This window comes from Pteronotus mesoamericanus, unplaced genomic scaffold, assembly GCF_021234165.1.
Source record: "Pteronotus mesoamericanus isolate MK-2021 breed Mesoamerican mustached bat unplaced genomic scaffold, CSHL_Meso_final contig_25, whole genome shotgun sequence".
NCBI lineage: Eukaryota > Metazoa > Chordata > Mammalia > Chiroptera > Mormoopidae > Pteronotus > Pteronotus mesoamericanus.
This window is the reverse complement of record NW_026555105.1, coordinates 4,635,974-4,708,062: the sequence shown is the minus strand read 5'-3', so window position 1 is coordinate 4,708,062 and position 72,089 is coordinate 4,635,974.

Here is a 72,089-nt window from a genome sequence, read left to right as displayed (position 1 = left end):
GCTGGAATCCCTCATCCTTCGAGATCTTCCCCAACTCTTTGGCATGTGAGTGAGAACCTCAGGTTCACTTCCTTCTATAATACTTGCACTCAAGGTGATTGTGTGAACACCGAGGAGACTGATGGTGGAATTTCTGGCATCACTAGAGACACTTTTGGGGTGACCTGGGGTTCTGCTTTGTCAGTGTCTCCAGGACACAGAGCAGAAGTTCTAGTATGTATCAGAACCCCCCTGAAGGCTTGTTACGGTACAAGGTGCTGGGCCCCGCCCACAGAGCTTCAGAGTCAGCAGGTCTGGGGGAGGAGGGGCTGAACATTTGCATTTTTGTCCAGTTCCCAGGTAATGCTGATGCTGCTGGCCTGGGATCCATGCTCTGAGATCCAGGGACCTGAACAGAGGAGAAAAAAATGCACATACACATATACTTATATATGTACACACACACACACACATATGTGTATGTATATATGTATGTATGTGTATGTGTATATATACAGGTATGTATATATAAAGATATATATAAACACACAGACAACTTTATTTGGCTTTATTTGCAAAAGCGATATTTGCTTACCTTAAAATAAAATGCAGACAATGCAGAAAGGTATGAAGTAGAAAATGAAAACCTATAGTTTTCCTACTAGGTGATTATAGTTAACAGTTAATTTCTACTCTTTGAGAAGACTTAAGGAGAAAAAAGGTAATAAGAGCATCTTTGTTGCCCTGGCTGCTGTGGCTCAGTGGGTTAGGCGTCGTCCTGTGAACTGGAAGGTGTTCAGTCCCATTCCTGGTCTGGGCACATGCCTGGGTTGCGGGCCAGGTCCTCGGTTGGGGGCGTGCCAGAGGCAACCTATCTGTTTTTCTCCCTTTTTCTCCCTACCTTCCCCTCCCTGGAAAAATAAATAAATAAAAGCGAAAAAAGGAAAAAAGGAAAATCAGTGTTTATCTCTTTCTAAACTGATGTGACAAAGACCAGACCATTTCATTGAAGAGCAACGGGTTTTATTTCTCTCTTCTAGGTGGGCTTGAAGCAATCACACAGGGAACCAAAGACATCGGTGGAGCAGGCAGGAGAGGAACAAGGGGCGCTAACACAGACCGAGGCTCCACGCGCACATACCTGACGCTGTGCTCAGCGATTAGCTCACTTCATCCCCAGAGCAGCTCAGCGTGGGAGGCGCTAGTTACTCTTCTTTTATAGCTGATGAAATAGAAGCTTAATGAAGTAAGTGACTCACATAAAGTCACTTAGCTAGTGACAGTTGGAGCTGGGATTTGAACATGAGCAACCTTCCTAATAACGCTATGTGCTCCCCAACCCACCCACTCACTCACTCACTCCTACCTTTGCCAGGTGGCATTTACTGATTATCCTTTAGATGCCAGACACCCTGCTAAGCCCTGGGGAACGCAAAGGTCTCAGGGATGTAAAGCATGGCGGAGTGGTTCCAACCTCCTGGTTTGGTTACCATGGAATCTCGATGGACCATTTGGCCAGGAAAAAACACACAAACACGTCTGGTGAACAATTTCAGGGGTTTCGTAGACATTCCTCGGGCTTATTCATGACTCTTCCAGCTTCAAAAGCTAAGGACACCTGATCTACTGTAACTCCAAATCATATCCCTACGGGCTCATGACCTGTGCATGAGACTTAGCTCAGGCATCGATTGTTTAGTGCCTGACACTATTTGAGTCATCATCTTGGCCTCAGTATTTTCATTTCTAATGTACAGAATCATTAGACACAGGGCTAGCTCACAGGTGTGCATCCTGGGCGGTCACACGGGGCCGCACGCTCAGAAGGACCCCACACCCGGCTTCATGCTCTGCTGTCGCCATCTTGAAATTCTTAATCGTTTTTGAACAAGGGGCCTCAAACCTTCATTTTGCACTCGTCCCCAAAAATTCTGGAGCTGGTCCTTATTATACATTGTGGCATCCAAGAGACACCCCCAGAGTACTGAACACTTGAAAATAATAAGGTCAGGGCAGGTATGAATTCATACCTCCCTGGTAATGACCCAGCATGATTGGTTCTCGTTTTACCTCCATCTTATAGATAAGGAAAGCATTTTGCAAATGCAGTCAATCCTTGAAATACCTAGTGCGTAGCAATTAGTGAATAACGAGGCTAGAATTTTGCCTATTTGTATAAATTCCCCATCTATTTTAAACACACACAAAAGTTGAATCTCTGGGGACCTCGCCCAGCTGTGCAGATATTTTTATTCTGAAAACATTGAGTTATTATCTTAAATGCCCTCGTGCTAGTTCCGGAGGCATTTAGAGCTTTACTCATCTGATCACCTCAGAATCCAGCGCCCAGTAAAAAGGAATGGGATTAGAATCCCCCAGTTTGAGCTGGATCCAGCCTGCAGGTAGCTCTCTGGGCCCCTGAAGAGGTGTGTCTCGGGGGGGGCGGGGGGGAGGGGGGGGGGGGGCTGTGGTTCCTCACAGCTGGAAGCAGGTGGCTGTCATTTTAGCATCTGTTATTCACAACCGGTTCTGGGAGGAAGCTGGCGTATTAGGCCAGAATGTAGTAATTTGGATTTCACTGTTACAAGCTATTTATCCCTAGTTAGTTCACTACCTGGATGTCTGTGCATTACTGAATTGTGATTAGTTAGAAACAATATGGATCACCAGCTCAAAAGGGAACCGAAAGTTTTCTATTTTTATACTGAAAAAAGAAATTGTGATACCTTAGATGCTAAAAGAAAGGCTGCATTTCCTAATTAGTCTTCTCTAGTAAAATACTTCTTACAGTTCTCTGTGCCAAATGATATATTGTTCCCATAACTATATGATTTAAAAAAAAGAAGTTTTTTAAAAACCATATTATTTTACTATTAGAACTGAAATTATACCTGTCATTTTATGTTTTTGCCTATGGAGCTCTTGACCTGTCTCATTATACTAATTTGTCAGGGTTTTTTCCCTTTCTGTAGGAAAACCCTGTGGCCGGCCCTTCCTTCCTTCCTTCCTTCCTTCCTTCCTTCCTTCCTTCCTTCCTTCCTTCCTTCCTTCCTCCCTCCCTCCTTCCCTCCCTTCCTTCCTTCTAAAGAAATTAACTGGTTTCTTATTTTTGTACGATATTGTTTTGCTTACCATCTAATTTTGGGTATGAGCTGGCATCCTCCCATGAGTAATTCATCAATAATAGTAACACACTGCATTTAAAAATACGTATCTGGTTCTCACCGGTGTGGCTCAGTTGGTTGGGCATTGTCCTGCAACTGAAAGGTCACCAGTTTGCTTCCGGTCAGGGCACGTGCTTGGGTTTCAGATCGGTCTCTGGTCAGGGCACGAATAGGAAGCAACCAATCAATGTTTTTCTCTCAAACTGATGCTTGTCTTTCTCCCTCCCTTCTGTTTTCTCTAAAAATAAATATATAGCTCTAGCTGGTGTGGCTCAGTAGATTGAGTGCCAGCCTGTGAGCAGAAAGGTCGCTGATTCAATCTGCAGTCAGGGCATGTGCCTAGGTTGCAGGCCAGGTCCCCAGCTGCGGGCATGTGAGAGGCAACCTATCAATGTATCTCTAGCACATCAATGTTTCTCTTCCTCTCTTTCTCCTTCCCTCTCTCTCTCTCTCTGGAAATAAATAAATAAAATCTTTTAAACAATGAATAAAATCTTTATTCATTCAGATAATATATATCTAAATATTATAATGGAGTTTGATCGCATTAAATATAACTTGTAGGCTGGAAATGGAAATAAATTCCGAAGTGTGTTTTTAAACACCCAAGTGCAAGGCTCGGTGATAGGCACTGTGAACACAGAGCTGATGAAAACCCAGTCTGAGAAATTATGACTTGGTTCTTCCCATTTATTGAGGTCTTGTGCTAAAAATTTTAATGGCTTGTTTCATTTAATCCTCACAGCCATCCAAGTAAATAGTATTAGTATCCTTGCATTAGCCATGAGAAAAGCCCAGAGAGGTTAAATAACTTGTCCAAGGACACACAGCTGTTGAATGGCAGTGCTGGATGTACAACCAGATCGACCGCACTGCGAAGCAAGATCACTTATAATTTACTTGCACTGTAGGAGCCCTGTTCAGTTGAGTTGAAAAGAAAAACTAAGAGGGTTAAGGCATTCACAGGGCCTAGTGTTTTAGTTGACTTACATCTCTTCCTTTCCTTGCAAATAAAAGTATATATTTTTTTTATTTGATTCTGTTTCTTTTGGTCTCTAAAGAAGAAGACTCACTTGTGTCTAAGCATTTGAGCTCAGGCGTTAAGCTGTCTTATGTTTGGGTTTAACCCTACCCCTAATTAGCCATGTGGGTGAGTGCAGGCCACTTTCCTGAGACTCAGTTTCCCCCAGTCCTGAAAATGGGGATAATGACGGTGACCTCCTTCAGTGACATTATGAAGACTCAATGAGAAGATTCATGTAAAACACAGGTAGAAACTGGTGGCTGCCTTTTAAACTCATGCATTCTGCCCCATGATTGAAATTCTTCTTAAAAGTTGACAAATTTAATTATTAGAAAATAGAGCTTACTTTTTATTTTTTAAGACTTTATTTTTTTAGAGCTGCTTTAGGTTCACAGCAAAACTGAGTGAAAGATACAGAGAGTTTCTGTCCACCCCCAGGTCCCCACACGAGCAAGGCCTCCCCCACTGTCGACATCCCCACCCGAGTGGGACATTTGTTTTAAAGGGTGAATCTACGTGGACACATCATTTTTTTTCACACAACATCTATAGTTGACCTTGGGGTTCACTCTCGGTGTTGTCCATTCTATGGGTTTGGGCAAATGGAAAATGACATATATTCACCATTATGGTGTCATACAGAGTATTTTCACTGCCCCGAAAATCCTCTATGTCCACCAATTCATCCTTCTCCTTCCATCTCACGTCTATTTAAAAGAATAGATTTAAAAAAATCCTGGATTTCTGGCTTCTAAAATCTTATATTCATTGAAATTGAAAGAAGAAATGGACTCTCAAGAAGTAATTGGAAAATGAAATTAGAAGTGAATAAATAGGGAAGAGGTGAGTCAACATGAAAGTAGATGAAGAAAATCACAGAAATGAGCTTAGGCAAATGTCTCTAGATACTGGCAGGTAGCTTCTGAAATAAAAAGGTAGTTTATAAACAGGTTATGAGGGATCTTAAATAAATACCATGATTTGGGAAGTAGAAATCTATTGAAAGTTTTTAAGTCCAGATGTGGTATGATTCAATCAGTATTAGGTAGAATCACTTAGGTGTTTGTTATCAGCTATTTACACATTGCTATGTGTCAGCCACATAGTCAGATAATTTGGGGAAACAGTGATGAATCAAAGCAGACACGGTGTCTGTGGTAGGCAGCCTCTAAGATGGTGCCAATGACCTTCACCTCCTGGCATGCACACCCTTGGCTGTGAGCTGACCCCAGTGACTCAGTTCTCATGAAAAGAACGTGACAAAAGTGAGGGGTGTCCTTTCAAAGGTTAAGATACACAAAGACTGTGACTTCCATTTTCCTCGCCCCCTCTTGCTCTTTCTCATGTGCTCACTTGCCCCGAGGAGAGCCACGTGCCACGTTGTGAGCTGTCCCGTGGAAGGACTCACTTGGCAAGAACAGAGCAAGGCCTCCAGCCAAAGCCAGAGAAGAACTGTGTCCCTCCGTCCAAGAGCCCACGAGGAACTGAGTCCTGCCAACCACCTTGTGAGTGGGCTGGACGTGGATCCTTCCCAGCTGAGCCTTCTGGTGAGGCTGCAGCTCCAGCTGACACTACTTTGTACCTTAAACCAGAAGCATCCACTTAATGCTACATCCAGATCTCTGACCTACTGCCATACCTGTTTCTGGTTTTAAGCTGCTATGTTTGGGGATAATTTGTTACTTGGCACTGAATAACTAATACAGTCTCTGTCCTTATGGAACTTACAGCTTAGTGGGGGTGAAAAATGTCAGTTTACTGTGGAAAGCAGTGTGGAATTTCCTCAAAAAGCTGAAAATGGAACTGCCTTTTGATCCAGTGATTCCCCTGCTGGGACTATACCCTAAGAACACCAAAACGCCAATACAAAAGAACCTATGCACCCCAATGTTCATAGCAGCACAATTTACAATAGCCAAGTGTTGGAAGCAACCTAAATGCCCATCAGTAGATGATTGGATCAAAAAATTATGGTACATATACACAATGGAATACTACGCAGCAGAAAGAAAAAAAGAACTACTAAACTTCACGACAGCATGGATGGAACTGGAAAGCATTATGCTAAGCGAAATAAGCCAGGGGTGAAAGACAAATACCACATGATCTCACCTATAAGCGGAACCTAACCAGCAATACAAAGATGCAAGGAAAATAAGACCAACAACACTGAAAGGAAAAGAAATCAACAGAGACAAGAGGGAAGGGGGGGGGGCGGGGAAAAGGAAGGGAAGGGGAAAGTCAAGGAACATATAGCAAGGACTCATGGACAAAACCAAAGGGGAAGAGCTGAGGGAGGGAAGGAGGGAGGGGGCAAGGGAAAATGGTGGGTGGGGGGAGGCAGAGACAAATGTATTTGAAAAAATAAATTAAAATAAAATTTAAAAAAAAAAGAAAAATGTCAGTTTAATATGATACCAATTAGTGTGACATTGCAGCTATGCCACGTGTGTGAAACTAACAGACCATGGCACAGTTCTGATTTTGTGTCTGAGGGCTAGGCTTTCCTGGGAAATGAAGGTTAAATTGGGACTTGAAGAGTACACTGCATTAACTCGGCCACCTGGGGTGGGAAGAGCATTTCTGGCAGCAGGAACAGGATGTGCAAATGTCTCATGAAAGGAGGAAGCACTAGTAAAGCCAGACCTCAGATGAAGAGAAGGCAGCAGGGGCTAGATCCCATAATATCTTATAGGTCATGTTAAGGAATGCGGTCCTTATTTCCAGCCCATTGAGAAGTGTTCTACCGGGGATGGGGCGGGGGGGCGGGCGGGGTGGCATGCTGAGATTTTCCATTTTAGAAGTTTCTCAGGCAGTGGAGCAGGGAGAACCGACCATACAAGGATGAGAGTGGAAGCAGGGACCAGTCTCGAGGTTCCCACAATTGCCCGGTCTAGGAAGGCAGACTCAGTGGGAGATGAAGATGTGCACAGTCTTTAGGGATTGTTAAGCAGGAAAATTGGTGAGACTTGTTGATAGTTTTGAGGAGGAGGATGAGGAGGAAGGAGGTATCCAGATTGACTCATAATGTTTTTAACAGGGGAAGCAGGAGAGACTGGAAGAAGAGAAGCTATTCAATTATTTAGGTAAGAGGTCATGAGGACGCCAAGTCGATGACAGTAGGCCTGGCAGAAGGATCCCCAGGGCATGGCAGAGAAAAATCAATAGGATTTAGGAGCCGATTGGTTGGGCAAAGGCCTCCTGGGAGAAGGAAGAATTTAGAAGGACACCAGCCCCGAGTGTTTTTTCTGTCTCTGTCTTGAATACGCTGAGTGTGATTGTGGGTACATATCGCAGGAGCTACCCTCAACTCTCCATTTATACCGAAGTGAGCTGGTCTGTGAATGGTCGAGGTAAACCGTGCAAAAAAGAGAATAATGGAGCTTTTCATCATCAACAAATATTATTATTAAAACCAAAGGAAAAAAAATAACTGTTTAATGAACCCATTAGATACATGTTGGGACTAATTGCAGCCAGAGAAACTGACCTGGGCAAGTTGAGTATGGAAAACCGTGTTCCTACTTGAACAGGGTTGCGCTGATTCTTAAGTTAGAACTGTAAGCCCAAATGGGTTTGAATGAAACTAAATGATTTTCATTTGGGAGGACCCCATTTGCATTAATTACATTTCTATAGCTGAGGAATCAAAGCGTGTGTGTGTGTGTGTGTGTGTGTGTGTGTGTATTTATTTATTTATTTATTTATATTTACATGTATACATATTTGTACATGTATATATTTAATATATAGCATACCAATACCAAATATAATTACTATAAATAAAGTAATTACTATACTTTATAAGTATATATATAAATAAAGGGAGAATATATAATATTATAATAAATTATACTAATTTATAAATGTATTTATTATTTTAAATTAAAAATAAGGAATAAAACCCCAATTTTCATTTATATATTAATGTATTTATAAATACAAGATATATACAAATATATACTGTTCTCCCTGAATTTATCACCTTCAGATCTTTGGTAATCATTCAACCCATTTGACATCTGTGAGCAGATTAATGGCACACACGACACCGTGGTGTCCTGCCATGTGTCATGCTCTAGGACATTATAGTCTAGTAAATAATTCCGTCCACCCACAGGAAGCATTTAAGCTGGCCAAGAGTAAGAACCTACTTCCATCCAGGCCCAGATGAATTTAGAGCTTGGCCTCCATATACATTTCAGCTGACCTCTTTCCCTTTTAATCCAAACAAATTAAACTTGTAAATATTAGACCATTTAACAACACATAGAGGCCTTTCACCCTGTTTTTGAGACGAGGACAACACAGAACAGGACAGCCGACAGCCATCGTCCCTGACCGGTCTCTCTGCTCCCTTCCTTCTGTCCCATGGCCCACGACGGCAGTCACAGAGATCTTTACAAAAAGTCGATGCGATCACGCCGCTGTGTCTCCAGACCTTCTAGAGCAGCTTCCCAGTCCGACCTGGAACAAAATCCAAACATCTTGCCGCCTTTCCTCTCGCCCCTTACTCAGGATCAAACCACACGGGCTTCGGTTCCATACCTTTCCCAGGCAAGCCTGTCCCTGACACAGGGCCTCCGCAAGTGCTGTTCCCTCTGCCAGAACACCCTTTCCCTCGAGCTTCCCATGGTTGGCGTCTCCCCATTCAAGTCTGGGTTGAAGTGAAATCTCATTTGAAAACTCCCCCCTCCCTCTCGGGCCCTCTCTCCCACAACACCATTTTCCTGCCGTAGAAGCACCGCCGTCATTTCCTGAAGTTCTCTTATTAGCTGTGCGAGGTAGCTGGCTTTGAGCTGTCTCTCTCAATTGGGTGTCAGCTCCACGAGGGCCACGACCTGTTCAGCCTTCCTCACTGCTTGGCACTTAGTAGGCACTCAACAGTGTTTGTTGGAAATCAGTTTATTGAATGGGTTGGCCTAAGCCACTGCGATTGCTGAAGGCTGGTCTGGGAGCCTCACAGTGACCGTTCTCCTCATAATCTTTTAACATGTCCAACTTCATTGCTCCAGGCAGAATCCTCGCAACACAAACAACAGCGTATGGTGAGTGGCAACCTAGCTCACCAGTCGGTAGGCTTGGCGGGGCTGCAATTACTCACATTCTAATGAGGTGTCGTATTGGTCATCTGCCTCCTCCCAAGGCATAGGGAACTATTTTGAAACAGCTTTATTGATATACAATTCACGTACCACACAGCTCGCCTACTCAAAGTGTACATACAATTCGGTAGTTTTTTGTATTTCCAGAGTTGTGCAACCATCGCCACTATCATTTTCCAGAACATTTTCACCATCCCCCGCAAAATCTCTTACTCATTAGCCCTCATCCCCTCTTTCCCCTCAGTCTCGCTTCCCTCTAATTCTAGGAAACCACTGATCTGATTTTTGTCTCTGTGGATTTGCCTGTTCTGCACATTTCACAGACCATACAACATGTGTCCTTTGTGACTGGCCTCTTTCATTTAGCATCATTTTCTCAAGCCCCTCCATGTTGTAGTATGCAATTATAGTTTTTGCCTTTTTATTGCCAAATACTACATTCTATTTATCCATTCCCCCCATAGTGGAACGTTAGGGTTATTTCCATTTATTTTTTTGGCTGTTATGAATACATCCTTTCAGTTATCTTGGGTATACACCCAGGGGTGGAATCACTGGGTCACATAGTAACTCTATGTGCGTCCTTTTGCGGAACCGTCCGGCTGTCCTGCATAGGAACTACACTGTCACAATGGTGGATTAGCTCTTGGGAGCCGGTCAACTCTGCCAGTGACACACATGTCCAATAGGGAGAGGCCAGGCTGCAAGAGAAGGCTGGTCAGGGCTGGTGGAGGAAGTGGGGTCCCCACCAGACAAAACCCTGATTGTTGCAATGTGAATGGAGAATTGAGGATATAACAAAGTGTTCCCCTGTCTGTGGTCTGGGGGAGGATTTTCGTGGTACAGGGACAAGGCATCGATCACACAGGATCCCACAATGACAACACAATGCCCTTCCCATTGTCTGGTCCATGCTATGGTTACTCAAAGAAGAACGTTTAGGTGTGTCGCTGATGCGTCTTTTCTCACCTCTCGAATACTTTCAAATATCCCTTATGCAAACAGGGAGGGAGGGGGGCAGGCAATGCTGTATGGCTAGGGTTAAAACTGAGCCTTTTTTGGGTATATTTTTAAAAATGGTTACCTTCTGCTTATGAAATATGATATTGATTTTACATTTATAGCAGCGATAGTTTCCTTTGAAAAATTTATTTAAAATGGAAAAGATATATTAAAAATAAACGATGGTGATAATCTTGTATGGTTCATGAAGGAGTTTAAAAACAATAAAGGCCCTGAGCAGAATAATAGTTAAGTGGTGTTTGATCCCTTTACAACGTGACAATCACTGTTTTAAGACTTTCATGCCAATCAGCTCCATGCGATACTCACTATACTCGTTCTACAGATGAGGAAATTGAGGCACAGAAAGGCTTGCTCAGGGGCACACCGCCAAGAAGTGGCAGAGTTGTGATATGTACCCAGGCAGTTGGTGCCACCACTCCTGTTATCTGTTATATGAAGGTGGCGTGTGGATGAGTGAGGTGCGGGAAGCCCAGGGTTAGCGATGCACTTGTGAGCAAAACCCGCCAGCTCACTGTGAGTTCTCAATGGCCTTCTCCCCTCGCCATCCGTGGAGTGGGTCCCTGTCACCCCCTGGCTTGAACCAGGGACCCTGCTCTTCCAACTGCTGCTGAGTGAAACAAGGGCCAGACTTGATCCAGGCTGAGCAATTCCGACTCTTCCCTACATTTACTAGAAAATTAAAAGGTAGTAATAAACATTTTCACTCCAGAAACTTGGAAAGAAATAATTTCAAAAAGAATAAAAGAAATTAATGACTAAAGCCAAATGTAAACTTGACAAGAGAGAAACCAAACAACAAACAAACCAACCAAAAAAAGGATGAGGGAATCTGATGATTTTATAGATGAAGAAGGTGGAGCTGAAGGAAGTTCAATAACTTCTCCAAGGCTGATAGTTAGGAAGGGAGCAGAACTGAGATTTGAACCTGGATCGCTTTAGATTCCAGGGCCCGAGTTCTTAGCTACAGTGGGATTGGGGTATAGGAGCTCTCAGATGTCTTATGAGTTGGATGGGAAATGCCCTTTGGCTCTAGGTGGCCCTTCTGCCGGCCCTGGCAGGCACCGAGCGAGTGCTGAGGCAGGACCCCTAGACCAGGGTGTTGACTTCTCAGCTGGCTGAACCTGGAGAAGTAACCAGACTGCAGCTTGGAGGACTAGCAACATTTCTGCAGAGAAAGGAACAATCCTGGACTGTGTGGCATGCTCCTTGAACTGGCGGGGTGGGCAGCTGGTTCTCACAGGTTGGGGACTTTCCCAGGTTGAGCACTGAAGTTTCCCTGTCCCAGGAAACCCCTCAGTCCTGGGCACACTGGGATGGGAGGTCACCTTCGCAGATTGCTCTCACTGTTGGAGAATTCCAGAACGTTCTGGAGGTAGCGCCCTTGCCCTCAGGGGCGGGCTCAGAATGACTACATTCGTGTACCTGATGCACCTATCACAGGTGATACCTGGTCCCCCTTCAGACTGATAGGGATTTACTGAGAGCGGCCCAGGAATTTGCGTTTTCCCCCCGGGGGCTTTATTTATTGTGCACTGAAGTTTGAAGGGCCTTGCTTCTCAAATTATAGAATTTTGGCCCAAGATGAAGATCCTGATAACAGTGACTGTGGCCAGGGAGGAGGTGAAAAGAGGGAAGCAGAGAGAAGTGGGCTTTGGAGTTGAGCAGGCACCTGACACCCCATTTGTCTCTGGATAATTGGTGAACTCCTCAAGTCCCGCACCCCGCACTGTTTTCTTATGCATTAAATGGGGGCAATTAAAGGATCTAATATTTGCCACCCCCTAACACCTGGTAAATGCCTGATAACTTTTAGTTCCTCTTCCTCAGAGGCGGAGAATCACTACAAGAATGGGGTATAGAAAGCCCATGTAGAAATTGCTTTTCAGGCTATTTTCCCATTAGGACCCCAGTTTTAGAAAAAAAAATCTAGAATTTAGCATCTGAAAAAATAAAGTGCGAACTGCCCCCACCCACCCCCCGCCAAGAAATCGTCCTGTTTCTTCCCGGGTTTCTTCTCTTTATGGCTTGGCTCTTGGGAAGCTCAAAGTCAAACGCTGGAAATATAATCATTTTAAAGCGACTCTTGAGTCAGTATGTTCATTAGTCCTCCTTTCATGTCCTCAGTTGTTCTTACTTCATACCTAAGATTGACCTTTTTCAACTTTTTATTTTGAAGTAACGAGAATTGCAAAGGCAGTTGCAAAGGGAGTGGAGAGAGGTCCCGTATAGCCTCAGACTGTCCTCTACAATGGCCAGTTACATCTTACTTAGGTACAATGTGTGTGTGCGTGTGTGTGTGTGTGTGTCTGTGTGTGTGTGCGTTCTGTATCAATTTGTCACATGTGTGACCAGCATCGCAATCAAGACGCAGGATGGTGCCACCAGCACAAAGATCTCCAATGACCGTCCCCTTTCGCCCAGATCCACTGCTCTCCTGTTCCCCATCCCGACCCCCGGCAACCGCGAACCCATTCTCCATCTTCAAAATTTTGTCATTTTGAGACTGTCACATAAATGTATATAGGGTGTGACCTTTTGAGACTCGCTTTTTTTTTTTTTACGCAACGTAATATTCTTCAGATCCATCCAAGTAGCTGCGTGTCTCAACAGCTCATTTCTTTTCATTGCTAAATAGTATTCCATGCTTTACTATTACATAAAGATAATATTAGAAATAGTGTATTATCATTGCATTATTTAAATCGTCTCCAAATAATTCTAAGCCAAAGGTGAAGTGGTGGATAAGATATGTGACTTAAAAAGCGACCCCTGATGGTCACCAGGCCGTGTTTACATATGGCTCATTTGAGCCTCAAAACAGTTCTGTGAGCTCGTGGCTGTTGTTTACCTCCCTTTTATGAATAAGGAGAGTGAGGGCCCAGAGAGGTTAAGGCGCTTGTCTGAGGTCACAGAGCCAGGCAGCCTGGCCCAGAGTCCAGGTTCTTAGGCGTGTCCCCTAGCTGCTCGCTCGGCTGTCTGCCTGCAGACTCCTCCTCATGTCTCCGGGGCTCACCATGGGACCGGCTCTCCTGGGGGCTCGTGGGGGCTGCAGCTTTCCAAGCAGGTGCCATTCAGCCCATTCGAACCCAGCGCTGGGCGTCAAATTCCTCAGGGGCTTTAGTTGCTTGACTGAAGAATGTGCCTGTGGAGAGAATACCAGACACTCAACGATCACACGGTAGTGAACTTTTGAGAGTCACAGAACCAAAGATGAGAGGAAACAAGATGAAATAGGTCCATTGCGTGGGTACCGCCTGTGTTTTCAATGTTTTCACTTAGAGTGTCTTTTTAAAAGTATATTTCTTATCATGGTAAAAAATATGTAACATAAACTTAGCCGTTTAAACCACTTTAAAGTGTACAAAGCAGTCCCATTGATTATATTCACAAGATTGTGCAACCACAGCTTTTATGTCCAAAATTTTTCATCACCCCGAAGAGAAACTCTGCTCCCATTAAGCAATGGCTCCTCATTCCCACAGCTCTTGGTAACTTCTGCTCTACTTTCTCTTTCTGTGCAGTTAACTAGTCTAGGCACTTCCTCTAAGTGGACTCGTACCCTATCTGTATTGCCGGGTCTGGTTTCCTTCCCTTACCGGAACGTTTCCTGCGCCAGAACCTCATTCCTTTTGAAGGCTGAATAATGTCCCACCGGTGCACAGACCCCGTTTTGCTCATTCGTTCGCATAGTAATAGACACGGTTGTTGATGCCTTTTTTTTTTGGCTGTTGGGAATAGCGTGGCAATGGGTATGAGTGTGCAGGTTTCTGTTTGAGCTCCTGTTTAAGTTCATGTCTTAGTAGGGAGGGATTCCACCCAGAAGTGGAATTACTGGGTCATATGATGACACTGTGTTTAACTTTTTGAGGAACAAGCATTTTTCCAAAAAGGAGGAAAAGAAGCAGACAAAGGAAAAAAACCCAGACATCGAAATCCCGCAGCCCCGCCCAGGATAGGCGCTCAGCTCCGACTACGCGTTCCCCTGCGTTCCCCTTCGTATCCAGCGTTCTGTCTGTAATTCTGCCCGTGGGCATTTCAGAAAGAGAGACCGAGAAAAATACAGTTTCGGAGTGGCTTTTAAAGCAAGTCTTTTCTTCAGAGATCCTGATAAATTTCTCTAGAATTTGGAACGATGTTTTTTGAACCGTGCTTAATACTCACACAAAATGTCTCTTTTTCCAAGTGTATCTTTGTTTTCACGTTTGCAGATAGGCATGAATAGTTGAGCCCCGTTGTACCTGGACCGATATTAAGCGGGCTGCACGGATACATCTCTGAGTGTCCTTGAATTTCAAATTTCCTGGCTCGATCACAATCAGTAAATCAATTTTTCTCAGGAGACCTCACTTTATAAGTAGGTAAGGTCTTCACTGGCTAAAACGTGCAACATTTGATTTTACCACTTATGTGACATTCCTAAGACGGAAGCTCAGCCGCTGAAGCACCATCAACTGAGGATAAAATTCTTTAGGAAATTCAAAGTATTCCAGGCATCTTAAATATTCTATTTACAGATAGCATGACATGTCCTTGTAATCCATGGAACCAGAGGACGTAGCCCAGGTAATTCCTTGAAAAAGAGAAGTCCGTCCCGCCTTTCCACTCTGTTTTGTTGTGTGCGTGTTCTCCAAGGAAAAGCTCCCCTCTACCAGTTCTGAGAAGCGATTTCTGATCGTCCTTCAAACCCCCTCAGTTACTTTCTTCCCAGTTCTATCGGCCTGCTGCAGGGGTGTGCTTGAGCGATATTTAATCCCGGATCCCAGAGAGGTTTTCTTGACAGAACTAGAACTTGTCTCTTTTACCAATTCCCCTTCCTAAGCAAGATATCTGAGGTGAGGAACACCGTATCCATGTATTTTTAAACTAGAGAAAAGGGTTCCACCTTGTATCATTAATGGCAACAACATGGTTCCTGACCACGGAGCAGAAGCAGTGTAGTTCAGGATCTCAGGGACAAGCAGACACTTCCTAATAGGACAACCATTCAGCTGTCAAACCAGTGGCATGTGGGTAGTCAGCTGGCAGGGGCTGGGGGAAGGCCTTGACTGTGTCTGCCCATGCCATGGTGTAAACGCGCCCACCATGCCTGACTTCCGACGTCTAATGGGATGTCGCTAAAGGGAGAGCTGGGAAGATATGTTCAGACTCGCTCTTTAGAGCCAGGACGTGGGACTCCGGGACGCCCCACCCTCAGATGCTCCTTTAACTCAAGATGGAAGAACCTAAATCTCTTGCAATGGTGCAAGAGATTTCTCACTCTTCTCCCTTGGAGGAAGTTACAAATGACTTTTTGCTCCACCCCTTATCTCTGTCTCCATCACAAAATCCCGGAGGCTCTGCTAATTCTTTCCAAGTAACAGAAGTTACTTCAATTGTTCCAAAGTTAATATTAAAGCTGAGCCCCCTCATACTGATCCAGAAGATAAGCATCCTGAGAAATCAAATGTATTTTTTTAATATTAACAAGAAACATCTTATTAGTGCCTCCCAGCTGTGGCATTATTCCCACATAGGAATAATTGTCACATGTATTGTACTTTCGGGCTTGGAGTTATTTTAACAAAATGTTCTTGTCATGTTGATGTCATTCCAATGACATGTCATTGGTATTTTTGCTCTCAGAATGTGGATGTTTCCCAGGGAACTGACCAGTGGGAAGGAAGGTGGGTGGGGAAGTGAAAATTTGTCAGAAACTGCAAGTCAAGGTCTTGTTAGCTCTTGTAGTTTGAATTTAAGGAAGAACTTTCTGATTTCTTAGGACCAAAAAAAACAACAACAACAACAAAAAAAATTCCCATCCTGGAATCCTCTAGACTCAGGTGGTATCCCGGGCAATCTCTCTGCAATGTTTCTGTAGCATTTTTTGACACAGAATTGGTGCTATTGATTCCTCCCCTTCTTTTACTAGATCAGCTTATCTCTTTAACACTCTGCAGTGCCCAGCAAATCACCCGGATTTGCTTGTGCAATGAGTGACATGAATTATTTTTAAAACTAAAACAGTTATTGTTGGGCTTTCCAAATTCTAATGGACTCATCTTTTTCACGAATTCATCCGATGACCTTAGCCCCCTTTAAGCCCACTACCATTATGGATTTATTTAGCAACCAACGGTTTCAAAAGTTGCATAAGAGATGGTGGTTTTTGCAAACAGCTTAAGCAAATGAGGAGGTGCTGTCCTGTGGGATAAGGTGGCAGGTTAATAGTGTGGGCAGAGAGGGTTGAATCATAGCTTTGTTACCACTGAGAAAGGCCCTTAATAGTTTGGAGTATTGTTTGTTCCTCTGTAAATTGGGATTGTATCTAATGTTTAAGGATGTCGTAAAGATTTAATTTGATACTATATGCTGAAGGCTTACCCGGCTGATGGTCCCGAATAAGCTTCACTCAGTAAATGTGTTGCCGTCCCCGCCTTCCTTCCCTCCTCCACCCACCTTTTTTTCATCAGCTAATTTTTAAGATTGTGGTAACGTACACATAACATAAAACTCACCGTTTTAGCCACTCTGAGCGTATAGGTCAGCGTTATTAAGCACATTCACATTGTTGTGCAATCATCATCTTCTGTGTCCGGAACTTCTTCATCTTCCCAAACTGAAAGCCTGTCCCAGTGCCCTTACCTCCCCACGTTCCCCTCCCCCAGCCCTTGGAAGCCACCATTCTACTTTCTGTCTCCATGCATGTGGTTATTTTAGGTACCTTATAGAAATGGAAGCATTCATTATTTGTCCTTTAAAAAGTTTTGGTTTATGTCACTTAGCCAGTATTCAAGGTTTCTTGACGTGGCACGTGTCAGAACTTTATTCCTTTGAAGGCTGAATAATATTCTATTGTTTGTATATACCACACCGTGTTTTGACATTTAGGGTGTTTATATCTTTTGGCTGTTGTGAATAAGTGCTGCTATGAGCATGGTGTTGCTGGTACAAATTCATGTGCCCGATGCTTCGAAAGGCCAAAACTTATAACGTTGGAGTCTAGAGTAAGGAAAGGTTTATTGATGGAGGAGGAGTCAACCGTGAAGATGGGACATCTCAGGGTCCTCAAATCCATCTTTCAAAAGTACAGAGTTCATGCTTCTTTTATGTCAGGGAATGGAGAATGGGAGGGCCACAAGGTGACTGAGGCCGCAGACACCTGGGCCCCAGCAGGGATCTGAGGAAGCCCTTGAAATCTCTGAATATCTTTATTTCTGGTCTATTGACCGGAGCTGATTTGAGTCTGGCTTTGAGGTGCCCTGAAATCTTTGATAAACAATCATTATTTTTGCACACATTTCCCCTGTCTCCTTGCGAGAGGCACCTTCCAGCTAGGCGCTGCTTTTGTAAAAACTCAAGCCGCAAGCAGAATTCCTCTAACGATTAGCACGTCTATAGGCAAGAACACAGCATCAGGCTCGAGCAAAATGGAGGCTGAGCGTTTCTTTCTGTTACGCGGGCGCACAAATGTCTATCTGAGTGACCTCCCCTTTCAAAAGTCAGTGTCCCAGGCTCCATTCTCACCCAAAACATTGAGGGCATGTGTTCTGGAACAACTTCAAACCTCCCTTCTCCCAGGGATCTCTCCTGTTCCCTCTCTCTGAAAGAGCCCACCTCTACCCCCTCCCTCCCTTCACTCTGCTTCATTTTTCTCATAAGAGTTATCACCATCTTATCCCTTAGTTATCAACCTGTTTATAACCTGTCTCCAGGGATTACCATTAAGTTTCAGGAGAGCAGGGGTTGGCCTTGACTGTGTTCCAGTGTATAGAACAGTGCCTGGCGCACCACAGGTGCTCAGTAAAGACCTGTTGCGTGGTTCCGTGACAAGTGGCTGCCTTAGCTCCGTCTGTCTCTGCTCCACCTGGACCACAGCTGGGGGCACAAGCTAGTTCAGGAAGCGCGGCCCTGAGGCAGGTAGGAAAGGTGGGCCGCCCCGCCCCAGACTCGTCAGGACGATACCCAGGATGGGTGCGTCCACAGCCAGCGGCCTGAGCCAAGCTTTCGAGTGGCTGAGCATCTCGAACAACCCAGGTGGCAAGTCGCTGACTCAGCCATGCCCTTGATACACAGCCTTGATCCCCAAGGTCCAGAGCCAGCTCTGACTCACACTGGCTCACAAAGGTGAGTAAGGCTTTGGAGAGGACAGCACACGGCACGCGACAGTCTCATTTCAAAACAAACCAACCTCGTCTGCTGGCCCTGGCTACCCCGTGATGTCTGCTGGCGTGGCTGACTGCTTGCTTTGTGCCCGATACTATGCACTTGTTGAACCTTGCTTCTCTCTTGTTCTCTCTCTGCATGTCTCTCTTTCCTGTTCCCGAGGTCTCGCAGAGACCCTCAGGGGCTCCGGACCGCACCTGGGCCAGCCAGCAGACGGACCTCCTGCGGCCTTCAGGCGCCCAGGGAGGCCACAAACCCCAGGAGCAGCTGAGAACGGGTGGTGGGTGACGGGGCACATCACTCAGCCACTCACTTCGTTTAAGGTCAACGGGGACAAATGAAGGCCCCTTACCAACTCAAACATGTGTAAGTGGGCAGCATTCCTACTTGTTAGAGAGAAACCATCCTCTGGCTCCCCAATGCGCTGTGGGAACTTGAACAAGTCCCCAGACCCCTCCGGATTTACCACAAATAAGATAATTTGTGAGTCATATGCACTAAGACAAAAATGAGACTAAGTGATTCGTTCAGTGGAGAGAGATTCTTAACTCGGGGCTCTCAGACCACTTCCCAAGAACAGATTGAAGAGATTTGCAAATTTTGATGGGGCCAAAACAACATCTGTATTCTTATAACCTCTTCCCTGTACTTTAACTGTATCATTTTGTCATACGCTACAAACGTGTGTTTTAAATGTTTTGATAGCTGTATCTCAATACACTTGGCTTCCTGTGTAATCTTATTTTATGTTCTGCATTTAAAAACATGATCGTGAGGAGACATTGGCACCCGCCAAATAGCCACAGCACTGGAAAGCTTTGGAACCCCCTCTATTTAATGTGAACCTCGGGTGGGTGGGGGACCAGTTTCGACAGGGCGGACACAGAAGGCATCTCTGACGAGCCCCCTTGGGACCTAACTATGGACAAGCTCCCAGCTGTGCTGAGAGCCCAGGGAAAGCCACTCCGGCCCTGGCCCCAAAGGAGCCGCAGGGGAGTGGCCCCAGATAGAGCGGCAGAGCCCAGGCGGAGTGAGTGTCCTAGCTGCTTCGACACCCAGCATTTCCTTTCCCACCAACTCTTCCTCTTGGCTGAGAACGGAGCCTATTACAAAACAGTACGATTTGTCACCAACTGGAAGAGAGGAAGGAGACCTGAAGACCAAGGGCATTACGATGTCCTGGGTAGGATCTGGGAACAGGAAAAGTGCAGCAGGAGAAAAGCTGGTGGAATCAGAGCCATAGCTGTAGCTGGGTGAGTCCTCCGCCCCCAGTGTCCGCCACTGTTTTCACCAGTGGCCTGTGGTTCTGTGAGGAGTTAATAATAGTCGAGGTTGGGTGAGGCTACTTTTAGTGCCATCTCTACATTGCTTTTGCAAATCTCAAATTATTTCAATAGAAAAATGCCAAAGGGGAACAAGAAAACACTACCGTTTTGACTGTTTCCTATCCTCTATCGAGACACATCAATGTGATGGTAATTATACATTTTATTTAGCGGGGGGGCTATTATTTAAACTTTTTAGTACCCTGTTTATTTTTTTTTTTAAAATCAGTAACTTGCCATGATATCAAGTTTAAGGTATAAAATGTTGTTGAATATCCTTCTAAATCCTGTCTCAAGCGAGCCCCTTCCCTGCCTGGTAGAAAGCCTGTGTTACAGGTTTCTCCTGTATCCTTATAGAATTATTCCGGGACTCTACGCCCAATCTTGGCCCCGTGGTCTGTGAGTGTTCTTGCCTGTTTTTGTCTCCCAGTGTATTGTGGACATTGCTTTATATCTGCGCGGCACTTCCTCATTCTTTTTTATTGCTGCACACTATTCCGTTTCATTGATTTATGTACCCAGTCTCCCCTGACGAGCACCTAGGCCATTTCCCGAAATTACGCCTTCCAGAACAGTGGAATGCATCTTCCAAACAGCACTGCGTTAACTGTCTTTGCGCCCTAGTTCATGTGCGTGGGCCTACAGCAGCAGAATGAATTCCTAGGAGCTCGGGGTACATTTTCAAGAAAAGGAAAAGCAAACCTCAGCTCAGGGTTCCCATTCTCAAGCTCTAGCAGTTTGTTTTGGAAACGCCATGTTCGAGGAGTGGCTTCCTTCTCTCGCACAACAGAGCCAAGAGGGCATGCTTCACATGGCCCTTCTGGTCACACTACCCTCCCCCAAATGGAGAGGCAGGCCATCGTTCCAGCGGAGTTCACCCACTGAAGAAGCGCCTTGAAAATGATTGGGGCTGGTAGCCACCTGCCTGGTTCTTTCTTCCCAGCGCCAACCGGTTATTCTACGCAGGCAGCAGGAGAGCCCCACGTGGTGGCCTCCGCAGCAGTCAGCCCCTTCGCCTGTCACTCTGGGCTCCAGAGAAGGGGGCTGGCTGCGCGTTCTGCTTAAGGCTCTCCCGTTGGTCTCCAGGCTGACCCGGCCTTGAAGAGACGTGGCCTCCGTCTGCCAATGGAGAAGGCAACTTGTTTGCTTATTAGCTTCCTAAAATGTTCTTAAAAAGCTTTCAACATGCTCTGGCCAGCGTGGCTCAGTTGGAGCACCATCCTGCACACCAAGACTTTGTGGGTTTAATTCCTGGTCAGGGCATGTACCGAGGTTGCGGGCTCTATCCCAGGCCGGGGCGCGTACGGGAGGCAATCCATTGATGTTTCTCTCTCTATCCTTTCTTCTCTCTCAAAAAAGTTTTTAAAAAATCTTTTCAACTTCACTTGGGGGTGGTGAACACAGAATACAACATACGGATGATGCATTATAGAACTGCTTACCTGAAACCTATATAATTTTATTCACCAAGTCACCCCAATGAATTCAAAACATTTCTGCTTGCCAACTTACTAGGACTGGAGTGGTTATTCCATTTACAGTTTATAGTTCTCTCAATCTGCTCGATCCAAAATTGTTTCTTGACAAATCTGTGATTTGAGAGGAAATTCACAGCCTATCAAATTTTGTCAGTTTTAATATTTTATAAATTCCTATAATTCACATTTTCATAATGTCGATCACACTGCATTTAATTTGAATTTACGGATCTCAGAAAAAGTGCGGACACAAATAGCAGTCTGGAGTGCGTTTTGGATCATACTACCTGTCCATGTATCACAAGAGGTTTCCAACACGGCACTTGGACATTCTGGACCTGGGAAAGCCTTTGCTGTGGAGGTCGTGCATCATCGGGTGTTGAGCAGCGCCCGCGACTTCTACTCCCTAGAAGCCACAAGCACCCCTCATCCAGCTGTGACGATCACCAATGTCTCCAGGCATTGCCAGATGTCTCCCAGGAGGCAACACCCCTTCCCATGGAGAGTCAGGGCTATCGTATGTTCCCGAGCGTTTGTTTCGGACACAGCTCCAGATGCTCTGCCGTTTACTGGCTGTGGGAACTTCAACTTATTTCACCCCTGCGGACCTCAGTTTCTCTTCTGGAACATGTGCATAATCACAGTTTTATCTCATAAGGGTGTTGTAGAATTAAACTTGACAATACATGTAAAGCAATACATTCTCAAAGCCTGGCAGGTATTATACTTTTATTATCATTATTAATTATCAGTCTATCTTTGGCAACAATCCCCTCTCTGAGCTTTGTAGCACTGACTTGCGAACCACATAGACAGTTGCCTCCTGATGTAAAAGCTCGTGAGACAATGAAATAAAGCCTTTCCAAGTGAAATGAAAAATTGGATTTCACAAGCCATTGAAAAGGTTGTTTTTTTTTAAAGTAAGAAATAAATGTGTATTATGAGATGTCACTGAGATTTTGTGGTTGTTTTGGCGATAGCACATACAACACCGCACCCTTAGTCATGGGAAAGTGCTCCTATTTCAATAAATGTTTTCAACCAACCTTATAGCCCGCTCCCCTTTATACCCTTTTTAAAAAAATCAAATTTATTGGTTAATAAAATTATATAGGTTTCAGGTACATAACTCTATAATGCATCATCTGTATATTGTATTGTGTGTTCACCACCCCAAGTAACAGAAATGTTTTGAATTATGAGAGTTACTCAGGTGCAAATCATTGCAAAAAAAATATGATGCCTGCCCTGAATTGAGAACTGACTGAAAAAACAGCACACAGATTTTTATGTGCCTATAGGCACCTAAATATTTTTGATTTGTCTCAATCTGTAGAGATTTGCTATGAAGTATTCTTTCACCAATACTCTAGACTTGTGCATAACTCTTCACAGAAATTATTCCTCAGATAATTTGCACTTACCGAACTTGTAATTATCTCAACAAAGACGAAGTTGCCTTTGAATGAGACTATTTCCATAGTGCACAAAGCTGGCTGATTTTAGATTGTTCCCGTGTATGAGTCTCTCGGAACGTCTGTGGGCATCTGGAGGCGAAAAGTATGTTTATTGTTCAGTGCAAATGACTGCCATTGTCGTGAGGGGTGCTGGAGGGTGACATCGTGCTGCTCAGACCTTGCATCATGTCAGTGGAAATGTCTCTTCGGTCCCAGATGTGCCCGGGATGGTCTTTGTTCATGGCAGCTACGGCCGGGATGACAAAGAGATGGAGATCATGACGGAGTGTGACTCCTCAGCCCACTCCTTATATCTGGGCCTATTCTCAGCTCAGCGAATGAGTCACAGTGAGGTACAATGTGTTTTTCCAAAGATCAAAAGAGAGATTGTAAAAACGTTTGGCAAACGTTTTCTGTGAAGGGCTCCATAGTAACTATTTTAGGCTTTGTGGGCCAGATGGCCTCTGAGTCGGCCCTGGTGGTGTGAAGGCAGCCGCAGACAACAGGAAAACAAACGCGCGTGGCTGTGTTCCAATAAAGCTTTATTTACAAGAGCAGGCAGTGGGCCTTGCTGTCAGCCCTTGGAATGAAGCATACGTATTTAAAGACATGGCTATGAATAGACTGATGGAAACAGACACTTGCGGTGTGGCGGAGGATGTTAATGACCTCTCCACCACCCATTCCCTCCTCTTCTTGAAGAACAGAGCCTCCAGCAATGTCCTGTTATATACACACCTGTACCGTAGTCTCTCTTGCCAACCGGCGTGAATCTCGAAGTGAAAGCAGAAAATACAGATGAGATGTCTGGGACTCCTCTGTAAAGAGGCCTTGTCTAGCTAGCAGGGGCTAGTTTGCCTTTTCTCTCTCTCTTTCCTCACTTTTCTCTCTTTCTTTCTACCTGGAGCATGGGAATGTTTGCTGGGGCTCAAGTGGCCATTTTGTAACCAGGAGGGCAAGTCCAAGAACATGTCAGAAATACCAGCTTTTGCAGTCCTTGAGCCAACGAAGCAAAGCCACCAGTAGTTGACCTCTGGACTTTTTGTTCTATAGGAGGAAGAGTCCTTCTATGCTTAAGCCACTGTTTAAGCCAGGCCTCTACTTGCTGCATAACCAAAATTCTGATACATATTAAGAAGGATAACAGATGTATAGCTCAGCATACAAATACTAGGCGTAATAGTAAGTGAAGGCTGTGTTAACTATGAAGAAGCATAGTTACGATTAAAGGACTCTGAGTCCATCAGCTCTGGTGGCCAATACTGACCTTGGTAACATCTCTCTTTGTGCCTCAGTTTCCTCCCCTGCAAAACAGGGATAATAATATTACATGATTTAGGGTATTGTTGAAAGACTTAACTCAGTGCGTGAAGTGACTGGCACATAGTCAATACTAAAAAAAAACAGTAAAAAAAAAAATCAGTGACTGTTGTTACTGCCATTATTTAGTTGACCTGGTGAATGGCCATGCACTTCTCTGAAATAAGGATGTGGACGAGAACAGCGGGCGATGGCATTTCTCTGCCACCCCTCACTTTTCAGGCCTCCACTTCGTTACTGGAACAATACATGGAAGTCCACCCACAGTCTCCGGGCTTTTGAGAGTTGCTATATATGTCTGGCAGAGTATTAGGTGCCGGGAGTTCCAAGATGAGTGGGACAGTTCCTGTCCTGGGGTGCGGGGGGAGCAGAGGCAGCCTGGGAAACCAGTCAACACAAAGGGAGTGCTGGGTGGTCGGTGGACAGACGAACGGGGTGCGCTGGGGAGAAACGAAGAAGGGGTTTGGCTCTACGTTGGTGGGTGGAAACGGTGAACAGAGAGAGGAGCTGGGATTGAAAATATGAAAATGAAGATGGCATTTTAAAAATGGTCTTTTATAATAGTCAATAGTAATGATGAGGACAAATTTAAAAATCAACGGTGACATATTAAATATTGTCCATTTCTCCCTCAGTCCTTCCTCCCAACTCCTGCCTGCTGTGTGGCTGCCCTTTCTCAACGGTCAACAGTCCCTCTGGTTTCAGGAGGAGGAAAGTGAGGTGGAGGTTTCTTTTTTGCTTATCAGGTGACTTTCTCCCACAACTGTTTCCAGGTTCTGGCAACCACACCCTCCCTTTGTTTCCTCTGTCCTCAAGGCAGCAATGGCTCCCTGCTGCCGTGACCAGCCTCAGGGGATTCACCACCTCTTGTTCCTTCTCTTAACCAGACTCACCTCTTTGAAATCCTCCCTTTGTTCAGCCCTCCTTAGATACCTCCCCTATTTCAGAGCCTCCAGCACTGTCATGTTACATGTACACCTGTGTACATATACACAGTGGGATCCTGACTGACAAACACAGCGGCCAACAAGGGCAAGAGATGAGTGAAGTGGGCCAAGTCTAAGGCAATAGGGATGGGTGGTGACTGCGGCGAATGAGAGAACACTAAGCTAGGACTACTCAGCTCTATCTGCCCGTGGCACTTAAAATACAATCTTAGTGTTGCCAGATCCTCCTAAGGCCCTCTTCCAACTGGAAGAGGAAAATACATATTTTAAAAGAAGAAAATTTTCCATTTATAAAGCACTCTGTGGGCCGGAGAAAACATTTGAATTTGACCGGGGCTACCACTGCTATGAGGGCAACTACCATGATAGTCAGGGGAATGGGTTACACTATGATTATTTGATTGGCACCTTGAATAGGGATACCACGCTTATTTTACTTGCAGGGGTGTCCAACCTGCGGCCCAGGCTGGCTGTGAATGCAGCCCAACACAAGACTGTTCGTTTCCTGAAAACGTGATGAGATTCCTTTCTGTGATTACGTGTCACAATGTATTTAATGTGGCGCCCAAGACAGCTCTTCTTTTTCCAGTGTGGCCCAGAGACGCAGAAAGGTTGGACACCCCTCAATGCTTCAACATTAGCAATTTCAGGGAGGTTTTGCTATCCTCCTAACACAAATGAGGATGCTGGTTAAAGAGTTTAAAAGAGGTTAAATATTTCAAAGAATTTGGAAACAACCTAAAGGCATCGATAAGGGATTGGCTCAACAAATTAAGCTCTAGCCATAGGAACTGAGGCCAGGCCTAGCTGGGGACCCACAGGAAGATTCTGGAGCCCAAGCGCTTCAACGCTCCCCCACCGTCGGCTTGGATAGCCGGTTCCCCCTGAGCGAGGCACGGGGCCTCAGCAATCCTCATCTCTGTTAGCTGTGTCTGAATCAGATATTTTTTAAAAAATGAGGACCTGTTGATAGTCACCCAGACCCCACGGATTGGTTTCTGGAGAGGTCTACGCGGTTCTTGAAAGTGTAGGGCAATGTGTTTACAGGCACGTGCACAGTACAGGGCTCACGAGGAACTCACACGGAGAACACAAAAAATCAAGACCGTCTGTCAGGGTGTTGGGAAGCAAATTTAAAAAAATCAGTCAGACCCATGAAGATGGCTATAATAAAAGGGGTGGGAACAAGCAGTGCTGGTGAAAGTGGGGGGGAGCCCCCCAGCGATGACCGCCTTCTCTGGGAATCCCTCCCGAGGGAGCTGCCCCAGCCACTTCTTGAGAAGGGAGGTGCTGCTCTTTTCAGAGATTGCGACCCTGGTGCTTTGCTGGGTTTGGTTCTATTTCTGTCATCATAGATTTGCTTGTAAGCAAATAGTGCACCACGGACCGTCCTCCCTATTAATGACACTCTTTTGGTGTTGGGGTCCATGTTGTCAAATTTTTTAAGGAGCTCGTTTTAGCAAAAGCTTCTGCCCTTCACCGTGAAGTGTCTGGGGGGTTCTTTTACTCCTGTAGTTTCCTTTCTCGCCCCATCTTCGGCTGCGTGTTCCTGTTCCAGTTCCAACAGCTCCCCCTCAGCCGGCTCCGCAGGGACCACCTCCCGCGGCGCCTCCGTGTCACCCGCTTGCAGCCCGGTCAAAGCGGTTTGCTGTCGCAATCATGCCTTGTTGGCTTTTGCAACCTCTGCGCTCGACGTTACGATGACTATGATGTCACTAGGCAATAGGAATTCTCAGCTCCTTTATAATCTTGTGGGGCCATCATTGCATGTGTGGTCAGCCCTTGACCGCTAAATGGTTGATTCATGGCTGTTTATAATAGGGTTGTAATAAATACACTCTGCAACGCCTTTTATTTGGACAGAATAATATTTATATCTGTTTAGGACAAATCATCACGTGGAACTTGACCTCTTTCTTATTCATGACTACCTGATAACCCATTGTATTGCTATAACTTTTTAAAAATCATTACATTTATTGGGGTGACATTGGCTAATACAATTATATAGGTTTCAAGTGTCCAATTCTATAATGCATCATCTGCATATATTGCACTGCATGTTTACCATCCAAAGTCAAGTCTCCTTCCATTGCCATATATCTGACCCCCTTTACTGTTTCCTATCTCCCCTTGCCCCCGGATATAACTTAATTTATTGATCCAATGTTCTATTGATGTGTTTATGTTATTTCCAGGTTTTAAATGGTTTGATTGCAGGTTTTTCACAATAAACACTCGGCCCACTAAAAGGGATACAGTTTTCCACTGAGATCCAGTATGCACACATACAACACACACAAACACACTTAAAAGGCAAAAAGTTTTATGTTTACCCTTCCTATGTATCATGCACGCCATTCCGTTTCATTCCATTCTATTAAGAAAATGACTGGGACACGCTAATTCCTCTCACCACCTATTGGTAGGTCACAGCCTATAGTTTCAAAAACACTTTCAGTTACAAATAGCTCACAGGGATGAAAAGTGCGGCACAGGGAAATAGTCAGTAATATTGTAATAACTGTATATGGTGCCAGGTGGCTACTAGACTTGTCCAGGGGATCACAATGTATATTATAGGAATGTCTAACCATGATGCTGCATACCTGAAACTAATGAAATAAGGTTGAATGTCAACTGCAATTGAAAAATTAACAAGGGCCCTGTCTGGTGTGGATTGGTTGGAGCGTCGTCCTGTACACCAAAAAGTTGTGGGTTCGATTCCTGGTCAGGGCACCTATCTAGGTTGCAGGTTTGATCCCAGGTGGGGGCGCATACAAGGAGGCAACCAGTCGATGTTTCTCTCTCTCCCCCTTCCTCTCTCTCTAAAAGTAATGAAAAAATGTCCTCGGGTGAGGTTAAAAAAAAAACAAGAAAGAAGGAAAGAAAAAGAAAAACATAAAATAAAATAAGTTTAATTAAAAAAAACCCAATCTCAGTGCAGATTAAATAAAAAGGGGAAAGCACTTACTTACATTGCACTGTTCTAAACATTTTACAAATTCAAATTATTTATTCCCCACATAGTCCCAACGGGACAGGACTTATTCTCCCCATTTTTCAGGTAGCAATACTGAGGCACAGAGAGGCTGAACAAGTTGCCTTGGGTCACAAGCTGGTATGTGGTAGAGCCAGGCTTCAACCCAGAGAGCATGGCTGCAGTTTCTTAACTCTTAACCCACAGGACTTCCTCTTGTCTTAGGAATTGATGTGAGGCTAAGTACTTAGAATTCTAAATAGCTTCCCTCAGTATTTTACTATACCTCATTCGGGGTACATTCCTTGACAAGACAGTCCAACAGGATGTGATACGTGTACACTGCTATTCACACACCTTGATGAGTACAGGCGCTAAACAAAGACTCCCCAGATTTACCAGCCTCCTCCAGAAACGCACAACAGCCACACACAGCCACACACACACACTCACACACTCACACTCTAAACCCCCAAACCCTCACCTCCCCCAGTGATCTGTGATGTCTCCTCTCAGTGCTGGTCTTACAATAACATCACACAGGCACGTATGCAGGGCCAGAGCTTTCCATTATTTATTGATTTCCCCCTAAAGTTATAAAGTTCCAAAGCCTAATTCTTGTGTAATCCTTGGCCGAGCTGTTTGGAGAATTGGAAGTCCCTTCAGCTAATGCATGGCATATGTCGGAGGGGTGCACCTAATTCACATATCTGTCTGCACTATTCAGAGGGAAGGTTACATGCCAATTATCCAGGCTTCAATCAGCCGGTGGGGATACAATAGAGGCAGTGTTCACACACTTGATGTGCCACATTCCATCCCGACATCGCGAGCAGCTGGTCCAGATAAAGACCACTGGGGTTTTGATACTTAGGGATCACATCCACGGAAGAGCTGGAATTGAGACTCAGGTTTCTTTAACCTGGATCCTGTTCACAGCTCTTTAAAAAACGTTTCCTGCTCAGACTTGTTGGGTGGGTGGGTGGAGGTGCTGAGGAAGAGGAGAGAGACAAAGGCACCAGTAGTTTAAATGACAAAGGAGAGAATAATAGCACTGGGTGAATGGATTCCAATAAAATAAAGAACCCACCCACATTCTTGTGCCTCGTTTTAGAACCAAACAGGCTAAGATATTTCCTAAGATTTCAACCTTGTGTGTTGAAAAAAATAAAAATACGTGTATGTATATTTCACCTCCATTCCACCCCCCCCCCTTTTTGTTTTTTTCCTCTGCTTCAGAAACTGGACTGCAAGTGTTGCAAACTCATCAGAAAACGCAGCTTCCGGTGGCATTTTTAACCAGGAACAGAAGCAGAAGTGTTTGGAATCACCCCGAGAAAGCCCCTGCTCTCCTGAGGGCTGTTCCCGAATTCTGCTGGCACAGGGCGCAGTGATCAGTAATCAGGGAGCTAAAATGGCAGATGTTGGGGCTTTGGGGGGAGGGGAGGCATATATGTGTGTGAGCTTCTCGAGCGCTTTTCCCAGCTTTCCCTTTACCTCCGCTTCTCAGATCACGATAAGAAAACAGAGCTGCTGTCCACTTGCCTCAGGTCACACAGCCCAACACTGACACAACTATAAACAAGCAATCCAAACAGCCGAGCCCAGGTTCTGACTCCCAGGCTCTGCCGTTATGGACTCCCCCACCCCCACCCCACACATTAGCCCAACACTGCGGCAGACCATACCTTAAAGAGAATCACCAAATTACCCTCGGCTAGTAGACAACAGGCAGACACACCCTGCTAGCTTGTTTTGTGTGCTGTTTCAGCTCAGTGCGTATTTTTTCCCACCCTCCCAGATGAAAATACAGTAATTAACGCCATACAGAAAGGGGATGTGGGAGAGAGGAAACTCCTTTCTCTCTCAATCTCGCTCCCCCCCCCACCCCTTCCCCTAGACTTGAAAAGAAATTCTGGCAGATAATTTGGCTGCACATGAAAAGGGAGAGGCTGCTTACAGCCGCCCAAATAAAGTGCTAGGTTGGGGAGGTTCTGCGGGCTGGGCTGGTTATTTCACGGCATGAAAAGCAGACATTTATCTGTTCCCATGGAGATGCGTTTTCTACTAGTCAATCAGGCACTGAGGAGGTCAGACAATGGCCGGTAGATCTTTTTCTCATCTTTAGAGACAGTCGAATCCACCCTTTAGAAAAAAATATTTCACGTACATTTGGAGGAGTCTAGATAATGTCTCAGAAATACCTGCAAACGCGGCCATGATAATTTCAAGGGAAGAAGAGAACAAGAAACTCCAGCCGCCTCCCAGGAGGAACGGGCGTGACCCACCTCCGCCCCGCTTTCCAATTTCAAATCATAGGTTGTGCTATCACACTCCTTATTTGCATGAATTTGGCTTCCCAACCTGACCCCTCTGTCCCGAATAAAATAACTAATAAGGTCATAAATTATAGGATGAACATTTCCAAACGCCTGGGGTGGGAGCCAGCGTGGGGCGTTGCAAACAGAACCTCCAGCAAGCCAGAAGAAAAAAAACAACAACAACAACAAAAACGCCGCCCCAGAAGAGAAGCCCGGAGCTGCTGGAAGTTGGTGAGTTGTAAACTTCCTCCCGGCATTTCCTTGCCCCAAAAGTGCACATGCAGACATGATTCCGGCGGCCGTGTGGCTTGTGTTTATCAGTCCCAGAAAACAGACCATGCTTATTTGCAAAATGTTTATTTCAGGAGGTGGAGTGCAGTGCGCGCTCCTGGAAACTGAGACCCACATGTCGACTTTTAACACCCTCCACTTTCAAGTGCCTTTTCCTACATCCTTTTTTTTTTTTTTTGCACATGCCTGAGGCGGAAGGAAATGTGGTCTTCCTAGAGCTAATTGAGACGGGAGAGGGTCACCCAGGACTGAAACGGGAGCCCGTTCACAGGATGGCCGCGGAGTAGAAAATGACAGGCAACCAGAGTCGGGATTTGACCATTGAGTCACTTCGTTCTTGTCCGTAGAGTCACGCCAGTGCAGCCCAACTGCACAAGGCAGGGACGCACATGGAAGTCCGCCAGCGGCGCGCCAGCCGGGCGGTGGGCTGGGCGCTGCGTTTCCCTCTCGCGGAGGCAGAGGCTCTTGCCTCTCCCGCCCGAGGGCGGGAACAAAGACACTCCTGGGCCACTTCGCAAAGTAGTCGGGAGCAGCCCTGGCCAACAGCGTTCAGGGCAAGCGGAAAACCTCCGGCTACCTCCTAGTGGAGACTGTCCCCCTGGTGGGAGGCAAGCGCAGAAACGCATCTTGGCGGTTCTTGGGAGTTTGCCCCTGAAAGACATGGCCCACGTTTCTCACGGATGGTGGGGTCGGTGTTCCACCATTTCCTTCTCCTGTTTGCTCATGTTAGGGTTTAAAATCCAAAATCGAAATAATAGACGCCCGGAGTGAATATAATGATGAAGGTCGGCTGTAACTGAAAAATTAAAAAAAAAAAACACAAACCCCAACAGAACATTACTGAGAGACATCAAAGAAGACCTAGCTAAATAAAGGGAGGTGGCTGTCACGGGAAAAAAAAAAAGTAATATGTAACCTCTCTAAAAGATTCAAAGGGTAAAAATCAAGGAAAAGTCGAAGTTCCTCATTTCCTGTGGCCACCCTCACTAGCCCACAGTCTCACTGGCGATAGCTAATAACCGCTCTGAAAAGAGTGGCACATACGGTTCCAGGCGTTTTCCATAAATATGCAAGTATATATATAAACACACGCACACATACACTTTGTTTTAAATACACCATTGGGATCATATTTATAGAAACTATTACACAACTTGTTTTTTTTTTTTCACTGAAAATATCTACCATGGGCGATTTTCTATGTTTGAATGTGTTTTTTAAAAATTAGCTATACGTCTTTGAGAGACATGTAATGCGTTCTCCTGGGGGGTGGAGGGGAGGAATTCAAATCAAAGGGATTGTGGGGAAGGGTGAGTCTCCCCCCCGCCCCGCCCCCAACACAAGCACTGTTAGTTTTTAGTGAATCATCCAGAAACTGTCTACACTAGGTGGGCATGTAGGCACATAAAACCTGAACACCTCTCTTTGTCTTTACCAGGTACCTCTCATCTTGCATTTTTTCACTTAGATCTCTCGCAGAGGGGTTGCATTAGGGAAAAAATGGGCATTTGAAATGGTGGCATCATATTTCTTTGAATGGCGCCCCTCCGCGTATTTGGCTTGTCCTTTTTTGAAGGATGGTGGGTGTGCTGAGTCTTTGCTGCAGTAAATCTAGCCTCGTGCGCACCCTGGGATTCTGTGCTCAAACACACCCCTTTCTGAAAGCAACTGCTTTACTCACACCTGTTCTCAAGCGCTTTAATCTGGAGAATCGATAGAATTCTCTCCCTCTCTTTCTTTTATTTTAAATGAGGGTTTAAACAGAGCACTATTAAGCCAGGAAAGATCTATTAGGAACACGTGTCCCTTCCTATAGATTTTAATCTTTTCTCCAGCTTGAGAGAGAGGCTCCTGTAAAAGAAAAGAAAAAAAAAAAAAAAAAAGGCCTGTGTTCCCCCGGCCCCCACCCCCAGCCCCACTCAGGGGTCAGCCACCGCCAGGACCCTTTCTAGCACCCCAGGCCGGCTGCTTACAAATGCATGCTCCACATTGAGTGATCCCTTCCCGTGTACCCCTTTCATCAGGGAGAGATCACTGCTCACCCTTAGGACTTGGGTGCAGCTTCCCGCTTTGTGTGTGTGCGGGAATGAAGGAATTAGGGGTTTGGAACAAGGTGTGTCCTTGAGCTGGGATCTGTGTGGCAGTAGGTTGAGGGGGGGACCCCCCTCCCAGGGGAGGAGCCTGCATTCATTATACAGTTGGAAACCTGGTAAAATCATGTAGGAGAAGGAATCTTTCTGCTCAGCCAGTGAGGTCTTTTTGTTCTTTGTCTTGCAGTGTTCACAGCGAATTTCTGTTCCGCCTGGGAAGATGGAAAGGAGTTAAAGAGAAGGGCACGCCTTGTAGCAGGCAAGCTAATTGAAAAATTTAATTCAGGAAGAGATGCGACAAGGCCAAAACGAAAGAGGAACTGGGCCTGCCTGTGTTCAGAGCAGAAAAACCAAAGTCACCATACTCAAGTTAAAAGTGATCTGGGGAGGGGGTGCTTGGGGAGGGGGGGAAGCTGGAAAATATATCACCTGCTGGACTTGTCATTGAAATTCACTCTCTTGTTTGCTGTTTATCTTGAGGCTTGGGGCGCTCTTAAGCTGGTTAGGAAAAAGAGGGCGGTCTAGGAAGAAATGCAGCAATAAGAAAAGGAGGGCTCCCCCACCGAGAGAATGGGGGTATAAATAATATGAGGACAGTGACCTCAAAGAAATGAGAAACAGAGCCTGCCCAAAATCCTAAAAATTTAAGTGTGTGTATGTTGGGGGGTAGGGGGAGATGACTCAGACACAAGGAAAATGTCCCAAAAGAAAAAGAAAACAGAATTCCAGACCTTTTTCCTCTGTGATGTTGTCTAAAGGAGTAAATGCAGGTTGGTTTTGCGGGGCTCCTCAGGTGAGCAAATGCTGTACGCAAAAAACCGGCAACGTGATGTGAGCCTCTGGCGAAGGTGGGCACACCTGGGGGGGCCAGAGTTCTCCTCCAGAAAAGGTGGTGAGATGGGGCGGAAGACACATGAGCAGAGGCAGGGTGATCCTTGTCCCCGAAGAGCCCAAACCTATTTGGTCACTTGCACACTTCTCTGCTCCTCTCCCTCTCTTTTTTCTCCTGGGACCCTACCGTGAATGGAATGGCTTAGGAAAGAGGAAAAAGGCATTTTTAGCCAAAGGCTACAGTAGGACCAAGTCAAATTTTCTGGACAATGGAAACCTCTTCCTGAGGCTGCCTGGTGCAGTCGAATGTGGCACTTCCTGAATGAGACTTGGCAGGTTCCTTCCTCTCCTGTAAGAAGAGTAATAATAATAATAGCAGGTAATACTTGCAGAACCCTTGCCTGGACTAAGGTATATGCACTCACCCATTTTGTCCTCTGAACTTAATGAGATAGTATAGTTATGTCCACTTTACAGATGAATGGCGACTCAGCCAGACCTCCAGCTAGAAAGTGGTAGAGACAGAACGCGAGTTATGATCAGGTGTTGGCAGTTACAGTCCAATGGCCAAATCAGGCCCAATGGCTGTTTTTGTAAGTAAAGTTTTATTGGTACACAACCGCGCTCATTTGGTTACACAAGGTCCAGCAGAAGGAAGACCTGCTTGAGTGTGGCTGGTAGGGTAACAATAAGGGGTATAATAATGTATAGCTTTAATTTGAACATTTCACCTAAAATGTCATAGGGTGTGCTTGACTGTGATATTGTTATGTTACAGAATTACATGCCTATGATTTTGTAATAAAGGATTTCGTAATTAAAAAAAGGGTGTTTCTCTGGCTGTTTTTGAGCTACAACGACAGGGACCTAGGGCTGCAAAGCCTGAAATGTTTGCTCTCTGTTCCTTTCCAAAGTTTGCACATTCTTGCTTCAGATCGCCCGGGTTCATGCTCTGAACCCCGTGTGTTCTCTTCTCCAAAAATGTCTCGTTAAAAAAAAAAAAAAAGTGATACTGAACAGGAAATATGAATCTAAAATGTCAGAAATAATAATGGTTCCTGGAGCACTGAATCTAGTAGGGGCCCAAGAATATTAAAAACAAACAAAACAAACATTTCTTCTTTTTCCCTTTTGGTTTCAAGATTTGAAAGTGCTTGTATCATAAATAAAAAAAGAAAGCCACTTTATTTCCTCATCAGCTTTATTGAAACTATGTACAAATGCTTATTTAAAACTGAAAATTTCTAGGGTAATTTCCAAAATAATGAAGAAATGGAATATGGTTTCCAGGAGACACACAAATTATTTTTTCATATATCTTATTCTCAAAATTGCAAGAAGAACAAGTTTTTAAAGGAACAAAGTACCCAATTTGAATGTGATGTTTACCCCAGTAGGGTAATAGACAAACTCTAAGCATTTGGAACTTTGTTTATAGATGTAAAAATTCTGTAACCAAGAGAATGAAAACTAAGGGCAGTTGGGATACCCCACCCAACAGTGATTTTGTTTAGGATACCCTATTCCACAGTGATTTTTTTTCTTCTTTCCCACTAACAGAAGTGGGAGGCTTTGGCCTTTGATCCATGTTTCCCTGGGAGCTAAGTATTTTGATGTTGCATGGTGGCTTGCTTTTCTGTAGGTCTCCAGGCTGGGTGACTGAAGCTACGTATCTAGGTTTTCAATTAATGTTAATGAACAAAATTAATAATAGTATCTTCTGAGTCTCTTACGTGCCAGGCACCGTACACAATGCTGTCTTGCCGACAGCTTGACAAGGAAGGCGTTCACATTTTCATTTTCTGCATAATATTATGAGCTCCAGGTACAGGAGGGACTTCAGCGAAGGCATGACTGAGAGACATGGTATTCTGACCCCAAACTCCATTCTCTTTCCCCATTAAGAAGAGGTCTGATACTAAGTGTTCACTTTCATTCACCTTCTTACCTACTTTGGTGTCTTCCACGTGGCCGGTACTGCACTTGGTCCTAGGGATCCCGCAGAGCACAGAACAGGTACCTAAGTAAGTAAGCCCATGAACAGGGTGTTTTCAGATCATGATGAACGCTAGGAAGGGAAGGCAAAGTCACGTTCCCTGAGACAGGAAAGGACATGATGCCATTCTTAGACAGCTTCCGTGATTCCTGAAGGTCTATGTATTTTCCATCTTACAAAATAAGGAAGCTAGAGAGAACAGAGAAGGTAAGCTATCTGTCTACAGTCACAGAGCTGGTAAGTGGCCAGGCTGGGGCTTGAACCTGTCTGTTACTACCTCCTGTCCTTACATGGTATAGAACAGGACTGGCAAACTATGGCTCATTATCTCTATCTACCCCGTTTTTGTAAATAAGGTTTTATCGGAACACGGCCAGACCCAGTGAGCTCATGCATCGTCTGTGGCCATTTTCACACGATGACAGCAGAGACGAGACGAGTTGCGGTGAGAGACCTTGCGTGGCACGCAAAGCCCACAATATTTACTGTCTGGCTCTAAACAGAAAAAGTTTGCCAACCCCTACTGGTTTAAACCAATCATCGTAATCCTATCTTTCATTGTCAGTGATTGTTGAGGGGTAATTACATACATCAGTTTTGGCCAGTGAGACTCATGCAGAATTCTGCTTTGGGGAAGCCTCTGCAAAAGACATTTTTCTCCCATCAAAAGAGGTGTGCAACCTTCCTTCTTCCTGCCTCTGCTTCAGGATGAAATGATGAGAGCCAGAGCGGCCATCTTAAAACCACAAAGCAGGGGCGGATCAACACGGGGAAGACGGCAGCGAAGAAACGTAGCCAAAGAGGCTGAATCTTTGATGACACAGTTAAGCCTCCAATCCAGTGCTATAACTGCCCCCCTGCAGGTTACCTGTTGTGTTAGATAATAAATCATTGAAGTCGCTTTTTCCAGGCTCGCCCATTACTTACAGCTGAATTTATCCCACATGATACCAACCTCGTGCCTGGAATGACTGTCTTTATTTCACACTTAAGAAACTCAAAGTTCGGGGAGATAACAGGACCTGCCAATGGCCGTGTGCATCAAGCTCAACCGGTCTCGCTCTAACAACAACTCCTGTTCCATTAGCCCTTAGAGTTACGTTCAAACCCTTGACATTTGGGGCTTTGTTTATGTTTGTACAAATTCTGTACCCAAAGGAGAATGAACCCTAAGGACAATTGGACTCCCCACCCAACAGTTCTTCTTCTTCTCTACCAACAGAACTTGCATTTACTTTTGGCAACAATGAGCCCATTTCTAAGCGATGAGGATATCTGGTCTAAGAAAGTCATGTAATTCTCCCCCCAGAACTTTGTGGGGAGTTTACCCCCTAGATATTCTGATTCTGGGGTGGGTCTGGGGTGAGGCCTGAGAGTTTGCATTTCTAAGGAGCTCTCAGGGGTTGCTTATGCTTCTGTTCCATAGAACACAATTTGACCAACACTATTTTATATCAGAGGGTGACAAATTTTCTCTATAAAGCGCTGCATGGTAAATATTTTAAGGTTTGTGGTCCATGTATTTTCTGGCAACTACTCAGTTGTGCTATTACGGCAGTCACAGACAACATGTAAATGAGTGGGCGTGGCTGTGCTCCAATAAAACTTTATTTACAGAAACAGGTGGTGGGCCAGGTTTTGCCTCTGGGGCATAGTTTGCTGACCTCTGGCTTAGATCAGTTGTGGTTCATTTCCTGGTCCCGGGTTCACTGTTGACTGAAAGCTGAATCAATTAGGGCTCTCTTAGGAAGGAAGCCATGGCTGCCAGGCAGGCTACTGTGATCCATACCGATTCGGCGTGGAACAATCCTTGGGTTATTTTTGGCAGAGGTGAGAGTTAGTTATTCTCCCGCAACCTAGCTACACAGGTTATCATAAAACCTAGTCTCAGTCCAAATTCTGCCACTCCGATAGCCAAACATTCATTAGCAAAGCAGGCACAAAGCAGTTCCTACAACCTGTTCCAGAAGCTTGGCGAAGTCCTGGTGCTCCATTCGCTCCACTCTGGCCCCACCCTAAATGGAAGGCTCACCTGAGGCAGGTGTAACAACATTCCAGAGCAGGACTCTGTGCTCTCTGGTCAGTGGGACACAATTGGAACCTCCTTGCCCGGTGGCTGGACACGGCATCAATTAGGGAAGAGGGCAGGAGGGCATAGGTGAAGGATGGATTATTGTATCTTATAGTACATTCTAGTCAATGTACACATCTTTAATACCTTTCATTTCACCAATGCAGATCCATTGCTAATATCATCATGCTAATTAACAAGTCACTAATTTCACCCATGAAAAGCCTATTTCTGAATTGCAAGAAACCCTCGTTGTAGTTGCCAGAATGTGGTTTCTTCTGCCACAGGGTTTGCTAACTGTCCCCAAACCATGCATCCTTGATCGCCGGTGAGCTGGCCACTCCTGTAGCTGCGTTAAGACTAACAGCATAGGCAGTTTATCAGACAGATTACATGGAAGTATTTCGAAGTGAAGACTCTCACTGAGAGGTGACACCTGTGTCCTCTCCAGGGCTGGTTGCAGGGACAGAGAGAATATGTTTAAAATTCTGCCAAGGAGTGAGTACTCAAAAAAAAAACAAAAACAAAAAAACACCAAAAACAAAAACTGTGACATTTCTGTTCGGAGAACTTACGAGAAGTAATACCAGTTTTTGTTTTGTGAGTTAACACAGCCCCACGGCTTCCTGGGCCTTATGTAATTTTCCAATTCTACCAGGTCAAGGCAGAGATAAGGAGCCAAGGCACAGACAGGTAAAAGCACATCTGTTGCTCTGCGCTCGCCGCAGCTGGGTTTACTTCTGGTCTGTGTGCACCTAGGAAAGTTGCTAGTGCTCTTTACAGCTATTGTGTACATCAATTCCAGGTGTCCCCTCAGGGAAAATGTGGTGCCCCCCGGAGTTGTGCAGAAGTGGCCTCATGTATCAAAGGGGAGTAAAAATGATGGTGATTATTAAGGAAGCCAGCATGTGAGACAGCCTAGCCTTTTCTGCCATTATCTTTAGCCAGATTTCTAGGTAAGATCCAGGCCCAGAGAACTACAGTTCTTTTCCCAAAGACACAGGCAGACCCTGTGACAATGACAACGACACCACAGTGCCACCCACAGTAAAATAATATACCCCAGGCGTTTGGGGTATAAATCTTCTGTCTTAGGCTCTTCTGGAAATCTAAGGACATGTCAGAGGTTCGAGTTTTACATTTCAATGAGGAAGCTGGGAAAATATTTAAACATGGTCTTTTGGCCAGTATAGGAGTTAGATTCACAAGCTGGTTGTCAGAGTTCTTGCACTTAGGTGTCCAGCAGAGAAAGTTCTAGTTTATCAACGAGAATACGCGTTTATCCTTTTTTCAGTCACTTAGCATCTGACTCCGAAACTTGGGGAACCGGTCCCTGTGATCCTTGGTAGGAAGCAAAGCCCACTCTTCACCAGACAAACTGAAAATGTCTCGAAGGGATTTCTAGCCTTGTTTGCAGCTAGGGTGTGGACATGTGACCTGGGATCTGCCAGTTAGAGGCAGCTGCGCCAGGCAGGATCCTAGCAGATGTTATATTTTAGACAGGGCCATACTGGATCAGGGCAGGCCCTAATCCCACGCTTGATGTCATTTCAAGAAGAGGGGAATTGGGACACAAAGAGACAAAAGGAAAACACCGTGTGAGGATGGAGTGGTGTGGTCACAAGCCAAGGATTGCTGGCAGCCCCCAGAAGCTGGGAGAGGCATGGGACAGAGCCTCCCTCAGGGCCTGCAGCAGGGGCCCACCCTGTTGACATCCTGATTGCGAACTTCTAGCCTCCAGAAGTTCACAGGAACAAACTTCTGCTGTTTTAAGCAACTCAGTTTGTGGTCATTGATGGCGGTCCTAGGAAACTAATATGATTGCCAACATTTAAAAAAGTTTCCAATCAGGGAAGCACAGCACTTTGGTGTCCCTTGGGCAATGAACTTTGGAGATTTTGACATAAACTTTTAGGCTCCCTCTAGGCTTGAGAGCATGGCTACGCTTCTTTTCTGCTCCAGAATTCCAGATTGGTTTGTTAGCTTTGGTGCAGGGCCTGTGGCAGTCGGCGGGGGCGCCCTCTGGGAGCCGTGTATTTGAGATATCAAACCATTTTACAGTGCTCAGCTCAGGCTCTTCCCTTTCCCCCCTCTCGTTCTTCATAAATATAGTGAAAGTGAAGCTCGTGGCTAGTGAGTTTTCCAGGGATTCGTGATGTGTGAGATGGCAACCATCCCAAGGAAAAGCAGCTACGTAACTGATGCTGCATGGAAGAGGTTTGTTATTGTCAAATGAATTAATGAACAATTCAAAAACTTCTCAGATGTAATGTTGAATAGGTCAATATCAATAAACCGAACGCAAATAAAAGCCACTTGGGGTCCTCAGTGATTTCGAAGAGTGTGCAGGGGTCCCGATGCCAGAGCATCTCAGGACCGCTGACTTGGGACAATGTCACGCCTCCCTTCCTGGAGACTTTTGTAAGAGGTAAACAATTTCCTGCAGAGCAAAAGAAAAATTATGTTTAAGTAAGTGTAGGCTCGGGATTCCAAAGACTTGAGTCTAAAGCTTTATAGTAGGACTCACAACGTGGGTGATACGGGGTCAGTGACTTAAACCCTCTCAGCCTCAGTTTCCTCACCTGTGAAATGGGGATAAGACCCAGCTTTTAGGGGAGTTATAAAGTTTTAAGTAGAGGGGCTCACTGACCGTTCCCAATGGGAAGACTTGCTCTGTGGAAGGAAGAAGTAGAGCAGGGCATTCTGACTCAGCAGTTCTGGAGTGGGCATGAGACTCTGCATTTGTAACTTGCTCCCAGGGGAGGCTGACACTGCTGGTCACCTGATCAAACTGGAGAAACCCTGGTCTCAAGAGTACCATGTGAGAACTCTTTAGTTCTCCTTGTCCATTTTCAGTGTCTATGTATTTAAACTTCCAGCTTCTTTGCTTTCCTTGTTTCTTTTGCTGCATTTTTGAGGTACGATTTCCCCTAACCTGGGCTCTTCTAGTCTTAACTCTTTCCCCGCCTTCACTCTTCCCGTATTGAGGATGAACTGAGCACCAACTGTGCTGAGCCCTGTTTTAGGCCTTGGGCGTCAAGGCTTAGGTATAGCCTTGAGCTTTCTCTATGGAGTAATTGGCTTAAAGCCTTGGGAGTTTCCAGTTGCTGTTAGGATCACTCCCAAACCCCATGCCTGGCTAGAAGTACGGCTGGACCCGGCCTGCCAGAAGCTCACCAGCAGGAACTACTCTGAGGGTAACACCTGTAGGGCCTGTAGCTCAGCACCTGACACACAGATGAACACACGTGAGCTCTGGGTCTCTAAGACCCAGCCCTGGATCGGCTGGGAGCCAGGGAACTAGACGAGCTCAGCCTACCCAGTGGTTCTTAGCTGCGGTAGGTGGGGGGATGATCTTGCACCCCCACCTGCCCCAGACACAATGGCAATATCTGAACACATTTTCAGTTGTTATGACGGAGGGAGGGTGCTACTGTCGTTTAGCAGGTGGAGGCCAGAGATGCTGCTAAACCTCCTACGATGTCCAGGATGGCCCTCTCCCTCCGCACCCCGCCCCTGCCCCACCGTGGCAGAGGATTATCTGGCCCCAAACGTTGGTAGTGTTGAGGTCAAGAGATACCGGACAAGGCTGCCAAAGCCCCCTCTTCTACACCCCAGACCGAATGCATCATAGTTCATATTTCTCTCTGTGTTACCGTCTCTTCCATGGTCTGGGGGCGCTGTTCCTGCCGACTGTCTCGGAGCCTCCCCGGCTCCCTCCTGCAAGGCTGCTCCTCCCTCCCTGATGATCCTTCTAATGTCTCTCACAACCAGAGGGTACATTCATTTCATTAGGTGGTTAGTTGATTGTCTCCTGAACTTGAATGTGAGCTCTTGGATATAATAATAATAATAATTAATAATAATAATTACCACATCATATTTCTAAAGTTTGAAAATTCTGAATTCCCAAGCGTATTCGGCTGTTAAGGCATTGGTAAGAGATTTGGATGTGTGTTTTTCCTCATTTTAAAGCTGGAGAATAGAGGGACTAAGTAACAGTGTCAGTGAGAGGCGGAGCCCAGATCTGAGTGCAGGATTCTGACCCCTGAGTTGCATCTGTAACCACTAGGCCGTCTGAGGAAGGGCTCCTGGGCTCGTTGACTGGACGAATTGCGGGGACGGGCAGGGGGCTGGGCCCCGGGCCCTCCGCTGGGCTGGTTGGCCTGCTGCTGGGCGGTCGCTGCCTTCCCTCTTTCTCTGGCTGTAAAGGTGCATGGAAGACACGCATGTTCGTGACCCCCCCCCACCCCCACACAGAGAGGACTACATACGATTATATTCCCTGGAGCTTTGTGGCTGACTGTTGTTTTCAGCAACCTCATCTTTCTGAATCAGGTGACAGAGCCCACCCGTAACCGGGCAGGGGAAAGAAAACAGACGCTGGCCCAGCCAGGCAGGAGCGAGCCCCTTTGTCACGATGGGTAAACCCCCGCCTCCGTCAGGGCAGAGCCCCTTGTAAAACACGGTGGCTGGTGTCTCTCTCTGGCTTTGAGAGCTGCTCTGCTCCTGAAAACGCAAAGCCACCGCTACCTAGAAAAGTGTATTTTGCCCATTGGGTGCCAGCCTAGAAAGGGACTATGAGGGACAGTAACGCTGTTTCTGAAAATGTGTAGGCGCTCCTTTCTCCAGCCGGAGGGGGAATGAATCCCTCCTCATGTGCCCAAAAGCTTTCTGGACAAGGCATGAAGTTGCTCCTAGGAAGCAGCGGAAAATCAGCGTGGTTTGAAGTGGGCAAGAATGTCTTCCCAAGGGTTCGGAGGGCTGGGATGGGCCGTGGGGCGGCAGAAGGCTGGTGGTGTTGATTCACACACAGCTGTAGACGAGTGAGTGCTGTACGATTTCCTCTATATTTAAAAAGAAGGCATGTAGCTACATGTGTGCATGCATGTGTAAAAATATAGAAGAAGGGTAAGAAGAATACACTCCCCCCCATTAACACAGGAAGTAAATGAGAAGCGGCGGCCGGCGGTGCGGGTCCCCGAGAGAGAAGCCCAACGTCCCATTCAATCACATATACTTTTGTGTTCTTCCTTTGCTTCTGTGATCTCCAAAAAACTAAAAACAAAACTGACTTCCAAACACAACTAAGTAAACAAATAACAATCCCTCTCCTCCCCCAAGGAATTAGCTTCCTAATAAACAAAGAGCCCTTTAGCTTCTAAGAAGCGGGAGAATCCAATCCTAAAGAGTTTCCTGGTTTGGGGCACTCCTGGTTAAATCTTGTTTGGAAGCTGACTTAGAATTCTATCCGGCCCCCAACGAGGGTCATTATTACTTAAAACGGCTATTGAAACTTCCTGCTGACAAAAGGGAAATGCTTGATTCTCTCATCTCTGTCTCTCCCTCTCTCATAGTCTGTTTAAAGGTAGTAACAACTCCTTTACGCTTACAGTTCTGTTTTTGTTTTTTAAGAAATAGGAAACTTCCAAATGACCAATGGGCTTTATCATCTATCTTTTAAAATACAGATCCTACTGGATTAAAGCACCGAATCATATGTTTGGATATTAAAGAGAAAATCACATTTAAAAACCAGCCTTTTCCCAGAGACTAAGAGAGGGTTACAGTTCTGGAGATCCTTTAGGTTATGTACGAAAGTATTTGGTTTATGGTTAACCTCTTGTAAACCAATCAACCAGCCTTCTGACTTTGAGATTATGTGTCACGGGGTTGTCTGTTACTTTTGTTTAATTTATTCCTTACAAATGGGGTGAAAGAGGAAAGAGGAAGCGAAGGAGGAGTGAAGGAGGGGAGGATGGGGAAACTGAGGAACAGGTTTGCATGGACACTAGAAATTTAACACCATGGCAGCTGCTGGCCAGCCAGGCAGTTAGAATCTCTTCCAGTTATGAACATGCCCCTGGCTTTTCTTAGAAGAACAGCGTGCTTAATTACTGGAGCTTTAATTGTGTGCACGGAAAGAATAAATAACCAGCACGGGCGGATCTTGATTAAGATTTGTGAAGTGGGCCAATTATTTTCTCAAGGCTGGGTTTTTAACTTTCCTGTGATGGGCACAAGTGTGCCAGTATCCCCAAGGTTTTTCAGACTTACTGAATTGTGTTAGAAAAAGTCTATTTGCTCCCACCTTTATGTGTTTCTATTAAATAACGATCATGCAAGAAATTTTGTTTTCATTGATCAGAGGAGATAAAGAAAAGGCCCTTTGAAAGCTTGATCCCAATGTTAAATTTCATTACTGTCTCTTTCAAAACACTGTTATCATATTATTTCTTATTCGCTCCTCATAGCAACCCAGAGGCTGTCAGGATAAGCAACCTTACGTTACAGATGAAGAAAGAAAGATAGGTAAGGTTAACTCGTGCATGGAAACAATTGACCAGAAGCAGCTAGGGCTCCCGGTTGTTTTTGTTCACCCTCTTCAGAGAAGGCAGGTGTAGCTTCTCTCAGGTTCTATTAGGTGGAGTTTAGGCATCTCCAGGGCTCATCTTGTGCTGAAGTTTCTGGGAAAATCTCAAGAGCACCATAAAATCTGACAAAGAGGTTTACTTAAGCATGACTCACGCCACATACCTACTTTAGACTTTGGGGAACGGACTAATTTTACCTTTGTCATTAGGTACACGCCAGCCGCGCTTGCAAGTCCGGCCAGGAACTTGTCTATTTTTACTCTGTTTATTACCTAAGGTGACTGTATAGCTGTTGATCTTAGGGGACCAGGCGAGGTTGCCAGGAGTGGGAGGGGACAGGGTTCTGCAGACACAGATAATAATCCTAGGGAAGAGCAGGCTCCCTTTTACTAGAGGGGTGTGAGCCTTTATTTAGAGAAAGGAGGGCCGGATCACAGAATGGCACGGCAGACCTGCGGCGGGGCCGGAAACGGAAGAATGGGATTGACTCTCACTTCCTGCTTGACTCTCAGACTCAGTTGTCTTCATGGGGGACTTTGATGCAAAGCTTGTCTTTTTTCATTACCGCGGCAACTCAGAAGGTGGTATCTAGATGTCTAAATGGACAAGCTATTGGCTTTGGCTTAAGGAAAGACAAATAAAAGTCATCTGGTCTAAATGCAAACTATGCAAATCAGGAATCTAGCGGCAGTGGCGGGCCAGCAACAGGGTTTGGACACGGACAGAGTGACAGAAAAATAACAATGATAATAAAACGGACAATGAATAGTCATAGCTCACTTATAGCTTTATGTCAGATACTGTTACAGGTACTTTATAAGTATTAATTCAGTTAATAATCACATCTGCCCTATAAGGTAGATGCTGTTATCACTCCCGCTTGATAGCACAGTGAGGCTAAGAAATGTGTCCAAGGTGGGTAACGAAGGAAAACCTCAGCCCCGGCCCTTGCTCTGGTGATGGCCACGAATGCAGGGTTAGACATCGATTAACTCAGTTCTCCCAGCGCTCCACTCATACTAGGCCCGCTCAGAACCCGAGTGCTGATTATCAGAAGACTTTCCCTTGGCGTGGGAGCTGCCTCTGTGGCTTGTCCCCGCCTGGCAAGTGGAGGAAGGGCCAGATTTCAGCAGATGCTCATTTCTCGGCCTTGGCTGCCCAGTGTCACATCTGCGGCACTGCCAGGGCTCTCGCTGGGCTCGTCTGGAGGCTTGGGGCTGTGTCCTGAATGTTTTCGAGTCCCTGTTTTTCCATTTAAATGATCAGGATGGCATGGCTGACCTCTGATGGAGGCTCATCGTGAGGCTTGAACCCATGGGAAGCACTGCGGAGGCAAACTCAAACGTGAGGTAGATCGTGCCTCTTGTTGGATCATAACCTCCCTTGGAGACAGGGAACAGCCACTGAGGGTCATTTTGAAATGCCATGGACGACACACCACAGAGAAAGCACTGGTATTTTATAAGCCACAGATCATGTCTTCAATTCTTATTGACCAATGCTGGTGTTTGAATAACTCTCCAGTTAAGCTATGTTCTCGATAAACTCTCTTCCTTAGAGTGATGTCTCAGGAGGGCGCTGTGTTGAAATAAACAGAGTCCATACCGGTAAACTTGGGAAATGCTTTTCACTGAGTTTGAACGGGCTCACAGATAGGATGTGTGATGTTACACGTGTGCATCTCAGAGCTGCCACTAAACAGCAGTGCGACCTGGGGTATATTTCTTAGCCATACTCTGCCTCTGTTTTCTCATCTGTAGAATGGGGATGCTAACAACCCCTTTCTCATAGACTCGTCAGGTGTGAATGAGAAAACTCCATATAAAATGTGTTGTGCCATCCATGGCAAATAGTGAGTGCTCAAAAAGGTGTTTAAGGGACTAATTAGTTGTTGGTGATTATTAAACAGAGTGTAGACCTAAGGGCAGCATTGGCATTTTCTGATTCCCTTAAATTCTTTCAGTTTAAGCTCATAAGAAACTATACTCATTAAATCCATGCTAAGTGGTTGATCAGGGTTGTCTCTCCTGCCTTCTTAGGAGACGTATTTTCTTTTTCTTCAACCACCAGATGAGTGCAGAGTTTAGTTCCAGACAGACACATGGGTGAGTTTCTATCTAGGAAGAAGTTCCAGGGCAGAGGATTAATTGGCATTTTTAACTGCTTCCTTGCTAGCAGCAGGGTTCTGGGAAGCTCAAAAGTCAAGGATTACTGGCTTAGCATTTTGGCTCCAACTTCCTTTTTTTTTTTTGGACCCGTCAAAGACCAAGATCTAGTTTGGACATGGAAGGTGATGGAAACCAGTAAAAGGACTTCTCTTTCCCTGTGCTCATTTGGTAAGTTAAAGGCATGAATGATGCAACTTTACCACATACTTTTGCATATTGAGGAGCCCGCCCCGCCCCCCCCCCGCCCCGCCCCACTGAGCTCTGCTGAGCTAACTCGATTAGGAAAGGTTGCTTCAAGCTTTCCTCACGTGAAACATCCAGGCTCCTCTCTGTAGGAGATATTACAGGTTGCCTAACAACAAGTTGCCTTGGCTACAAGTAGTGAAGACTACCAAAGGGTGGGCTAACCAATAAGGATTTCTTCTTCCTTCACATAATAAGAAGTCTTAGATTCCAGGGCTGCTGGGGCATTCCAAGAAAGTCACTAAGGACTCGACTTCCTTCCGTTTTCCTGCCTCACTGCCTTTCGCACATCACCCTTGACTCCTGATCCCATGGTGGCTGCTTCTTGCAAGGATGGGGACATATCTTTACGGAAGGAGGAGGAGAAGGTGATAGATGTGCATGCTGGCAGAACCTTTGCCTTTTTATCAAGAAAAAAAATTCTGCAAGGGAGTTGGGAAAAATCACTTTTTTTTTTTTTTTTTAAAGCTGGGCTTAATGGCACCCTGAAAAATTCTAGGCTATTTGATGAGCAGCTAGCAGTGCCTACCAATTACCACATGGTTCTTTCCTCTTCCCTAAGAGATACTTATCCAAGATACCTATCTTCCTCAGGGTGTCATATGCTTCAGAGAATATTTGCACCTGCCCCAGGAGGTGGACTCTGATTAGTTTGTTATTCAGGATGATCCCTTTCCTGTTATCAATGATTAGCTTATGCATTGATATGAGACAACATTTTGGGCAATGAATGAGATTTGAGGGAAGAGGTGCCAAAGGGCCTTAGGGGAAAAGGTTCTTTCTTCCTACAGAAAGACTCGAGGAACTGAAGAGTTCTTTTCATTCCTCTGGATGTTGTGTGAAGATGTGATGGCTGGAGCTATGCAGCGATGGTGCTGACACGAGGGGAGCTCTGCTGGGGTTGGCAGAGTGGAAGATGGAAAGAAAAACCCCACGTTATTCAAGAGGCCATTGAGCTGCTGAATTAGTTGGAACTACTGTTCTCCCAGACTTCTTTTTTAGGCGAGATGATAAGGTTCCTTACTGTTTAGCTGTTTTGAGTTGGATTTTCTGCTCCTTGCACACAAAGGGCTTCTAACTGATGGCTTTGTATGATGGGACTGGTAGAAGGGATCAAGTTTTTAAAAATAAATATACCGTTAAATAATAAAAATAACTCTCTCTCTAACTTCATCTCCTCCCTCTTCCCCCTAATTTGCTGCTCTTCTTCCACCAGGCCTCCCAGGTGGGTATTTAGCTTCCTCCATCCCTTTATTCTGTCTCTACTTGAATATTACTCTATCGGGAAGGCTGCCCTGACTCTCCTCTCTAAAATACAGCTCCCTCTCCCTCCCTGCCCCACCATCTCCTCACCCTGCTTTCTTCTTCTTCATAGAACTTTCCACCAACATACTACCTGTCTCTTTGCTTCTTGACTGTCTCATTTTTGTTGTTGTTGTTGTTGTAATTAACAGCTAGATCCAGTTCCCCAGGAGCTAGAACCAGTTCCTCAGGTAGTTCCAGGTGCATCGTGGTTGCTCAGTATATATCTGATGCATTAGATAGAAGAGTTTATTCAAAGGTTCTCTTTGGAAACTCCTGTTTTGCGATAAAGAAGAGGGCAGGATTTGGAGTCAAAAACACCTGACTTTGAACTTGGGCTCTGCTGCTTGCCAGCTATGTGGACCTGGTCAAGGTGCGGAGGCTCTGTTCCTTCACCGGTAGCCTGGTTTTTAAAAACGTAGCTCATCCACTTGCTAGAAACAAGTAAGAGCATGAGCGTGAAGCACCGAGGCTATCACACAAGGTAAATACGGGAGGTATGGAGCATTGCTGTGCAGTCTCAGAGGTGGCTGTCCCAGACCCAGGGGACAGTGTCTCTACTCTCCCAAGTGAGTGCTTTCCAGGGATACCTGAAATGAAACAGACAACATGTGAGACCGCTGTGAAAAATGTAAAGCTAAACAAATATCTTGAAACTGCTGTCTGCCCTGGTCAGTGACAAGAACCCGGGAACAGTCTGTATAAACAGATGTTATTAAAGATGATGCTGGCCAAGGGGCCGCGCCGAGCCATGTGCCCCAGCAGATGCCCTGCATTCCTGGGGAGAAGAGCCTCCCTTCCTCCCGCTCCCTCCTCAGGCTGACCAGTAGAAATACTGCTAACAGCCCTAAAGGGGGAGAGTCATCCCACTGAGTTATTTTTAGCAGTTTCCCATTGAAGTCTCCTATTTCACATTTTAAGTTTGTTTTCAAAATGCTCTCCCAACCCAAATAAACCCAAATGAGAAAACTTGGGTTCTCACTTTCCAATGCTCCAGGGAGTAACAGTGAGGTCACATCTGTGGGAGGCTGGGTCATTTAGCAACTGAGTCGTCTGCTGGGCCACCCACGCATGCGCGCTGTGCCCTGCTGTGTTCCTGTCACCATAAGCTCCTTGGGACGTCCCCACAGATAATTGACTAAAATATCATTTTTCAAGAGTTTCTATTCAGATTCCATAAAACCTCCCTGATTGGATTCCCCCCGCGCTCTGTTGGGAGTATTATTACCACACTTGATAGAAAGGAAGCATGCCCCATCCATCCGTTCATCCATGCAACAATAATTATTAGGTGCCTCCAGCATGCCAGACACTGTTTCCAGGCATTTCTAGTAGGAGAGCTAAGAAAGCACGAATAAGTAAAAAATTAATTTATAAGTCAATACAGAATTGAATAGACTATCTGTTACATTTATTATAATTACAGTTAGTAAACTGAATTTAACCATACATGACAACCTTGATATAGTATCTCAATATTACATGTTGGGTGGGATCCTAAGCTCTTTATAAATATATTAATTCATTTAATCCTTCCCCATTTTACAAATGAGGAAACTAAGAAACCAAAAGGTTAAGTGTCTTCTCAAAGTCCCACAGCGGTTCAGTGGCCAGCGGGTTTGAAGGCCAGCTCTATGGATTTTTGAGTCCATCCTGTAACCATGTGACAGCGCCCTGCATGATTGTTAACACTGGCGCAGAACGCGTGGCAGGAGGTCAGGAGCTGACAAGGGCCACAGAGGAGGTGAGCTGGGCGATGCTGAGGCTTGGGACCGGGGGCTGGTGGGGACCGCCCTTACGTCTCACCTCGGGGAGGCCAGGCGGAGACCGGAGGGAGGAGGCGGGGCCAGCAATGTGGAAAGGTGCCCCGGAGGTCGAGAGAACAGCAAGCGCAAAAGCTTGAAGCAGGAAGGAGTGGGGCATATTTCAGGGACAGAGAAAAGGCCTGTGTGACCAGAGCGCGTGACCAGGTCAAGGTGTACCAGGGGGAGTCAAGGGCAGAAAGGGAGGCAGGGGACAGACTCTCGTGGGTTTTAATTCAAATGCCATTCAAAACAGAAAATTGCTCAGTGAATCATCCTGCTCGGGGTTCTGCGGGGGCTTGTGGCTGGCATTTGTCACAGAGCTTAGGAAGGTGCAGAAAACCTATTTCATATCATTCTTTGTGGCTGAAAACCTTGAAGAGTTTTTGACTCTTTCCTTGGTAAGCCTCTGAACATAACTGAGTCTCCCCGGAATGACTGGTAGTCTGACCTAAGTTACAGCCCTGGACCCAGTGACCCATGCAGCTCTCTAATCAACCTGGAACAATTTGAATGCAACTTACACTAACCTCAAGACTTCCCCGAAGGGGTGTTTCCTTGGTTGTAGATTGAAAATAAAGTCTGAATATGAGACTATTTTCCTATGATTTACATGATTTCTATAAAAGGGACACAGGAATCAAAAATAGGGAAGAAAGCAAGTGGGTTTTCTACAACCAGTTTCCAATGATTCCAGGGTTTCCTGTCACTTGTGTATCCCCACAGCGGGGATCTTTATGGGCTGATGGCTTTGGCAGGGAACCAGAAGACTTGGGTTAAGGGGAAATAAATACCCTGGCCCATAATCCAATATTTTGCAAAAGAATTTATGCACTGGCACCGCTTGGCCTTGGTGTAATTGGCTAAACAATCTGAGCGCAACAATTGGAACACATTGGCTGTCCTGAGAGAGGACGTTGGACCCAATTTAATCACTACGGGGGCAAGAGAGCCCATTTTGGAGCTCTTCAGAGGGCATAACTTGGGGATTTCCACATTCATCAAGAGAAAATTAACAATTCACACCCTGGCTGGGTGGCTGAGCTGGTTGGAGCATCATCCCACACACCGAAAGGTTGTGGGTTCGATCCCTGGTCAGGGCACATGCCTGGGTTGCGGGTTTGATCCCGCGTGTGGGAGGCAACTGATTGATGTTGCTTCAACAAATGCATCTATTTGGTTTTTTTCCATCACAGCCCTCCCAGTCCTTAGCCAGGGCCTCAGCACCGCTGCCCCATGGCACCTCTTTCCACGACCGCGGGAGGGAGGAGGGTGGGCACGTGGCGGCCCCACGGTGCAGCAGCGGAGAAGCCCTTGCAGTGCACCTGCCCCCCACAAAGGAGGTTTTGCTCTAGGCCATGGTGTCTAGTGACATTCTGAGACAGACAATCGTTTGTTGCGGAGACTACCCTGTGCACTGTAAGACGTTAAAGACTTTTGTTTATTTATTTTTAGAGAGAGGAGAAGGGAGGGAGAAAGAGAGGGAGAGAAACATCAATGTGAGAGAGGAACATCGACCGGTTGCCTCTCACTCATGTCCCAACCGGGGTCTGCGCGGCAACCCAGGCATGTGTCCTGACCGGGAATCGAACCAATGACCTTTTGCTTTGCGGGACTATGCCCAATCCTCTGAGCCACTCTGGTCAGGGCTATAAGACATTGAGCAGCATCTCTGGCCTCTGCATACCAGATGCCAGTGGCACCTCCTCTCCCAATAATTGTGACAACAAAAATGTCTCCAGACGTTGCCAAATGTCCCCTGCAGACAAGCCACATGGTGCATTTTAAACTTATTATTTAAAAACTATTAATTAAATGATATATCCTAATTACTAGGAAAGAGAGAGAAAGAGAGAGGAGGAAGGGAGGAAGGAAGGAAGGGATGGAAGGAAAGAAGAAAGGGAGGAAATGTACATGGATGAATAGAACAGAACTAAAACTAATTAGAACAAAATGCTCCTATCTATCCCTGCAAAATTTTCATAAAGTACCCTTGAAAACTAGTTTTTCTGTGTGTGAATTTATAGATCAAAATATCTTTGGACGCAACCCTAATGCACATGATACAATCACAACTAACAAAGGCTCCTCGAGCAGAAAGGAAGGCTTTGCATCTCAGCTCCGCCCCTCACAAACCCTGTGACAGAGGCTCAGCTGCTTCAGTTCCCTCCTCTGTAAATGGGAATTATCACCGTACCTACCCCAGCACACTGCCTGAAACACCCACTTATCGTGGGCTCTTAATGTTTGCCAAAGTCCCTATGCTATATGTCATGTGCCAAACATAGTGCTAAGTGCTTCCCACAAACCAATGCGTGTAGTGACCAAATAACCATATGAAACAGATAGTAATTTATTCCCATTTTGTAGGTATGGAAACTGCCGCTTACGGAGTGATTGACACGGCCACCCAGCCAGGAAGTAAAGGATGCAATAGCACTTAGCACCTCAGCTAGTCTATCAGGCTTTCTTAAAAGCGATATTATTTAGAATTATAAAACTGTCCCTGACGAGAGCAGAAGAAAGGTCCGTCTGTCTCCATCTCCAACATACTCTTGTCTTGGAATAAGCTAGGAATCTTGAGACACTTCCCCCATGGATAGAGTCAATTATTTTCTGTTGTCACCTGCTAAAGACAGGCCATTCTGGAAATCCTAGGACATATCCCCAAGTCAAAAGCTTTGGAACTGCCTGTGCTCTGTGATTTGCTGCCAAGTCTTTGCTAAACTAAGTGACATCTTGTCACTTCCATGTGTTCTGTTGGTCACACAGCTAATCCTGACATGACAGGGAGGGGGTCCCGCAAGGACAGAAACATCAGAGCATCGGTCAGGGTCCCTCTGAGAGGCTGTACTGCATGCTGTAAAAAAAAAAAAAAAAAAAAAAGGGGGAGACTTTGACTGGAAGATCAGTTTTATGAAAGATTTAGGCTCATGCTGTTTGCAGATAACCAGTTCACTTGGAAAGATGTTCCTGGAAAATTTTATAAACACCGTTCACATCAAAGATAAGGAACATGACATAGGAGGTCAGTCGTTATTTGAATTTAGATCGTAAAAAGAAAATTAGCTAGGAACCTGGACTTTGACGAATAGACAGTGAGGCTAATGCATGTGGTTCTAGAATTTAATGTATATAAGAATATAGTGAATTAGTAAGTATCCGTTTACCATGTCCTTTAAAAATGTATATTTGGTCAACCTTTGAGATTCTTTTAGGCATATACCTCTCCTGATGGGAAGACATAATTTTTGAATATTACACTCTCCCCTCCCCCCCAACCAAGTGCTGTTCACCGCAAGGCCCTGCATGATCTGGCTCCTGCTTGGTGATGAGACATAATCTCATTCACCACAGTCTAGCTGCACTGGGCAACTTTCTGATTCTCAAGCATGAGCCTCTCGGACCTCAGGACCTTTGTGCTTCCTGTCCCTCCGCTTGGACTGCCGACCACGCGTCACTGGCCTGGCCCCCTTAAATTTCTGTACATACATGATTTCTTCAGAGAGGACTTTCTCTACTCCCCTCAGTTATTCTTATTTTCATCAACTAGTTTTGTCTTATAGCACTCCATGCACGCTGATTTACCTTTAGTTTTTAAATTGTTTATTGCCCATCTATTCCTAAAAATACAAACTCCTCATCAAACATATGTGATTGCCTATCCCTTGTAAACTAGAGCACTGTCTTGCATACAATAGGTGCTAAGTAAATACTCTCTGAATTTGTTTTTACTCTGAATTTACAAATAAGTGACTAACATTTGGTTGTACTCACCTTTGACTGATGGGCAACTGAATTTTGCTTATTTCTGGTTGCTAAGGGTTGCCTTTATTGGAGACCACAGCACCAAAACATTTGTTGTCTTGTGCACCATGAGAGTGATGCTGAAATGTCTGGTGACACTAGAGAAAGAATCAGACAGGGCAGCTTTTTAAACATATGACCGTATCAAATGCTCAGTGCATCCGTACCTGGCTCACGGAGAATTCCATCCTTAGCACATGACAAGTTGGGGTTCACAGCCAAAGTCCACTTAGCAAATGTTTATTCTACAACGTGCTTTCCTTTTGTTTCCTGTAAGTATAGCTTCATGCCCTGCCAGGATTTGAGGTCATAGAAACACGAGGAGGCTATTAACATATCAATGGAGGAATCGCCTTGGAATCTAGAATTTGGAATAATATTTGCATCTCAAGCTTAGAAAGCTGCTCCGGCAAGCCTGCTTATTGATTGCCTTTAATTTCCCCTTAAAACAGTGTCTGTTTCTGAATAAAAGATGAATGGAGGAGGGCTCAGTTTGTCTCGTGATTTATACACGGAGCTCTGCCTCCTTCCCATTTAGAAGCACGGAGCACACATGTCCCCACCCCTAAGATGCTTGAATTCAGGTCCTCAAGAAAAATTGCTGCTGATCACCGGAGCCTGCAGCTTCACTGAATTTGTCTTTGTCCACTTCATCTTCGCTCTTAAAAAAGTGGGGTGGGCGGTATTTATATGGAAAAAACGTACCTGAAAAATACAGAGGAGCGCTAGGAGGATGGGCTGAGGAAAGAGCAATAAAATGCACTTAAAAGAATGAAAATGGAGGATCCCATTTGGAATGTCTGAGCGGCCCTTCTCTTTGCTTTTGGCTTGAACAGACACACCAGTATCAACCCAGTATAAACACGATGACCTGAAAAGTAAACGATTGTACCAGCTTGGAGCAGTGCCAGCATTTTTGTCCTGGCTGCAAATTTCTATGTCCTTTTGGGGAAGAAAAAACATGAGAGGGAAATAAAGATTTCTGCTCTATGTAAAGTTTGGAAACCTCTTTCTATAAATGAATGGTTGTTGATAATGATAACCTTAATAATAGCAATCATTTATCAAGCACTTTAAAAAAAATATGTACTAAAAGCTTTCTATCCTTCTATCTCATTTAATCTTTGCTCCAACTGTCTAAGGGGGTCCTATTCATATTCCCATACAGACAAGGCTCAGAGAGAAGCGCAGGAAGCTGCCCAAGTCTGTGAAGTGGCAGAGCCAGATTTTGAAGCTGGGTGTATTTGGTGAGAAAATCCAAGAATTCAATCCCACTGGGAGCAGTGCATCCCTGTGCGTTGGCCTCTGTTTACTTTTATTTTTTTTATATGGCGGAGGGAGGAAGCGTGGCAGCCCACCAGAAGCCTTGAGCTTCGAATCCTAGGTCTGTCTTCTCCTACCTAGACTTAACCCCTCGGCAATATCACCTCCCATTGCCAAGCAGGATCCCTAGAGACAGTTTTCTTCCAGTGTGTTGCTTTGGGTCATCCTACATGGTCACTCTCAGTGTAAGTGACTTAGGGTGCTGCCGGAATGGGAGGAACAGAGAGCAAAGCTGGGTCAACGAGAATCAGAATATGACAGTGACCCATGACAGAATGCCCTTGCACCCCAGCCAACAAGAATTACGTCCCCGGTACTGGTACAGGGAATGCCGCTCCAGAGATGTCATTCACGGAGAAGGTCGCAATTTGGACTCTTATCCTAAATAGACCTAGGGATGGTCAAGGTTGGAGTTGCATGTGTGAGAGGTGGTCATGTTCCACCTTTAGTTTCTAGTTCCCCTTTTTGGGGTAGGGGTGGGGCATGCAAAATAATTTTTGACCTAATCCTCACAATTGAGCTAGAAGTAAAGTTCTGGTAGAAAGAGCGAGACCAGATTTTAGAAGCAAAAAGCGAATGTGCCTGTAGTCTCCTTTGGGATAATGATTCCTAAGGCCCTAAATCTATGACTCTCCACACTTCCCGTTCATCTCTCCAGATTTTTGCTTCAGTGACTCAAACCAAGAAAGCAAAAAGCAACACGAAAGATGTTGACGGAACTTGTCCGTGTGAAGACTCTGTTATAGGTACCAGGCCTAAGACAGTAAGCGTTGTCCAAACAGTTCAATGGAGACACGCACTGAATAAATAATTCCACAAATAATAACGTAACTACTATTTTGATACTTACTTTGAACATAAATGAACGTAGGATGCAAAGAGACTATGCTGGAACTGTATTTAAACTTCTACCATGCCCCTTTGTCTACCTGGGATTCCTTTTCCATTTGCCTCACTACCGGGTGTTGGCTAAGCCTGCAGGCTCTGCAATCAGACTGCAGGTTTTCAAATCCTCTATTATGGCTGTGTGACTTTGGAAAAGTTACTGAACCTCTCTGAGCCTCATGACCCTTAGCTGTAGAATGAAACTGATAGAAGTACCTATTCAATTAAGTCTAGTTGTTATTATTGGTCTCTGAAAGTGGTATCTATGTGTTTTCTCCTCCATGCAGAGAGGTACTGGATCATTTGTTCAAGATGTGACAAGGAGCATGATTGGGAGAGTGACTTACCAGGGTCAGAAGCCTGGACAGTGCTCAATAGCTGTGCGTCCTTGGGCAAGTCAATGACCTCTCTGGATTCAATTTCCTTCATCTGCAAAGGGAAGATGATAAATCCACTCAAACATTAGTAACACACTTAGCTCAGTAAACCGTAGCTGCTATGATTATTACCTTATTATTTTTAGGTTCCACACAAAACATAATCATGCCGAACAATCCTTTTAATCCCACAGTTTTCATGGTATTTAGGCATCAGTTTCTAAGTGGGATCCTGGGAGTCCTTGTCCATGGGGTGAATTGTTTTTATCTCCTAACGTGTTTCCTGCAAGCCCTTATTTCGTGAGTAAATTTACAAGAGGGGTGCTAGATAAGGGATTTTTGTCCTTAAAACACTTCTTTAATCTCTGCCGTTGCCATGGAATTTGTGTCATTTTTGCTTGGATGATCAGATTATGTTTTATAAACAATTTCCCCTATGTTTAAAAATGTTCAAACAGCCACTTATAAGTGTCCTGACGTGGACTCCAGTTAATGCCCCATGTGACTTGGGTCTTCTGTTGTCCATGAGGCTGAAGATCAGCTGTTTACACCAGCATCAGACTCTTAAGCAGAGACTCATATTTTCGAGAATATTCTTTTCGTATTTGAGACAGTTCCTTAGTTTTCTGGTATCCTCCTGTTGAAGAACTTCAGTACACCGACTGTCCCTTGGAAACTTCCCCAAATTGGAATTATTGCTGCATTTTTTAGACTTCCTGTTTTCCCCGGTGTTTATCTTCAGTTGTCTTCACCCAGAATTTTCAAAGTCAAAGTTGCCAGCTCACCCCCCTCTGTCACTACTTGGGGCGACTGGGGAGAACTGGACATTTTAAATTGCATTTGTATGTTTGGTTTTAGGGAAATTTTAATTTTCAAGTGGAAGCATGAAAACTCCTGTTGGTTAACGGTGATCCTGTTTTACGGGCTGCTGCGTGCTACTCATTTCCCACAGCGATGCTGTGAGAGAGCCTCTTCCAACACCCTCCCCCGCCCCAGCTCAGACTGCACGGCCAGGTCTCTCTGTCCCGTTCTCAGCTGTACTGGCTTCGGGACATGGAGCAATATATCAAATTATCTTTCCCTTGTTTATTCTAACTTTGTTCTCTCTTTTCCCTTCTAGCAGAGGCTGTCAGCCTCAGCACTTGACATCTGGGTGGGTAACTGCTTGCTGTGAGGGCTGGGCTGTGCATTGCACGGTTTTTAACTGCATCCCTGGTTTTTATCTGCATCCCACTATATGCTGGTTGCATCTTCCCCCACCCCCCCTGAGTCAGGACAACTAAAAATATCTCCAGACATTGCCAAATGTCTTCTGGAGGGCAAAGTTACTCCCCGTCGGAAACACTGTTCTAGAATTGAAGGCCTCGTCTCAGCCTGGTCCATTGTTAGTAGTGAACAGGTGACTTGTTGAAGGACGGAACGGGCGATGCTGATTGGCAGGGGTTTGGTCCCCACTACACAGAGCCACTGCAGCTCCGAGTTGACGGGATGGGCTCAGGTGACACCGCCAGCAAGAACTGGAGCTGGATTCCACCCGGATCAGCCTGCAATCCAAGTTCAGTCTCTGGCCACACCTTAGCCGAGAATGCTCTCGTTAAAAATACCATGATAGCTCTGTATGGTGCCGGGTGGGTACTAGACTTACTGTGGGGGATCGTTTTGTAAATTATAGAAATTTCTAACCGCTATGCTGTAAAGGAAAAAAAATTAATTAGAAAAAAATTGACTGATAATGTCACCTGGGCCCTTTTTTTTGTTGATCGTGCCTATGTTCTTCCACAAACAGCCTCGCTCTACACTCTAAGCAGAAGATGCTGTTCTAAGTCCATTGTTTAGCTTCTTTCATCTATTTTTTTACATAGTGTGGAGAAATAGAAATACTATTGTAACATCTAGTAACAGCATTTTCTTAGAGACAATTGTCATTGTGCTCAATACCTTGATAGCTTTTTTTTAAAAAAAAAAATCAAGCTTTTGAATGGTTAATGGTTTCACATAGTTTGTGAAGGAAACAATGTAAAAAGGAATACAGTCAGGAGACATTCCTGTTTCCATCTGACCCATTCTATTTCCATAGATCCCTTTTGTTAGTTTCTTGGGTGTCCTTTCAGAGTTTTCTTTTGTATGTGAAGCACATGTTCTTGTTCAACTTTTCACTTCCTTAAGACAAACTCTTGCATACCTTATATTGTCTCCAGCACCTTGGTTTTTCACTTAACTTCTCCTGATGTCATTCAGCATTACAGCAAAGAGAGTGTCTTCCTTCTTTTTCATTTCTTTTTTAAACCCTCACCCAAGGATATGATTTTATGGATGTTAGAGAGAGAGAAAGTAAGGATGGAGGAGGGAGAGAGAGAGATAAACATTGACTGGCTGCCTGTTGCACACGCCCTGACTAGGAATGAACCCTCGACACAGGTATGTGCCCTGACTGGGAATCGAACCGGCAACTAAACTGGCAAGCAAACCAGCAACATTTTGGTGTAGGGGTGATGCTCCAACCAAATGAGCCACTTGGACAGGGCATGTCTTCCTTGTTTTTTGCAGCTATAAAATATCCTAGTCTATGATCATCCATTTATTTATTTCTCAGTTGCTGGATATTTGAGTTGTTTCTTTCTTGTCTACTACAAACAGTGTTGACATGAATAGACTCAATGTACATTATTTTGTTGAATTTATTAGAGACAGCCTCATTTACATAGAATTGCTGGGGTCAAAAAGAAAAATACTATTGGTAGATAACGTGATGGCTTATTGAATAGAAGAGTCCCACTGTCTAGGCAGGGTATAAGTGAGGTGGAGGGAGATGAAAAAATCCACGTGGATTACTTAGAACAATTGAATGGGAAGAAGTAGAATTTCAAGGTGGACAGAGTCTCATGAAACTGGGAGAGGAGAGGAGAGGTCAGAAAAGGAAGGGTTGTTTAGTGAGATAAATTCACCTACCAAATCAGAAGGCACGGTGGTTGAGGATGAGTCAGCAATCCATGGGCCAACTTTACATCTAGGTTTGTAACTTAAAGTTCATGGTTGAGCTGCATATTTGAGTAGAATTTTGTCATGCAGATTTGGAAGGAACAGCATTCTAGAACTGTAGAATGCTAGGATTCGAGGATTATAGTTGGTCAAGGCCAGCCTGTGGGCCAAATTGAGTACACCACCTGTTTTGTAAATAAAGTTTTACTTGAAATAGCCACACCTATTTGCTTCTGTGTTTTCTATGGTTGCTTTCACTCTACAAAGGCAGGGATGGTATGGTCCCCAAAGCCTTAAATATTTACTATCTTGCCCTTTACAGGAAAAAAAAAAAAAGTTTGCCCACTTGTAGTTTTGGGATTAAGCACTTAAACTATGAATCAACAGCCTGCCGTCAAATCTCAGTTCTGCTACTTCCATGTCATTTTGGTTACATAACTATAAAATGGGAGTGTGAGTACTTCTGGGTTGATGTGAGAAGTGAATTCAATAATCCTAGTAAGTGCTGACTCAGTGATAATTGCTATGATTCATCTAAATTAAAGACTTCCAAGGGTTTCCCAGATTCTTTATTTTAATTTTTTTTTGGTATTAGTTTCATGTGTACAGCATAGTATGGGTTTTCCCATATTCTTGATGGCCTAGGTTATAATCATACTGGATCTTTTCTTATAAAAATTAAACATCAAAAATATTTGAGGAATTTGGGCAGCCACCCTTCCTGTTCCAGGAATAGGAGATCATAAAATACTTGTGGCATATTTTCAGTATATTTGATGTTGATAATGGAGCCATGATGTTGATAATAGGGTACTATCTTCGGTCTAGTCTGGATATCATTTTGGCTCAGGGCTGAAAAATTAAGGTATACAGATGAAACTTCTAGGGGACCAAAAAAAATGGGTATGATAGGATCAAGATTCACAATGGTCTTTATAACATCAAATGAAGGATTGGAAGAAATAAGAAAATAGCGTTTACCAGGGATTGATGTGAATTCTGGCATCAATTATTTAAGTCTGGGAATGGGAAAACTTGGCCAGACAGCAGTTCCTGGCAAGATCTGGGGCTCCTAGTTGGCCACAAGCTCAATTTGAGCCAGATGTCTACAGCTGCCAAGGGAATGATCTGAGGCTGCATTAGCGGAGTCAAGTATATATGCCTTGTGGGTCCAAGGAAGGCAAAGCAAGAGAAGAGTTGAAAAGAGCTAGAAGGGAGGTTAGCTAAGGAGAAAAATTTGACATTTGAATGGGGATGTTGCCAAAGTTAAGCAGGCTGGGGGTGGAGGGTCACGCAGGTTGATGAGTCATCTGGGAACAGCCATGATGAGGGATGACTAAGCATCTAGGGTTCTTCCCCAGGGAAAGACATGACCACAAGGGAGGAGAACTTTTCCAAAGCTCTGAAGTTCTTCCGCGTGGAAAAAGCTGCCTCATCAACTCTATTGGTTTTTATGTTATTTTTTTAAAAACCATGGGAAAATAAATGCAAAACACTCACCTTTTGGGGTGTTAGCTCAGCTCACAATATCCTGTGCACCCTAAGTCCATGGTCTTAAGCGAGGTGAATCCCTGAAAGCCATGTTTGTTCTTTACAACCGTGCCTTCCTGCTGAGGGCTGATCAGACAATGGGTGCTTGCCTGTTGGAAGCCAGAACACCGCTCTAGGGGATCTGCAACTTGCCTTGGCCACTGCCAGCCTGCCTCTCCCTATGGCTGAATCTGTAATGTGTGAATTTGTGGCCCGTGGGCAGCCATCTGCCACCATGACAATGAGGTTGTGGAGGTCATCAGACTCCAGAGACAATAAGAAGGAGCAGGGATGCAGAGGTGCAGAGGTGGAAGACAGGGAGTCTCACCTGGCTGGATTCTTTCCAGCTTCTCAGGCCTTGGTTGCGGTTCTCCCTGCAGCCTGCCTTCCTGGACACGGACTTCATGAGATATCCTTGTGTCCTTGTTATAAGTCCTCCCTTTTCACTTCTGCCCGTTCAATTGGGTTTCTTCATTTGTAATTCAAAGCGTCACTATTTCAGAGTGCAGAAGAAATTGGCTCAGGCTATGGAAGACACGATGGTGACTCCTGTTCAGCCATTGAAAGAGTAGCCTCAAAGAGTGAGGATAAGTCTGTTTCTGGGATCGTTCAAGTAGATGCTGAATGACCGTGGGTAACTGGGAGGCACATGGCCAGAACTTGGACTAGGGCTTCAGAAAGACTTGTAACTGACTCCAGGTTCTGCTACATTCCAGCTATGGGATGCTGGATAGTGTTCTTACCCATTACTGAGCCTGTTTCTTCTGTAGAATGGGAAGCAAAGTCATACCTCATACGACTGTTGTGAGGCAAAATGACCGAATGTCTTAATTTTCTATTGCTGCTGTTGAAAATGTCCACCAATGTCATGTCTTAAAGCAGAACACATTCACTATAGTTGTGGAGGTCAGAAATCCAAAATGGGCTTCCCTTGGCTAAGCTCAGAGTGTCTGCAGGGCTGCGTCCCCTCCAGGGCTCTAGAGAAGGACCCTTGGCTTTTGCAGTGTCTTGTGGCTCCCGCAGTCCTTGGCTCACGGCTCCCTCCTCGACCTTCGCCCTGCTGTGTCCATCCTCATGGCTCCTCTGACACCGGTCCTCCTGGCTCCCTCTCTCACTTATAAGGACGCTGTGATTGCATGGGGCCCAGCTGCCTCCTTCTCTCACTACTAAGGATGCTGCGATTACATTGGATCCAGCTGGATAGTCAACAATAGTGTCTCCATTTAAAAGCTCTTAACTTTATCCTACCTGCCAAGTCCCTTTTGCCACGTAAGGTACTGTATTCACAGGCACTGGGGTGTGGCGGGGAGGAGGAAGAATAACAGTGTTGACCCTCAGCAGTACTCGCAGTCGTTAGAAGGGACTGAGACAAGCCAACACACACAGGGTACTGCAGTGCGGTCCATTCTGGCGATGAGGCCAGGATGGAAGGGCGTCTCTCCCGGCTTTCTGTTCTCATTCCTGTTTCTAATTGCTCAAGAAATGCCTGGAAATTAGGTTTTTATGCGACAGCTCCTCATTTTGAAATGCTGGCAAAAATGCAATTAATTTAAACACAGTTGGAGTGTCAAAGAAATAAGGTCTGAAGGCCGGACCTAGCCTGTGGACCGCCGGCTGTCAGCCTCTGACGTTCAGTCCTTTCACTGCTTCCGGAGGAGGCTGATGGGTGTTCAACCTCCCTGAGTGGGGACTGGGGCTGCGGCACATATACAGGGAGAGGCAAGAGTAGGTTTCCAGTAGTTTGTGTGGAAAATAATACAGTAATTAATTAATAATATTACAGGAATAAACTGTGTTTTGTGTCACAACTGCAAACCTGCTTTTGCCCCACCCTGTATGTGCATGCAGCCTTATTATTTTTTGAAAAGGTTTGATTTTTTTTTTTTTTTAGCGAGAGGGGAAGGGAGGGAGAAAGAGAGGGAGAAAAACATCAATGTGAGAGAGCAACATTGATCAGCTGCCTCTCATATGCGTCTTGACTGGGGGCCGAACCTGCAACCTAGCTATGTGCCTTGACTGGGATTCGAACCGGCGTCCTTTAGCTTTGTAGGACAATGTCCAACCAACTGATCTGCACTGGTCAGGGCATTTCATAAATATTGTCAGGCTGGCTCCTAGAATATTATGCTAGTTTATATTTTTATCATCAGTATTGAGGAGTGCTTTCCTCTGTATCCCTGCCAACATGCGGTAATCACAGAGAAAACATTCTTCTGCCAGTTTTTTTGGTTTAAATATTCTCATTGTCATATTCCTTTATTATTTAGGATATGCCCAGCAGAAGTAAAAACACTTACCTTACCAAAGTTTGGCAAGAATGTAGAAGAACTGAAACACTCATACGCTACTGTTAGTGCAAAACGGTACAACCATTTTGAAAAATAGTTTGCCTGTTTCTTCAAATGTTAAACTTCCACCTCACCTTGTTCCACACCAAGGTGTTTATCCAAGAGAAAAGGAAATATACGTCTCTATGAAGGCCGTGTGCCATTGCTGATAGTGGCTTTGATTGCAATGGCCCCAAATTGAAAACAGCCCCCTGTGCCCATCAACAGATGAAAGGACACACAAATTACAGTGTATTCACACCATGGCATCCTACTTGGCAAGGAAAAGGAACGAACTCTTGCTATAGGTGATAATACGGGTGAATCTCAAAATCCTTACACTGTACCGTTCCATTTAAATAAAACTCTCGAAATTATATAGCAATTTACAATGGCAGAAAGCAGCATTGGTTGCCTGGTGAAGGGGGTGGGGAGAGGAGCAGAAGGGAGAGGTGACATACAAAAAATACTTTTGGGGAATGAAGAATATACTCACTAAATCTGTGATGATGGTTTCACAGATATCTATATCCCTACAGCAAACTGTACCCCTTAAATATGCACAGTTTATTGTATGTCAACTACAGGTCAATTGAAAATCCCTCCGAGTATTACAATATTCTTGTTGTCGTTTCAATTGCTGTTATTGTTGCCGTTGTGGTTGACTAAGTTCTGGGAGTGCGGCCCAAAGGTTAGGATGCAGACGCCACCCCCCGGAGGTATGCACTGTAGGCAGCCGCCTTCCCCGTGAGCTGAACATCATTGCATTCATTCACCAGCCTTGTCTATTCTTTCCTGTGGGTGCTGTCTTTTAAAAAGCATCTCTAAGCTCTCTTTTTATATCAAGGCTATGAAATGGGTGCCTGTCCCGCAGGTCGGAAAGATGTTTTCCGGCTTTGCATTTTGGAGCTGAGTTTTGGTGTTGACGAACCGGTGGTATTTATTTCTGATCGGATACATTATTTCTTGGCAAAGCACTGTCCTGTGAATTCCTTTTCTGGCACCTAGGATCACTGCTCAGCGCTTGTTACTTTACAAAACAGGTTTGTCCAGCAACTTGTACTTGTAATCTTCCTTGTGATTTGTTTGGTCAAGTCTATTGTCTGCTTAGTCGGGGCGGTGCTGGCTTACAGTTCAAATGCATTAGGCTTTGATGGGCATTCTCAGGTACTTGACCAAAAATCTAACTCAGTAACATAACAGTCAAGAGTGTTTTTCCTCCTCTGACTTTTATTTCAATTATGGTGAACAACATCCTTTCCTGAGGGCTCACTGTACCTCGCCACATGCTCGTCCCGAGGTTAAAGGCTTTCCATATCTTTGACATCAAATTCTTACAGTCCTGTGATCTAGGTAGCGTTAGGTTCATTTTTTTCAAAGAAGGAAACTAACTTTTGGAAAAGTAAAAAAAAAAAAAAAAAAAAAAAAAAAATCTCATTCAAGGTGACATTGGGGAATAGGTGAGGAAGCTGGGCTTTGAACTCCCATTGATTAGGCTCCAAAACTGCTTCCCACTTACCACCCTGGGTTCCAATGAGCTGCTTATGAGTTTGTCTTTCTTCCTCCGAAAAGAAGAAGAGAGACACATGCTTTATCTTTTAACCCCTTAACAAACCTAAAATTGTGTGTGTAGCAGGCCTTAGGATCTCCTGGCTGAGCTGGATAATTAACCGTCTGCGTGGGGTGGGGGAGGGGCAGGCCCGGGAGGTGTTTCTAAAATGCCGTCCCTGCGGTCCTACACACACACACATAAAACAGGTCAAAACGTAGTAATACAGGAGGCTGAGTCTGTCACACACTCCTTCAGCGGTCGGAGCCTTCATGCTACCGCCGTGAGCGGAGTTTCTGAACTTCAGCACCAGTGGCGTTGGGGGCAGATCACTCTCCCTTGTAGGGGCCGTCCTGGGCACCGGAGGGTGTTCAGCAGCATCCCTGGTCTCTCCCCACCAGATGCCCTGTTCTGACAACCAACAATGCCTCCAGACACTGTCAAATGTTTACCAGGGGAAGAATCGCCCCTGGTGAAGAATCACTGGTCTACGATTAATAAAGGCTTAACAGTGACTTTCACAGCTCCAGAGAGACGGCCCTAGAGGACGGGGCCAGTTGGAACACACTGGCACCTTCATTTCTCCCTCCCTCTCTCGCACTCTTTTTTTTTTATCCCCCACTAGCAGAACTTCCTAGTGGAAGCTAAGGGTTTGATGTCCTCGCTTAGAAGCCCGAGAAATGTTTACCGAAACGTATAGTTGAGTAGAAGCAAACATTTTTATCATCCTTTTCTCATGGCAGATGAGACTTACAAACTCATGCGATTTGCTAGCCTCCTGGTATAAGTCCCTTAAAGGCTGTTATCTCGTTTCACACTGACAGCTTTTTAAAAGAGGCATAAACGTTATCCCTATTTTAGCGATGAGGAAACAGAAATTTCGAGAGATTTCCTAACTCCCTCAAGGTCCCTCGGAATACCTGTGCAGCGGGGATCTTTGCTCGTATTTGTTTATGCTGAAGTTCATGCACCATACTGACTTCCAAAATGAACGTTCATTCACAGAAGGGCAGTTAAAAATCTAAAAACAAAAAGAAGAAAATAAATTCCCCGCTAATCACACCGTCTAGTAATTATTAGTGTTGCCATTTCGCTACGAATCTATTCATTCTCTTTCCTCTGCATTTAAAAACAAAGACTTTCCAGTCAGACAAAGACAAATGCCATGTGACTTCACTTATATGTGGACTCTAATGAGCAAAATAAACTAACAAACAAAATAGAAACAGACTCACAGATACAGAGAACAGACTGACAGCTGGCATGGGGAGGGGTTTTGGGGGGCTGGGTGAGAAGGTGAAGGGATTAAGCGAAAATAAGTAAAAAAATAAAAACAAAGCCCCCAAAAGCTCACGGACACAGACAACGGTATGGCGCTGGCCAGAGAAAGGGGAGCGGAGAGAGGGCAGGTGACCCAGGATAAAGGGCGGTCAATGGTGTCGGAAGGAGACTAGACTTCAGGTGGTGAGCGTGCAGCGCAATGAGGAGATGATGTCGAGTTGCACACTGGAAACCTATATAATTTTATTGGACAATGTAACCCCAAAACATTCAGTTGAAAAAAAAAGAATAATGTATATTCATCCCACAATAAAAAACATACAGACTTTAGAAGAGATAGACCATGTTTGATATTCTACTTTCTTTCTTTTCTTTTCTTTCTTTTTTTTTTTTTTTTTTGACATTTGGGACCACTTTTCCCTCACGGTGCAGAATGTTATTCACCAGCATCATTTAAAAGGGTGATGTGTACTCCAGTGGGGAACATCTGTCAGACATCCTGGTTGCCTTCTTTTCCTCCCTCCCTCCCTCTCTCCTTTCTTCCTTTCTTCCATGTTACGTAATCAGGATAAATTCCTGGCAGCTGAATGCTGGACTAGTGGTTATCGTATTTTAAGGCTCATGATACATGCTCATGTGAAATTGTTTTTACATTTCATCTGCATTGTATGGATAGATATATTTGTTTCTTCCCAGAGCTTTTAACTTAAAACACACACATACACACACACACACACGGATATCACAGAGGAAATCATATTTGGTCTTTGTTCGTATTTCTTTGACTACTAGTACGTTTGAAATATATTTATGAAGCATGTGAGCAATGTATGCACATAATAAAAAAATAACGGGGCCATAGTGGTGAAAGCCGGATTCTCTGAAATATGAGGAATATTGAAACCCATTTCAAAGGAAAAAAACATGTTGTAGACTCAGTGTTAACATCTACAGTTCAGTGGTACAAAAATAAATGCAAAGTGATCTCAGAGAAGGCCTCAACCCCCTACACTTAGAGGTCTTAAAGAAGCCTAAGATCAAAGCAAACAAAACAGTAAAAACTGTTAAAACAAATTAGCAGCAACAATTTAATATAGTGGGTGAAATAAGAGCACATTAGTGGAATCTAGAAACCTCCGCCGGCAAGGAGGGCTCCTTGTCAGACAGAGGCGCTTTCTGATGCTGCAGAGCTCTGTCTGCTCTCTCCACCGCGCCCCCCCCACCCCCACTGTTTTTCTCCTTCGGAAGCAGAAAGAAACAAAGCCTTTCTGGGCGCAAAGTCATCCTTTTCACCATCAGCCTGCCTCTCTTTTCTTCCTAGTTACCCCACGAATAAAACAAGAGAACTCAGGGGCCAGTAATTGTAAACCCATGTACAGAAGCCAGAGAGATGCTTGGTCAGAATGTGGAAGGATTATTTTCAGATTATTTGCAAACTATTTTCCCAGACTTGTTTTCTTTCTTTCTTTCTTTTTAACTTTTTCCCATCATCATTTACCCCCTCATACTTCTACCGCCACCCACCCCTGCCGCCCAACCATCTGGTTTCTTACAGGCAACTGGAAAACCCCACTGTGCCAAACTTCGAAAGCAGAGAGCGAGATCAGACAGACTGCGAGCCAGGTGGGGCCACACCCTTCTCATCTGTGAAATGGGGCAAATAATGAGGATTGGAGTGGATTGAGTATGAATAATGCAGGCTGCTCGAGACATTCATATCAGTAGCAAAACATGTTCTCTGCACCTCAGTTGGTTTCTGAGGAATTTTAAAGCTACTTAGACTATGCTATCTTTACAGGAAAAAGTTGCCGTCCAAAAAAAAAGCCTCCAAGCAAGGGATCCGTGTTCCGCAATCCCCCCGACCCCTTTGTCTCTGACAGCCAAGGGGAAGTCTGAGTGGTCCACACGGCCCTGTTGTTTGTTTTCTTCAGAACGACTGGGTTTGAGCCCAGTGAGCTTCTTGTCTCCTTGGTCAAGTACTCGTAGTTGGAGGTGTCTGAGTGATTTTTCTAAGCGAGGAGTCATTGGCCTTTATGCAGCATAAATATTGGGAACCTCTGATTCCCGACTTTCTGCGTGAGGTCTGACTCCTCCAGAAGGCTACCCGCGGGTCTGGGCTCTTCTTCCAGGAGGGCGGTGTCTGAGTCTCCCCTTCCCAGCAAACTCCTGGGAAAACAAAGCCGCCTCGCTCCAAGCCCACCCCCTCACCTCCGGCTATGAGTGGGTAAACAAAACGCTGTATGTCCCACACAATGAACTATGACCCGGGAGTAATTTTCAAATGAACTAAGGACACGCATACAACACTATGAGTGACTCTCAAAAAAAGTATTGAAAGAAGCCAGACACAAAAGTAAATGCATACATAGTTCGAAGATGGAGAGATGATTTGCACAAGGGAATGTAAGTTGACATGCGCATTGTGCTGGTGCTCCCGAGTATCTCTTGAACATGGCAATGACTTGTCCTCAGCAGCAGGATCAGGGGACGACACTCTTCACGCTTCCAGGTTTCCCCATGGGCCGCATGCTCCCCTAGCCGTGACGCTCAGAGCCTAAGCCCCGCCGGGTTCTCCAAACTTCTCTAAGAAAGCCTTTGGGAGTCTAGCGTTATTATCACTGGGGTTCTTAATAGTTGGCGTCCAATGTGCATGAAATAAACTGCAAAGATTTTAAGTGCAGTTTTCCAAGCACTGACACATGGCTACACCCTGTGTCCCTAACTGGTACAGACCCTTCGGTCACACAGTGTGCCCCCTCCTTCCTCTTCCCGGTAACAGCCCACCCTTCTCTGTGGCTTTGGTTCCTGTCACTGCAGCTCCAGCTCGCCGCTTCTAGAGCTTCGTACAGATGCGACCAGGCCACATGTACACTTTTGTGTCTGGCTTCTTTCAATACTACCATGTTTTTGAGATTCACTCATGTTGTTGTGTGTATCTTTAGTTCATTTTTAAAATTACTGCTGGGTCATAGCTCATTGAATGCATGTACAGTACTTTGTTTATCCATTCATCAGTTGATGGACATTTACGATTTCTCCTCCAATTTTTGGCTACCATGAATAAAGCTGCGGTGGGCATCTCTCACTCTTTTGGGGGACATATATGTTTATTTCTCTTGGAGAACTACCTTGGAATGGAATTGCTGGGTCACAGGGTAGGTGTGTGTTTAATGTATGTAGAAGAAACCACTCCACTTTGCCGAAGTGGGGAGCTTACTTGGTTTGGAGGCTTCTGATGGCATTGTGTGCCTCATTTCCTGCCCTTCAGCAACAGAAGAGTGTGTGTTTTTCCTTGTTTGGGTAGATTGATTGCAACAAATGGCCTCATGTCTTTACCCCTCCCTGTACCTCGACCCTTTGCAAGGTCGTCTTTGCAGTGCCGTCCATCAGGCATTGGAGTCTGTTTCTATTTCTTGAATATCAGCTAGATATGTGTCTTACTTTGACTAATAAACGCAAAAATAAAAGTAAAAACAAAAAAATAAAAATAAGCCAGTTCCCCACCTGCACCTTTAGAGGTCTCATCTATACTGTGCGCATTTGGAATCCTGCGACACTCACGTGCACAAGCCTGGCATAGCCGGCTGGAGGCTGTGGCCACAGTGCCCAGGGCTCAACTGTCGCAGCTGAAGTCATCGCAGGCAAGTCTACAGCCAGCCGACCCCCTGACGCATGCGAGAGCCCACTCTCCACTGGTAGGACCACCTCCTCAGCACACAGCTGGCCACAGAAGCATGAGTGGGTTCAACTTAGAAGAGAAGAACCGCTTGGCTGAACCTACAGACTCATCCATAATAATAAATGCCTGTTGTTTTCAGTTGAGTTTTGGGCTGATATGTTACACAGCCATATCTAACTGATGCATTTCTTTGAGGACCAACCTTCACCTTTTCCTCTACCATTTACTACTTGTATAAACAAGGACAATTTAGGTGCCATCTTTCAAACTTGAGATCCCTCATCTGTAAGGTGGGAATTGTAATGCTTACTTTATAAAAGTGCTTTAAAGATCAGATGAGCAACTGAGAGGCAATGTGAGTAACTGAAACATAAGAGTGCTTGGCTGATAGTGAGTCCTCAGTAAATTCTCGCTGTAGTAGTAGTCATAATTTAAGAAATCGCAACCTGCTTTTTCTTTTTCTTTTCTTTTCTTTGCCTGAACACATTTTCTTGTAGGACAATTTTTTAAAATGTGATTTTAGAAATAGAAAGGCCTGGACATCCTCAGCATTTGTCCTAGTTTGTAGTACAAGTGTATTTTTTTCTACCAGACATTTCATAATCACATGAGATAGCTAAGCTATTCATTTTCATTGTTTGAAGAAAACATAATGACAAATGCACAATTGTAAAGTCTCAAGTGCTTTTGCAATGGATTTGTATTTTGGGAAATTACCACAGTGTTCGTTGTCCACGCATTTAAAAGCGAGTGACACGTGAAAAGCAAGATGCATTTATTTAGTGGACAGACCCTATTCTGTGTGTATACCAAATCATGGGATCTTTATAGCAATTTCCTGCCTTTACCAACTCATCACCTTCCACCACTGCTGGGGGACTATGGTCCAAATGTTGGAAACCACTGATCAAGGTCAACAGTAGCAGGGGACACAGGCGTTGCTCCGGCTTGTTTACTCCTGGCTCTTCCTGCACCTCTGAGTTCCCCGACTACCGCTGTCCCATCGGCTCATTGGCTCCGTCCACGCCAGCCTCCGGCTGTTACTCCACCGCGCAGAACGAGTGCTTTGCTCTCTTGCCGGTCCATGTGCCGGGAGAGCCTGCCTCGCAGCTCCCCACACGGCCAGCTCCCCCGGCATGCAGCCTGATGCTCGGGTACCACCTCCTTCAAGCACCTCTCCCAGCCCTCCCAGTACAGCAGCCTCCTTCCGCCCCCCTCCTCCCAATTTCCGCTGGCTTTGTCCCTTCATACCCTTCTCCAGTAGGACGCCCATGGCTTATTTCTTCACTGTTTCACGGTGCCACCCTGTGAGTCCCATAGAAAAGGCAAGTTCTGTGTAATGTCTGGCACGTAGCAGTGCTTAGAAATTTTATGAATGAATCATTTTACAGACGAGGTCCAGAGGGTGCAAAGGCAGGCTCCTAAATCTCCTGGTTATGCTCCCATCCACGGTGGGAAAAATAGGGTAACAGGTGTGAGTATGTTAAGCACAGAGTTGAATCTTGTATTATTTTCCATACGAACAACTGTAAACCTACGTTTGCCCCACCTTGTACATGCATATATTTGTGTGTGTGTATTATATTACTGTGGTAAAGTATACATAAAAACGTGCCATTTTGGTCACTTTTGAACTATATAACTCGTTGGCACTAAATACATGACCATTATATCCAGAGCGTTTTCATCACCCCAGACAGAACCTCCATCCCCATCAAACGGGGACTCCCCATTCCCTTTTCCCTTCCCCCAGGCCCTGGGAACCTCTGTCCTTTCTGCGTCTACGAATTTAGCTCTTCCCAGTACCTCATAAAAGTGGACTCATACTCTATTTGTCACTTTGTGCCTGGCTTATTTCACTTAGCCTAGCCTTTGTGGTTCACAGGGTTGATTTAATTGTAAGTTTGCAGAATTTCCCTTTTTTGAAGGCTGCGTTTAACAACCAGCTCGCGGAATCCCTGACAACGGGACAATGAGCTCTCATGCATCGGGAGACGTGGCTCCAGCCCGGGTCCCACAGTCCTGGAGCCCGAGCACAGCCAGGAACCTGGACTCCACAGCCCCGCTCTCCCCCACTGGCCCTGCTGGCCTTCCTGACCCCACTGGGTCCCACCATCAGCCACCTCACCACACCCAGGACAGAGCCCAGGCGTGCTAACGCCTCCTCCCCACCAGAAATGTGGCTGACGATCACCTGGAAGCACTGATGTGCTTCTAGAGTGAGGCCAACACTTACTGACTCATGTTAGGCCAAATACATACTGCATTTGACCCTCCCCAAAGCCTGAGGATATGTTTATTGATTTTAGAAAGACAGCAAGGGGGAGGGAGAGAAAGAAAGAGAAATATTGATATGAGAGAGAACTATCCATTGGTTGCCTCCCGTACATGCCCCAACAGGGGATTGCACCTGTAACCTGGGTATGTGCCCCTACCGAGGACTGAACCTGCAAACTTTTGGTGTATGGAACAACACTCCAACCAAATGAGCTACTCAGGCAGGGCTATATATTCATCTGTCCAGAAAAAGTCCAGCTATTGTTAACATAACAGGAACAGTTTGCGCAACATCAATGTAACCCTGCAGCCAAGGAGAGTGGACTGGAATGTGCATCAGTGAACAATGATGACTTGACGTACTAGTCCGTGGGGGTGATAGATGCCCTTGAGTGAGCATGTGCACTGTGTGGCCATTACATTCAAAAGGACTGATACTCGTTCAAAAGTGAATAGAGCAATGAATCTGTCTCAAATTTGGCGCTAAGCTTGAACATTCCTCTTCAGAAACTATTTGGATGATTCAGAAGGCCACAGCTATGGGCAACTGGTGATAGGCAGCTTCATCACAACAACACGCCTGCTCATGCATCATGTCTCATGCAGGTCTTTTGCAAAACATCAAATCACCGAGGTGAT